The sequence below is a fragment of the Ambystoma mexicanum genome, chromosome 2p (genome assembly GCF_040938575.1).
Source record: "Ambystoma mexicanum isolate Mex_15411 chromosome 2p, UKY_AmexF1_1, whole genome shotgun sequence".
NCBI lineage: Eukaryota > Metazoa > Chordata > Amphibia > Caudata > Ambystomatidae > Ambystoma > Ambystoma mexicanum.
This window is the reverse complement of record NC_090923.1, coordinates 1,319,430,754-1,319,502,842: the sequence shown is the minus strand read 5'-3', so window position 1 is coordinate 1,319,502,842 and position 72,089 is coordinate 1,319,430,754. Positions and strand designations below refer to the sequence as shown.

General features: G+C 46.0%; 1 protein-coding gene across 2 annotated transcripts; it reads right to left on the bottom strand.

Annotated features, from left to right (window-relative positions):
- Positions 1-31,317: 31,317 nt before the first annotated feature.
- Positions 31,318-37,809, bottom strand: LOC138567456 (protein timeless homolog). 2 transcript variants are annotated; one of them, XM_069645656.1, is made up of 4 exons: positions 37,674-37,803; positions 33,450-33,620; positions 32,437-32,582; positions 31,318-31,552 (listed from the first exon to the last, which is right to left on the bottom strand). In XM_069645656.1, the coding sequence occupies exons 1-4, from the start codon at positions 37,734-37,736 to the stop codon at positions 31,525-31,527; spliced, it is 408 nt and encodes a 135-aa protein (XP_069501757.1). In that variant the 5' UTR covers positions 37,737-37,803; the 3' UTR covers positions 31,318-31,524. The 2 variants fall into 2 exon arrangements, with proteins under 2 accessions (XP_069501757.1, XP_069501758.1); XM_069645657.1 differs by lacking the exon at positions 32,437-32,582 and having other exon boundaries at positions 37,674-37,809.
- Positions 37,810-72,089: the final 34,280 nt, after the last annotated feature.

Genomic DNA, 72,089 nt, shown 5'->3' with positions numbered 1-72,089 from the left:
CACGATCTTCTCCTAAGGATTCGATGGACATTGGATATTTTGATTTGAGCTATAATAGCATGCAAGAGCATATTTAGCTGAGTACTCTTTACTGGATCTCCAAGAAATGTACGTATGTCAACATTGACTGGTTTTCCCACTAGCTCTGGAAAGTCCTCAATAAGGTGGAAGAAGACATTGTATGCCAATCTGCTGTCTTCTGGTGACAGGGACATCTGTCCAGTCTGTGCTGAGATTCAAGATTGTCTGTTTTTTCCTTGATGTAAACAATGTCTGCACTGTCCGTTTGCGTGAAGTGCGATCAAAATTCTGGTTTTATCTAGAAGATGGTTTAAATGCTCAGTGTTCGGTGGGTCTCGTAGAAATGTATGTGTGTCAGTTGTTCTTCCGACAATGGTTGGACAGTCTTCAATTATGCAAAGGAACACCGTGAGGATAAACTCATTTATTTTTTCCTGTGTTGGGAACATTTGCTTCTTTCTCACTGTACTCAGGGAGTACACTGAATTGTTCTGCAATGACAGTAAGCAGTTGCCTTATTATTTTTTCGTTTTCAGGATCTTGGAGAAAGTCTGCGACACTTGTGATCCTTCCTACTAATGGCAGGTATGATCTTAGCACTAGGTTGAAGTAGGTAACTATGTCCTTTGTGATGTCTCTACCGTGGGACACCATAAATGACTACCAAATAGGGTCTCGGTGTGGAAGGAACTAGGGTACTGTATCTTATTTCAATTTATGTGTGCTTCGTCAACATTTGGCATACTTTTCTAATCAAGGCTTTTTAGCGTGCCTCAGTCCAAGTTCAAAATCAACAGACTATGTTGTGGCTTCTAAGCAAAATCTTTGTCTTCACCCTTTAACTAGGGTGTACAGAGTGTCCGTTTTTATGTCCTTATCCACTTTTTTGCTTAGAGGAATGTTCAAAAAGAAGCCGCAATCTTTTGGCAAAAGTTCTTTGTCTTTACTTTGCTGGTCATGCGTCCTTTTTCCTCGTCATGGATCTCGTCTGCACGTGCTGTGGTTCTTCCCCATTGTTCGTCAATTCCTCTCGTTGGGGTGCAGGCAGGGGGCTTTCTCCGATGTAAGGTTTAATGGCACCGAGAAAAATCCAAGCTCACCTGCCCTGTAGCTTCACAGTGGACGGAGTGCAGTCCTCTATAATGAAAGGACCGTTGAATCTTGGTCCATCCCACTTTTTCCTTGTATGATTTCTCACCAAGACGGCATCACCAGGGAAGATGAGTGGAACACGTAGACCTTGAACTGAGTCTGATGCAGTGTCTCCTTCTTTGGTCTGTGCTGCGCTGCACCCTTTTTGTCGTCGCTGAAGCTGGTCTGCAATTACAGTAAGGCAAGATGTCATACAGTTCAGATAGTTTTGCATTTCAGACCCTAAAACCTCTCCTGTTGACTGGGCATCACATCTAGCTCTGTCTCGGGGTGTGAGGGGAGTTCTCATTCTTCCTGTGGCTATCTCGTGTGATGTAAAATGATGGTTGGAGCCCCGTTGTTTCCGAAGAGCATACAGTGCCAATGGAAGGCAGTGCAACCATCCCCTCTTTAGAGTAAGCTTCAACTTGGCTATTCTCTCCTTCAACAAGCCATTGAGCCTCTCACATATCCCATTACCTTCCGGATGACACGCCAACGAGAAAGTGTGCTTTATACCAAGCAGCAAGCTAATCTGCTCAAACACTGTATTAACAAAGTGGGCCCCAGTATCTGATCTCATGACTTCACACACCCCCCACCTGGGAAACACTTCCCTCACTAAAAATGTGGCTGCACAGGTAGAGTCTGGGTGTGTACATAGACCTGCTTCTATCCATTTAGCGAATGGACACACCACAACAATTAAAGGAATGGTTCGCCCAAAAAAATTTTATTTCAAAAATAGATAGGCAACATAAAAAACGATTGGTGGGGTTTTTTTTTTCGAAGTCCCTAAGTAAAATTTTGAGCAATTCAAGCTCAAAAATTGAAAAAGCAAGCACATGAGTGCATCCATTTTGTGAAATGGCTGCCCGCCTGTGCTGGCTTTTCCGGCACTAATGAAGGAAAAGCCGGCCAGCTGTAGTAAACAAAAGCTACCACTGGGTGGCTTTTCCTTCATTGGTGCTGTACGCGGAGGACGGGGACCGGAGACTCCAGGCAGAAAAGCTGCAGCTGTATTTCGGTAAGTGCTATTTATTTTTTTAATAAAATAAGCACTAGCTGCGTTTTTTTTTCTAAGTTTTCCGGGCTGGAGGAGCCCGGAAAACTTAGAAATAAAACCGCAGCCTTAAAAACGTTGTATTTATGTTTGCGTTCGCTTTTGAAGCGACCGCAAACATAAATACAACGTTATTGTGTTTGAAAACGCTGCGGTTTTTCTTCCTAGGTTTCTCAGGCTCCTCCCCCATAGGGAGCCCGAGAGCCCCAAATGGGAAATCAGATTTAGGTAGAAACACTGCGGCATGTAAACACAACCGCTTGTGTTTTTGCCTGCCTTGGCTTTCACTTTGGGTCTCCGGTGCTCCCATGGGGTAGCACCGGAGACCCAAAGTGATAGCCACGGCAGGCAGAAACACAACGCGGTTGTGTTTGAAAACGCTGCAGTTTTTCTTTTTGAGTTTCTCAGGCTCCTCCGAGCCAGAGGAGCCTGAGAAACTTAGAAAGAAAAACTGCAGCGTTTTCAAACACAATAACGTTGTATTTATGTTTGCGGTCGCTTCAAAAGCTACCGCAAACATAAATACAATGTTTTTAAAGCTGTGGTTTTATTTCTAAGTTTTCCGGGCTCCTCCAGCCGGAAAACTTAGAAAAAAAACGCAGCTAGTGTTTATTTACATTTAAAAAATAGCATTTACCGAGATGCAGCTGCAGCTTTTCTGCCTGTAGTCTCCGGTCCCCGTCCTCCGCGTACAGCACCAATGAAGGAAAACCCGCCTAGTGGTAGCTTTTGTTTACTACAGCTGGATGGCTTTTCCTTCATTAGTGCCGCAAAAGCCAAAGCGAGCACAGCAGCGGGCATCCATTTCACAAAATGGATGCCCCCATGTGCTATCTTTGAGCTTGAATTGCTCAAAATTTTATATAAGGACTTCGAAGAAAAAAAATGCCAATCGTTTTTTTTTATATTGCCTATCTATTTTTGAAATAAACATTTTGGGCGAACCATTCCTTTAAGTATCTGTACCCATTGCATACTTGAATCATGTTGACGTAATCGACATGCAAGTGCTGAAAAAGCCCATTTGGCTTGGGGATGACTCCTCTTATTACTTTTAATGTGTGTCCAGCGGAGAATTGCTGGCAGATTATGCAGTTCACCATAGAAAATGCAATATGCTCCGCTAAATTTGGTATGAACCAGTCTTCGGCGAGCGTTGCTGCTAGATTCCCTTTTGTCATGTGTGCCGGGTAATGTAACTGCTCCAGCGCTATTTTTAATAGGGCTACAGGCATTACTGGTTTACCAGTGCTGTCTTGTCACCACAATCTGTCAGAGGGTTTAAAGAACACCCTCAACGTTTCCACAGGTTTTTCTCTTCCTGCGGTGCCTCCCCTTGGAGCTCCATTAATTGGGTTTGCCCTAGATCGTTATAGGCTGTGGAAGTTGCTCGAGCAACCATCATCCTTTCATTTGTGCACACCATTTCCTCTTCCATAATCGTCTCACTTTTGGATGCCATACGCTTGGCTTCTGCATCTGCTGCTTGGTTCCCGCGTGAGACAAAATCTGTCCCCTTGGTGTGGGTGGTGCATTTCACGACCGCTATGCCCACTGGGAGCTGTAGTGCCTTAATCAGCCTGTCCAATAACGTTGCGTGCTGTACGGGCATGCCATCTGCTCAGAGGTAGCCTCTCCTTTTCCAGCAGGCTAAGCCTACGTGCACTGTTGACGTCACATAGGCGGAGTCACTGTACAACGTTACTTCCTGATCTGCGTGATTCTCAGTGGCGATAATTCTGAAGCCTGTGCCGAATAGTGAGATGGTATTCGTGCACTAAGAAGTATTTGAAACTCTCCATTTGCTGTGTGCTTTATCACAGCAATGCCTGTGTATCTTTGCCCATCACTTTGTTCGATTCTCGATGACTCGTCAATAAAGACGATCTCTCCTCCTGCCAAGGCATTTTCTTTCACCCTGGGAATTTCATCATAGAATTCGTTGTAGATCGTGCAGTCATGCATCGGCTCTCCCTCAGTGATTGGTTCGACCATGAACATGGCTTGATTTACTTTCTTACATCAGACTATTTAGATTGATGGGTTTGATATGATCACTTCATAAGCAGAAGCTCTCTGAGATGTCAATGTGCCCTTTAGTTTCTCTAGAATGGCAAATAGTGAGTACAACCTCATGGAGCATCCCATCACAATGGTTGTAGCCTTCTCTATGGCGAACGCTGCGGCAGTTAAACTTTTTTCACATGGAAAGTGGCCTATCATTACCGGGTCCAGATTCTCACTGTATTATGCTAGGGCATGGTACCCCAAGGAGGTTCTTTGAGTTAGCACTGCCATCATGACGCTGCCATTTGTGTGTGAAAACAGGTAAATGTCCTCGGTATAATTGGGCATTCCGAGACCTTGAGCTGTACAAATTGCTCTCTTGAGTTCAGAAATCCCTTCCTCCATGGCTTCAGACCAGTCAATCTTTTCCTTTGTCACTTGGGCCTTCTTTAGGGCCTGAAGTAAAGGCTTAGTATAGGAGCTGTAATCAAAAACCCATGCTCTAACATAATTGCATAGGCCTAGAAAGCTCTGAAATATTTTGCCTCAACGGGTATATTACATAAAATTGTTGATGGATTTGGGACTAAAGGGAACTCGGCCTCAACAATATCATTTATCGGTCTAAGATCTTGAATTAGCCTCCAAGAACCCCCCTTTGATTTCTTGACAGGATAAACTGACATATTACATGGTGCCTCTACCGTCACTAAGATGCCCTGGTCCATCATGGCAGAAATTGTCTTAGAAATCCCTTCCTCTGCCTCTCTGGACATGGGATATTGTCGGGCTCTTGGTAGGATTGCTCCTGGTTTCAATTTAATTCTTACTTCTCTCACCCCCTTCAAGAGGCCTACGTCATAGGGTCTGGTAGACCACATTGAGACAGGCACTTTAGCTAGGTCGTCATCAAAATATTCAGGATGTTTCAGTCCTAGCATTATTCTCTGAGGTACCTCTCTTTTGATCATTTTTACCAGAAAGGTGAGGTTTACCTCTACCATTGTCTCTCCCGTTTCTGCTTGTTCTTCAAACAGATCATCATCGGTGACGTCAGTCACTCAATATCCTTCTTTGATGGCGATAATCGCGCACCATTGTCTGCCCTCATCATCATAACTGTCAACCAAAACCACTTTCCCTCGCACTGCGGCAGCATGTATTATTAAGGGAAATACTTGTCCCTCCTCCTCATGCATTGGTATTCTCGGTCTGAATAAGAACTCATCAGGGGTTCTCATTACTTTATCTGCAAGGCCTGGAAATCCCACCATAAGCAAACGCATGCCATATGTGAACATTTCTGGCTCTAATGGTATGGCCCTCATGGCTATGTGTCCTGAGTATGCGCTAATTATTTCACATACATTTGAGTAGTGCATTCCTTGAGTTGAGCATACTAAGCCCTCCTCCATGAACAAAATTGTCATGTTCAACTTTATCATTAGGTCTCGACCCAAAATATTTACTGGGGTCTGATGTGAGTATAATAAGGGTACATTAATTTCGCACTCTCCTGTGGAGACTGGGAGTGTGTTTGTAAAGGGAACTCGACTGTAAGCTCCTGTAATACTCTGCGTATCTATGGCCTCGCCGGACAAGGAAAACTTGCCTTCACATATGCACGAGCGTGTTGCACCCATGTCTACTAAGAAGGAATATTCTTTGCCCCCTATAACGACATCCACCCTAGGTTCCCTATGAGGGCCTGGCGTCACTGATAGGATAGAGCACATCAGGGTTCTCAGTGAGCTGTCCTAGTTTATATACAAGTTTGGCCCACTTTGCACTTGTGGATTTTCCCCATTCCCATTGTTACTTCCCCTTCCAGGGTTCTGGGTCTGCCCTGTGCTCATCGTTTGTGACACTTGCAACAGTGCCTGTTGCGTTTGTCTTTGTGGAAAATTGCCCATGCTCTGAGGTTGCACTCCTTGGTGCGCTCCTGGCGCTTGTTGTTGCACCGTGTGATTCTGTACAACGCCCTGTTGTACAACTACAGGTGGATTCACCATGCCTCCTCCCATTCCTTGGCTGTTCTGCACCATGTCTTGATTTCTGCATGTGCGCGCCAAGTACCCTGTCATTCCACACAGCCAACATTCTGGTGGTGGTCGGATTATTTGCCCATTTGACAAATCTGGGTTTCCATTGTGCACATTTTGAAAGCCTCCCTGATTATTTTGGAAGCCTCCCTGACTGCTCTGCCATCCTCTTCCCCTAAATCCTCTCCCTGTGGGTAAACTCCTACATTACCATGATTATTTTGTTGTGGACTAGCCACCTGCTGCATGCTTTGTTCAGCTGTGTTAGTTAACATGGCTCCTTCAAGAGCATACTGTGATAGTTTCTTCTGCACCAGTTTCGCTTCCTCACCCTTTCGAGTTGCTTCCTTCTTTCAATTCTTTTCCTGTAATAGTCTACAATAATGTGCGATAGTCAACTGTATTTCAGCCCAAGGTTCAGCCACAACTCCTACCAATTTCTTGAGTTGTTTCTGCACTGGTTCTGGCAATCCTTGGCACAATATATGGTAAGACACAGGTATGGATTTTGTCCAAGATTCATGCGTTTCGAGCACCCACGTGTCTTGGAAATTCTGTATATAAATGAATGGATCTTCAGAATCCTTCATTTTTAGAGTCATTATAGCTCCCAAATCAGAAGTATCTGGGTAAAGTACTCGTAGCTCTTTCCATACTGCTGCTCTGCAATTGTTAAATGGCACTCTGTCATGTGTGGTATTGATTGTGGTTACACCAGGGTACCCTGCCCGTACCCACACATTGTCTGCTCTCTCACCAAGTATGGCAATTAGGAGACCCTTAATGTCCCCTATGACTAACGTGTTTCCCACTGTCATTTTTTTTCTAACTCATGTATCCATTTTCCAGCTCCCGATATCAACATTGGAAGCTTGTTTTTCAAGTTTTCCCGATCAATGTGTGGCCATGGAATATATTGTGGTCTTACTCCCCCCTTCTCTAGTAGCAGAAACTAGAATGCATAGCCCTCTTTTTCTTCTCTCATTGTTCTCCGGTCTACAGCAGGGGTAACATTCCTGCATCGCCGTCTACCTGGCAATGTCCTTAGCCTGTCCACATAGGGCGGTGAAGACACCCCCCTCTGACCGTGAGACACTTCTTCGTGTCGGTCAGACCGCGCGGCTGACTCTGATGCCCTTAGTGCAGACTCACTAGTATCTGACCATCGTATCCCTTTTTCTCTTGGGAGACGTCCTTCGTTCTGTCTCCCTCCTTCTCTTTCCTCGCGCTCCTCTCCTTCGGAGTCGGACATTGTGTGTTCCCAATGTATGCAACTTCTTGTATCCTCTTTATTCCTACTTATTTCTGGTCTATCCAGGGATAGGTATTTATTCCCACTACTTCGGGGGACATCCTCAGTGTCATACAGTTGAGTGCTTTCCAAGCGCACGTCTTCCCTCTCTCCTTGGGGTATTTGTTCTAGCCCCATTTCATCATATATTTTATCATTTCTCTGATGTTTCTGGTGTCAAAGTCATTGTCAATATTCGCCCTAGACATACCTGGCACTGAATCGTACTTAGGAAAAAATTCTTCAATGTCTTCAACTGGATCAGGTTTTTTAACTTCCCTCTCCAAATATTCACGATCGCCTGCTCTCTGCCTTCGCTTACGTTCGATATCGTCATCAAATTCTTTGTGCTTCCTCGCCTCTTCTCTGACCCTATGGTCTTTATTTCTCGTTTCATTTCTACGTTCATCTGCCCTTCATATTTCCTCATCTCTTCGTCTTTTCTCAGGTACCCTTTGCTTTTCTTCTAACCTTTGCTGTATCTGTCTGTCTTGATCGTAGGCTGCTCTTGGGTTGCGATCAAGCTGTTTTTCTTGCTCCTCGCGATATAGCTGCTCTCGCCTTTGTCTGTCTTTCCTTCTTATCTTTTCGTCTCTTAATTCCTTTTCTTTCCCCTTCTGTTTCATCTAACCTCTCCTTTCGTCTTGCGTCATCAATGCCTTTACCATCGAATTTCAATAAAATGTGTCCTTCCTTCCATTTGTCCTTTGTGAATGCTATCTCATCAGTTCTGTCTCCGCTCCCTTTCCATTTCTTCCCTTCTCCCTCCTTGTTGGAAGATTCATTTGTCTGTGCCTGGTCTTTCCTTTCTGTGACTGTGGAGGTAATATTTGTGTCCTTATCCTTCCTTTGATTTTCGTCACTACTATGTGTAGGTGACTCATATGCAGGGTTGCTGTACCCCGTGGCTGCTTTAAGTTCCCTCAGTGGGTATAATCCCTCGACTTTACTTCCTTCATCTTTCATTTCGGGTAGGGCAGGTGGCACGGTAGGTGTCTCACCCCCCTCAGTGAATACATTAAGTATCCAATCTGTTGGCGGCTCTTCCTCCTTTACCTGTTTACTTCCTTTCCACAATTCAAGAATAGCAAGGCGTTTTTCTAACTTCTTGCCTGTATATGTGGCATGCAATATGTCGACGAGTACTGTTTACTCGCTAGACCTGCTGCCTGGATCTCTCTCGCTCCCTCTGCTAATCTGTTCGAAGCCAGCCTGTAGGATGTCCATAGCGGCAACACTGTGCCTGCCTGACTTCCAACACAGGAAGCTCCAAGGTTTTTTTTTACCTAGCGTGTCCTCCCCGTTACTGGCCATGCCTCCTCCCGCCTCCTTATCATCTGAAAACCATCGCGCACACGCACTGCGCACAGAGCGAGTACTACGAGTACTGTTTACTGGCTAGACCTGCTGCCTGGATCTCTCTCGCTCCCTCTGCTAATCTGTTCGAAGCCAGCCTGGAGGACGTCCATGGCGGCAACACTGTGCCTGCCTGACTTCCAACACAGGAAGCTCCAAGGTGACTGTGACTGTTGTGGCACATTGTTGCCTGAACTGGGGTTGGAGGCGAAATTGTGTTTGTACGTTTGGTGCCTCCTGCACATTGTGTCTCAAGGGGCGTACACCAAAAAGAACGTAGCATAGGATGTTCGGTGCCTCCTGCACGTCGCGCCTGGTGGGCGTATTAGTATTAACACATTACTGTGTTCATTTGTTGTTCTTACCCCTTTGTTTGTGTTTATTATCTTTCAGTTTTTTTTTACCTAGAGTGCCCTCCCCGTTACTGGCCACGCCTCCTACCGCCTCCTTATCATGTGCTACCATTGCGCACACGCGCTGCGCACAGAGCGAGTACTACGAGTACGGTTTACTGTTCGCTGAGTGAGGTGCGCGGAGCGGGAGTCTGGCATTTACCAATTGTTACCAACTAAGTGTACTTTAGCACCCAAAATTGTGAATTGAAATTGGCACACACCCCCATTTCAAGTTTAGACACCCTTGGTTGCGAAAGGATTTATTAATATTTTGTATTTAAGCAGTTAATCTAGCTACTTATGGCGTACCGGCTTACGACCAATATGCCGCCGCAAATTCTAAATTTGTATGTTACTTCCACAGGCTGTGCAAATCAACCCACTCATGAAGAGGTCGGGACCTTACCACAAGATTTTTATTCTGCACGCTTCTGCATTCTAACAGGTACGGTGTTACCCGCAAAATCAAACTTCATTTTTGATGACAATATAGACGAATCTATAGTCTCAATTTCTTCAATGTCCACATCCCACCTAAGGATTACTAAAAAATCAGAATATTCTAACATACAGGAAATTCCCTTTTCACTAAAAACACCTAGTGTGACAGCTAATCCGCGCCCTGTATCGGATATCACAATGTTGGCCTCTACACGCAATTGCCCGCGTCTTTCTTCCTCTCGCATTGCCATTTCTCCAATTTCCTTTCCTCCCTTATTGCAGGACCAAACTGGCTTGTCTATACATGCCAGTCAAAGTGAGTCTCCCATTCCATGGTGCATGTCTGTCCACTCAACAGCTGACTCTCAGTGCAGCAAACCTTCCATGATTGATCAATCACAATCACAGCTTCCTCATTCTATGTTACATTCATTCGCTCTTCCCACTCTAAGAACATTGAAGAAAACTGCATCGGATTTGTTTTTACAACATACTATCGTGATGCAACCAGCAATGACAGCTATCAATACAACCATCATGAGTCTGTGCAAGCTGTTTGAATCTTTGGACACAAAAGTGTCGCATCAATCCAGGCAGTTTGACGACTTAATGAAATGGCTGTTGGCTCACTATAACTCCTCCCTTTCCAAAAATGTTTCACCGCCTATTGGGCTAAGAACGAGTAATGAGTTTCTGGAGGGGGAGGGAGAACGGAAATCAGTGACGCCTAAGGCTCCTTTTTTTCATGCTGCCGAGGTAGCCAGCTCTAGGGCTAGTGCACTTCCTTTGATTACTGGTATCATTCGACCAATCGAGCAACTACCTCACATGGTAGCCTCATCGAAAGAGTTTGCTTCGACAGCCCAATCTCCTAGACCACCATCTGAGTTGCCTCGCACAAGAAAAAGTGGAAAAGGACTTAGCCATCTAGATGCCCTGAAAGTTCGGAACCCAAAGGTTGTTCCAAAAAAACCTCTGGCGTTAAAAGAAACAAAGAACATGGTAAACCTTAAGCAAACCAAAAAGACTTTGAATTCCTTCTTCAAAGCCTTGGGCAAACCAACTGCCTTAAAAGAGAAAGAAACCATGCCTACAGGATTAGTAAATGTCCCTTCAACCATGATTGTGCCACCTGCAGTCTTGTCTGGCGCATCTCTGACTAGTCATTCCCTGAAGGGAGCCGGTCAAGGTGTTTCTTCTGATTCCTGCCCACTGATGCCCATGGCTGCCACAGTCTTGGCTGACAAGATCAAAGTTAGTACCACACAAAACTTATTGCAGCCAGTTCTTTCAAAGTTAGCTGTTGGCCCCTCGTCAATGTCTTTGCGGATACCCACACAGGATAATGTCATACATGCTTGTGTTCCTTTATCTCCTTTGTCGCAGCTGGTTCTATCTATAGACCGGAATATCGAGGCCGACAAACAACTAGCAGCTTTAAAATTACAAAATGATGCACATATGAGATTTTTTATGAAAGATCATATACATGCAACAATGGGCCATGGACAAGCAAATAATAATTCTAATCGAGCTACAGTGGGCACCCTTCGTGACAATTTGCAATCTTCGGTTGCGGGGGCCCCTGTAAATCAATTTGGCAAACAAACTGAACAAAACTTGACAGATTTCACGACTGCTCCCGCATCCATATCTCAGCTGGAGAATTTTAAACAAAACATAGACGACTATTTGGCTGCCAGTTTAGCAAAAGTACAAAATTCCGTAGTCTCGTCTGCAGTAGCTTCGGATGTCCAATTCATCCCACATTCAACTGCTGCGCCTCAAGTGGAGACGGAAGTAGATACCTACAACCAGGTAAACATGAAACTCCCTACCTGCATTGGGCTCCACAGAAAACCAACACTCAGGCAGTTTCACGTCATTTAAATCCACAACGTGAACATTTTTTCACGCTCATTTTAAAATGCCGATAGGGCAAGTTCCCTTGTTACGATTTGAATCGCCAAAGAGATATCGCAGATCTAAAAAATTTGGCGTCCAATGACATAGAGCAAATAGAATTCATTTCAGAATTATCATGTTCAATTGTCAGACTGTGCATCCCTTCAGCCCTAGTTCGAAACACTATTTGGCAATGCAGAATGCAAGTATTCAGTATGGGCTTTCTCTTAGCAGAAGAACCCGAAAAAGCACCTCCAAAAATTCAACAGCTAATGCGCAAATCTAACATTTATTGTGGAGCACAGAGGAAGCCTGATGGGGCACAAAGTGAAGGTTTCAGTCATCAGTAACCACCAATAGTGGGTGATACAGATGCGATCCTTCTTTTAAATTGGAACACTAGGGGTCATTCTCATTTGCCATCTACCATTGCTAAATTCACCACTGTTCATCATCTAATAGGCTTACAGGAAACTTGGCTAATCACTTGCCCGCTTTGGGATGGTTATGAAATTTCGCTTCTCCCGGCCACACCGAGCAGCGGTCGCCCCTCCTCGGGCCTATTAGTGGGCGTCCACAGAGCCAGTGGCTTTTCCATCACACCTTGGGCCTCAGTAGGTGCACAGATTCAGTTAGTCCTCATCTTGGGTCATTCCCGAGAATTGGCATTGGTAATCATTTATCGCAATACCTCCACCATGAGTGACGATGAATTTTATGATGGTATGAACGAAATCTTAAATCTCACCATCTCTAGACAGTCTGCAACTCATATTATTGTCACAGGAGATCTCAACTTGGACTGTCGTGATATGTCCGATCCCTCTCGCTCGGCACTGAAATGGACAAACATGATGGCTGACCGAAATTTACACGGGTTAAATGGTTCGGCTGAGGGTGACGTTCAATCGAATTTTACCTGGCACAGTGAAGCCAGTACGAGCATGCTGGATTACATCTATATGAGTCCAAAATTGTTCCAAAGTGTTCAACATCTTTCCATCAGTCCTCACCCTAACAGTGATCACTGTCTTCTGGTTGCACAGATCACATGGACTTTTGAAAATGTCTTGCGCATTCAACCTCAACACGCTGTGGCCACAATTAACACCGCAAGAAATCGTCTCAGCTGGAATGTTCAAAAGATACAGACTATAGCAAACATCTTGGAAGACAAGGAATGGCGCTCCAATGGGGTGCAATATCAAGATCTTTTAAAACCCTTCTTGCAAAATATAACCATCTTGCTGCACAATCGTGCCTGCCACCCGCACATCTTGGATTCTGATATCAAGAATATGAAAGCTGAATACCGGAAAATTAGAAAACAAATACTCTTCCAGAATGGCCCGTTCTGCTGGCAACTCTTAAATATTGCCAAATGTTGTTATAAAAACTGGCTTAGAGATAGGAAATCACTTCATGACATCCTTCTTACTCGTATCATCCCTAGCTCCTGGAAAACATCCATTATAATCCCGATCTTCAAGAAGGGTAATCGCCGCATTCCAGACAACTATTGGCCGATTGCCCTTCTTGACGCTCCTGGGAAAGTATTCGCTAAAATCATCCTCGCTGAATTCAATGCCTGCACCCTCCAAGCACATTTTGCGCGACCCCCATCAAACGTGCTTTGTTGCAGGCATGGGTACGTCAATTAATCTATTTACTTTGAACTCAATCAAATTGCAATGCTACCAGCAAAAACAACAAGTATTTTATGCATTAATTGATCTTAATGCGGCTTTTGATTCAGTGAGTCGGGTTCTTCTTCTGGCGAAATTGCAGAGAGATCATTGTCCCACAACCCTATTGGATGTAATACATGCCCTTCATTCCAATACATCGATCAAGGTTCGCTCAACTTTAGATGGCATGTTGTCAAAGCAAATTCAAACTTCACGAGGACTTAAACAGGGTTGTCTGTTGGCGTCTGCCATCTTTAATGATTTCATTCAAGATGTAAGACACGACCTGTCCACCGTCATTTCAGACTCACCAAAATTGAATGGCTATACAATCCAAACCCTTTTATATGCAGACGATTTGGTCCTGATCTCCAGAACACAAGTGGGGTTACAGCGACTGCTGAACACCTTTTTTAATTATTCTGAGACGAACGAATTAAAAGTAAATCTTACAAAAACTCAAATCGTAGTTTTTTCTCCAAAAAGGCGATGCCCGCTCTCCTATGTGTGGTCTCTGAACAATACCCTGATTAATAGGGTGCCCCATTACAATTATCTGGGTATTGTGTTTGAGAGTTTAAAACATCCCACAGGCCACCTTCTGCTCTGGAAACAAGGTTAACATCTTTCATATTGCAAGCCAGCATTCTAATGTACAAATTTGGTACATTTTTGGTATTGCCAGCTTGGCATTTTTGGACCGCAAAAACTATTCCACCCCTACTATATGGCCTGGAAACCTTCCAAGAAATTCCATCTCTACAATTGGCAAAATGGGAGGCGAAATACTGGTGCCGAATATTACATCTTCCGAACTGCATCCCAGTTGCCTGGATAAGGTATCAGCTTGGTCTGATTTCAAAACAGGCCCTTTTCAATTGGCGCAAATGTTCTTTCTTCAGGCAATGTTTGCTGTCTTCAACATCACAAGTCCTATTAAAATATGTTTCATCATACATTTTTTCATCACAACAGATGTTCATTAAATCTTGGGTAACGAATGTCTATCGTGTGCTAATCCAGGCAGAAGTTTCACTAGATCTACTAATGCAAAATCCAGACAAAGCCAAACTAAAAATATATCATACAGACTGGATTTCAACTCAAACTGTATGTCTTGCATATCGTGATGCAGATGAAGCTCGTTTTCCACATAAGAAAATGCGTACTTTACCATCCTATTTAATACGTTGTCCATCACCCAAATATCGGCATCACATTTTAAAATTACGATTTAACCTGTGGGGCACTAGAGTGTTACAAGCCAAAAGAAGACTGTTGAGTAATTCGGAGAACTTTTGCCGCTTTTGCACTTCGACGGACATTCTTGAAACCATGATGCATCTTATCACGGAATGTACAGTTCTCTGTCCCCTACGAGCAATTCATTTTGCACGACACTGCAATTACTTACATCTTGCATCTCAAGATTTGACCTGGTGTCGGATCCTAGGCTCAGGCTATTCGCCATTACAGATTGCTACTGTAAATTTTCTTTTAAGCCTAAACTTAGAGCTTAAGTAATCAAGCAGCTAATTAACTATTTAACTGATTATTCACCTGTACTTAATTTTTCTGTACTTTTTCCTTTTCTCAATTAATATGTGTTTTTTCTCTTTTAGGTTCATTTTATTTATCCACTATTTTCCTTTTCTGGCTTCTTTGAGTCCATGTTTTAATGTTAGTTTAAATTTTACGATATAAAGTTTTACATGTTTATGTATTTTGTATTTGTATTTGAAAGGTTAATTTATTTCAACTAAAACAAATATAAAAAAAAAAAAAAAAAAAAATGTCATATGTTGTAAGACGGCTTTAGATAAAGATCCATTTTGTGGCCACGCATAAACAACTTCTGGGCAGTTACTCACTCAGTGCTATACTTCGTTAGCTTGGGTGTGTGTTTTGGCAACTGCTTGCACAAGTGTGCTAATGGAGTTATGTCTTCCATGTTTAAATCTGTTCCCTTTCCTCTTATATAACACTTGTCAATGCTTTTGTGTGGCTTAAACAACTCGTGACAATATGAGCAGGCACCAAGCACTGCAAGCTTCAATCCAAATTTTCACAAAAAATTTTACATATTCCAATTAATTCAAAAACATCAAATCGTGTGCGTTTCCATCTCAGCCATCGGATTGCGCAAACATTTTTAATCAATTCTCTTAAAAAAATGTAACATGTGACGTCACGACAGAAAACATGTAAGACAGACGCTTAACAGACTAGACAGACACCAGCTGGACACAAATATCTCTACCTCTAATCATTACCCCTTTATAGAGTGTAAACTAACACCTTTCACGACGCCTTTAAACGTTGTGGTAGTCTATTTGTTCCCCATTATGTGGGACTCTGGGTACACGTTTCTTCTGGCCGCTATATTTAAAGCACAGGAATAAGGCGAATCCTTTCACTTTTCAGGTGTCTGCCCTGCTAACCTCTCTCATCTCGGGTGTCCACCTCGGCAATCTTTATTTATTTATTTATTTATTCTCGGATCATTATCCCCTTATATATATACAGTCTTCTCTACTTCTAACAACATTTTGTTTTTTTCTTCTTCCTCCCTCCGTTACCTTTTCCCCTTACTTGTTCTAAGGCATGCACTGTTTGCCAAAGCACTACATTTTTGTTTCACTCACCATTCGCATTGTTCGTCTCAGGACCCTCGGGATCACCACCTTCGTTACCGCCTTCTTCAGCTTTTCGCCCGATCAGCTGCCCGTAGAAATGGGAAGGGATGTGGTGGGAAAACGGGTCCCTTCAGGCCCTGACTGCAGTTTTCTTGCTTACGCTACCATTGTCTACGGAGAGCTTCACGGTCTACTGAGCCGAATGGCAAAGGACTTGTGATATTGCCGAAGACCTAGGGCCTCATTACACGGATGGCGGTAAGGGTTTACCGGTACCGGTATTTTACCGGTACCGGTAAATCCTTACCGCCTTACTACGAGGTCCCTTTGCGGGTTGGGGAATTTAACGCCTGATTTTTGCAGGCGTAAAAAACCAACCCGCAAAGGGACCCAGGGAGCTAATTACGGTACCGCAATTTGCGGTACCGTAATTGGCGCCTTCCCCATTCCCATTATGCCCTATGGGGCAAAAATGGGAATGGGGAAGGGCAATGGTGGAAGGGTGAATTACCGCCCCGCCAACCTTGGAATGGGGTGGTAATTCCCCTTTCTGCCAAGGTGGTGCCAGTATTTTACCGGCATGAACCATGGCGCGAATAGCGCCATGGTTCTCCGCCATCCGTGTAATGAGGCCCCTAGAGTTACTTTATGTCGACGGTCAATAGGTGTCTTACTTCAAACTACAATCGATAGTCGATAAACCATCCGATCTTTGCTACCAAGTGTCCCGAGAGACATCCGATTCAGGGTTTGCTCTGCAGTACTTTAAGACGAGATAGCTCCACCTCGAGATGGATGGGGGTGCAGGGTCTCTTACTGCAACACCAATCAATAAGGACAACTCAATGGTTTGGCAAAGGGGAGTCTGTTTAATGACGAGTACAAAAAATGGGGAACATTGAAATCGACAGCAGTGCGACATCCTGTCTCGCTTCAACTCCCTCGAACTTCATTCAAAACATAACTTTTATACTCAAAACGCGTCATAATCTGACGTGTAACACTCAAAAGTTAACATGCAATTCTATTTGTTGGGAAAAGGTAACTTTAATATAGGTGCTATATCTGTATGTGGTAACGGAGTGAGGGGATTGGGTAAATACTGTCAGGTGGGCATCTAAGCCCTTCCTTCATAAATGACTATTGTAAACGTCACTAAAAGTACATTGTCGCATTGGTTCTACTAACTATAGTACACTAGAGTATTTGGTCCACTGTGATTGGGTTGGCATGAACCCCATGCATAACTCTCTACTTTGCCTAGCAGCACGCAGAATGGTCAACCAGGTACAGGACGTCCCTTAGCTCACCCTGCCTTCCTTCAATCAATCATCACTTTATGGGCTATGTGTCAATTAGTTCACTGTGGTTGGCCCTGAAACTGCATCTTCTGTCTGGAAAGGTTTTGATATCTCTGTCTGGGCCGGTGCCAGGCGTAGGTGTGAACCTGTGCCTCCTTTCGCTCAGCTGGTCACGTGCTCGTACACCATGGATTTGCCTCGTTTCTCTCCATTTGTGCATTTGATTTTCGTTTCACCCTGCCACCTGCATTCGCTTTCTTATCTCGATTCTTCTACTGTCAACAGCTTCTATCTATGTGACCTTGTCTTCCCTGGCACAAGCTGCTTCTGCCGAGTTTCGATTCAGCCTTTTTCCTCTTGATGCTAGAATAGGAAACTTCTTGCGTTTGGCCTGTAATAACCTGAATGGTTCAGCTTTTTATGCAAAGTGGACCCGCACGTATAATATTGTGCTTTGTTTTGAGGTAGATTATGTACAATGGCGCTTGACACTCTATTCTTCTACTTAGCATAGCAAGCCGCACTGTTTTCTTTAGCTTCTTGCGGTTCCAAGCCCATGCACAGGCATTAGCTGGTTGAATATCTTCATCATGCTTTCAGCTTAAGCTCTCTCGTATTTCAACAATGTTCTCTTCTTTTAGTTTCACGATATCTTTATTCCTGGCGTTTCATCTCTTTGTGTCATCCTTGGGTCATCATGTCTTCTATCTGTACGTTAGTCAGGGCCCTTGTGACGTCACTATTCGCCCTCCATTAAGGATTTTCTGATTTCTTCCTTTACAGTATTTAAACAATCTTCATTTTGTTTCATTTGCTGGTAGGGTTTTCTCAATGGGTACCTTACTGCCCATGGTTGTCTGGTTATTGGTACTTCAATAGGTATTGATCTTCTGACAGGTACTGGGCAGAGCCCTACTGCGGCTCTCTGCTGGTTTATTTGCTCATCATACGTCACATATTTCGGTGTGAATGTTCCTGGTACTTCAAAATGGGTGACTGGAGCGCAGGCTATATTTGGGACCTCCTCTACGGCATAACGGGGGCCCACCCTCCAGCACCATTGCCATGTGAAACCCAAACACTGGTAATTTACGGAAGCAAACAAAGGAATCGTGTCAGATAGCATTTACAAGTCAGACACAGGGATATGCCATGGTGCACCGAGAAATGGCCGTAGTACCACCAGAGGAAAGCAGTTTGGGTCATGAACCGGTCATCCCACGACCACGGAAATAACACCAACCACCAAGGGGGGGCTCGCCTACAATACCGGCGTGGGACCCCGCAAATCCTTGAACCACACAATCCACATCAGCACCCTCGCCATGAAATGCGAAACGCATCATGCAGTGCAGAATCCATTGCACGCGTAAGCACGCACCCGAGAGTTGCAATCACACACCTGGTACAGCTGGCGGTCTCAGTATTGTAAAGCAAACAAAGCATTTGAGGCCCGAACTGCAAATGTCACACATGCGACTATAATCCCCACCCTTGTCGCATCTGACTTAAATATGAAAGGACTGTTGACTCTAAAGGTGCTAAAATGCACACACGGAGGCTGCATGGGCCTAACAAGATATATCTGAAATGTTGGTTGTCTTTCATTTGAACATATCTAACAAAGCAACGAGCCTCCATCCAGCCAATGCCCAAGCATACTGGATTTCAAACACAATATGCTGCATAGTTGGAAAGGTGTTGGCATACAGAATTGAAATAGGCATTCCCCTTTAGAACCTGCCGCCCCCCATAAACACAGCCCCCGAGGCGCTGTGGCCAACCAGGAGCACATGTCTACATACCATGTCTATGTAAGCGCTTTGAAAACGCATTGTCTATAGGCGCAATAATACTAAACTATCATATCGTATATAATTCACCAACTGCAATATCCCACAGGGTACGGCGGCCATTCCCCACCATTTGCCTTACTAACGTTTCTCCAAACAAAACCAGCAGTATTCGTTAGACCCACAAATAGTACACAATGCCCCATGTCCATCCCTGGATGCACACGAAGAATGCCTGTAAAGGAATCTACTCCCCACGTGGCGCAGCACCAAACATGCAAAGCAATCTGGACAAACCTACCCACCCCCAGCATGCACAGTAAACGTATACACTCAAGAAAGCATGCCCATACATCCAAAGTTCGCACTGTATCAGAAAAAAAACGTCCAATGTAAGTCCTTCAGGAACACAAACATGCAGCCCCAAAAACCGTACTCCTTGTTCTGGAAATAAACCATAATCCAACGGTTGCGCCTGGATGCCGCAGCGATGTTGATATGCCTAAAAGCACACAATTTGAACGAACAGGGATTTAGAAATGTGCTCTGCTGATTTAAGGTTGACAAACAAAACCTTCCCATTGTCTTAACCTGTTCCTCATTAACGACATATACATTGACAGTCCAAAGATGCAGCCTCTGAAAAAGCACAACGGCAACAGAAGGTGGAACGGACAACCTCTCACCGCAAATCCAGAGTCACACGGCGGCCGAATCATGAAAAAATCCATACAAAACACACGGTGAACTCAGCAAACTCCCCTGCAGCTCAAGTCAGTGAATCGCCAAACTCTGCCCCCGGCATGCCCGAAAATTTGCCTACAAGCCAACCCTGAGGTCATCTACACCAAGAACCCCACAGAGCATGGCGGCCGGAGAAACACGCGGCATGTGGCTGTCCAGGGAAGACAAAGACAGAAACCTCCCACAAAGGTATCAAATTGCGCACAATGGATCTGTCCATATGCTATTGCGGTCAGTAAGCGATAAGCACCCCTAACATCAAAAAATGCCCTCTCCTTTACACAATCTTAAAAGATTCGGTGGGCAGGTGCAGCGCGCTCTCCATCCCCCCACCTGAAACAAAAGCCAGAGGGTGATCAAAACAAACGGCCCACAACCGTCAGTGACCGCGGAAAACCTGTGAACTACATTGCAACAAATTCCAACATGAAACCGAAATACTATAAGTCAGCCATGGGCACTGCAACCTTCTACAATGACACACCATTATTCGACAGAGTGGGGCTGGAAAGAGGCCGTGCTCCAGTCCCCCTCCGTATTTGTAGGCAGCAGTCCCCAGGGTGGGCTGAAAATGACCGCCCTAGCGATGGCCCGCCCCTTACTCCTTCCTGTAAGAGCAGAAGGGGGAAGTGACACGGTCAGGGGTAGGAGGGGTAGCTAGTTGGGCGCCCCGCTATGTGGGATGTCCCCTAAAATGCCCCCTGCGGGGGCTGGGACCTCCTCTTATATTACTTTGCCTCATTCATTACATCGAAGGCTTGAGGACCAATGGGGCACTAAATATTTAGCAAAGTCGGTGAAAATCACGCAATCCCAACTAACTGCCTGAAGTCCTTTTCTGAATCGTCATAACATTTTGTCTCTATTACAACGCTCCAAATGATTACACCTAATGACATAGTATGGGTGGAAATCCCCCAATCCACAATTGAGATGAATTGATCTGTTGTTCATTTTGTGTCCCCGTCATAGCAGAACTGGTTATGACCCACTCTGTTGATCTTAACGGGCGGGGAAGAGCATAGAAGTGAAGGAGCCCCGCGGAAGAAAAGGCGCAATGGTGCGCCGAGGGAGCCCAACGAGACTTGGTGAGCAGGCGAGGGCGGCCCAGGGACGTGACGCGCCCGCCCGACCTTCCCTCTTCCTGATAAGGCACGGAGTTGTTGTGGGACCTACCATGCTGGAACACCCCACAACCCCAAAGTAAGTGTGAAGGGGCAGCGCCTAGGAAGCAGGTATGGAAGGGGAGAAGAAAAGCTACTCAGAAGACCAGCCAAGAGCGGGGAAGCTGTCGAGGGCGGAGGAGGAGGTCCGACCCCAGTTGACGGCCTGGATAAGCAGAAGGACTGCAAATACCGCGGGGGAGGGTGAAAGGTTGGAGGACACGCTGGGAGACGATGGGACGCTGATGGCCGCAAGGTGTGACACTGAGGGTGCTATGGAGTCGGCCTGATCGCCTTGCCCTGCCCCCCTGAAGAGGAGAGGAACCCAGTACGGGAGAATCTCGGGAGCGGCAATCCCCCGAGTTGCCTCAGAAGGGTCTGGAGCAATGTCAGAGTGGAAATCTCTGGGGGAGAACCCAGATCTGGCGTAATATAGGTTGCCCCAACTGGGGGATCAGAGGGAACAGCACTTGGCAATCCATTACTCCCCCTCTGGCAAAAAGAAGTGGCCTACTCCCCTGCCACTGATCTTGGTGGCAGAAAGACCCGACCCACTATTGCTAGGAAATCCAGATCCTGCAGGCAGAGAGGAGAACTAGTGGGTCGACGGGTGTCCACGGTCAGCCTTCCAGGAGAGCTATAGAGGCACAGGAAGCAGGGAAGTGTGCAGCATGGCCACGAAAATCAAAGGAAAGGGGGGGGAAAGTGCCTCATACTGTGGGGGACACGTTGGTCACGCTCCCCGCAATCTGGCCAGTGCACACCTCGAGGGAAGGCCTGGGAACTTCACGAGAGATGTCCAGGGGAGACTCCGGCCAAGGGGTCTCGGAGGAACAGACTGTAATGTCCAGACAGGAATACCTGGGGGAGCTGCACGCCTTACAGTCGAACTTGGCAAAAACCTTTCAGGAACAATTTCAATTGATGCGAGCAGACCTGAATGAAGCCCTAGGGGAGATAAGGCAGGAGTTTCAGCAACTAGGGGAAAGGACAGACACCCTGGAAAAAGGCCTCCAAGAAGTAGATGAAGAAACTACAGCCAACAGTGAAGCCATTGAGAGACTAGACGTGGCAACACGAAATCTTGAAATCCAAATGGAAGATTTGGAAAATAGATCCCGAAGGATCAATATTAGAATGAAAATGCTACCGGAGTCGGAGCTAGACAAGGATTTGAAAGCGGTCGTTCAGGGCATTTTTGCCGACATCCTGGATGAAGAGAGCCCTGAGAAAGTTGAACTGGACCGAGTGCACAGAACTGGGCGAGTGATTAAAGGCCAGATGGCGAGGCCTAGAGACGTTCTGGCTGCATTTGCTAGATACGCCCAGAAGGAGGCAGTTCTTCGAGCAGCTCGGCAGCGGGAACCTATTATGTTCAAGGGGCATCAGATTGCATAATTTCAGGACCTAGCAAGCAGCACACTCATGAAAAGGAGACAAATGGGCCCACTGTTAAAAGTTTTAAACGAGAAGGATATTCGTTACAAATGGACATTCCCGTTTGGCCTACTGTTTGAATGGGAGGGGCCCAGAAGCGTATCACGCCCCTCCAGGAAGGGGCTGATCTCCTTCATTTGAATTTGGATGAAACCCCCCCCCGAGCTCGGGTGCACAGGGTGCGACTGCATGCCCCAGGATGAAACCCTGGGAATGGTCAACAGTAGGAGAGCAAAGGAGAAGAGGAGGCAAAGAAGGCAAGAGGCAGCGTAAAGGAAACCCAAGTGAAGAGCGGAATGGGACTTCAACTGACTCCTGACTTATGACAGCGGTAAAAGGGGTGGTGGGCCTCTAAAAGGAGAATTGGAATTAAGGGTTGATGGAGGAGCAACCATTTTGGGTTCGGAAAGGGCGGGAATGCCCGAGTTGGGAGTGGACAGTAAGCGAGAAGGGGATATCCTTCCAGGAGAGGAGGGGTGGGGGGAATAGGGAGGGGGGAGGGCGAGGGACAAGGGGAAGAGGTGGACGAGTCATTCAACAAGGAGAGAGGAGAGAGGGCAGTAGCTCCTAGTAGGGTCCAAGTTTTAAGTTCTGACTTCTTAAGTGGTTAACACATAATGTGAGAGGGCTGAACTCCCCCCTAAAGAGGAAACAGCTGGAACACTTTACGAGAAAGGAAAGACCTGATATTATGGGGCTACAGGAAACGCATCTCTTATTCAAGGACCAGGGAAGGTTGAAGCTACGGGGATTTGAGCAGACTTTCCATGCATCAGGGCAAAGTAAAACGAGGGGAGTGGCTTTAGCCATTAGGAACACGGTCGACTTCAGAGTTGAAGCAGTAACTAGGGATAAAGAGGGAAGATTCATTATGGTCAGGGGGAGGTATCAGGAGGCACCTTACACGATAGCGATTGTATATGCCCCTAACTACAGCCAGGAACAGTTTTTGCTACGGATCCTGAAACTACTGGAAGAACAACCTTGGGGGCAGATTGTTTTGATGGGAGACCTGAATATTGCTTGGGATGGGGAGAGGGACAGAAATGGTAAATGAGTAAGAGGTGGCAGGTCGGTAATGTCGGCTCGTCTGAAGGAAAGGATTGGTGAGCTGGGATTGAGGGATATATGGAGAGAACTAAAGGGGGGGAGGAGGGTTATACCTTTTTATCTGGAGTTCATAGGTCACAATCCAGAATAGATTACATATGGGTCTCGGTTGATTTAGTTGGCGGCGTTCGGGAAGTGAACACGGGACCTATAGGGATAGCAGACCACAAGATAGTCTCAGCGCTTTTGGACCTGGGGAAAAGGATGAGGGGAGTATGGGGCTGGAAGTTCCCAAGGGCAGTCCTGAAGGACCCGGAGGTACGGGGGGCATCGAAGAGAAGATAAGGACCTTCTTTGCTGTCAATAGGAAGGGGGATACGGGAGAGGAGGTAAGGTGGGATGCATTCAATGCTACTATCAGGGGGGACCTGATTGCAGCAGCTGCTTTTCGTGCGAAACAGTTGAAGGCTCTGGAGGCCCAACTAGAGACGGAGGTCGAGGCGGCCAGACAGGCTGCGAGTATGACCCCTCCCGGGAGCTATGCGGGAATACAGGAAAGCGTTGGGGCAGTTAGAACTTTTGCATACCAAAAAGGCAGAAGGTGCATTATTGGCTGTGAGACAGAAATACTATGCAAAGGCTAATAAGGCAGATACGCTTTTGGCTCATCTACTTATGGGAAAAAGGGCGAGAAATGCCATTACGGCGTTGAAAGTGGGTCCTGGGGAAAGGGTAACGAAGCGGGAAGAAATACAGGAGGCCTTGGCGGGGTACTATGACGCCCTTTATGCATCCCAAAACCCATGCAGCGAAGAGCAGGAAAAGTTTTTGCAATCCGTACAGCTACGGGAAATTGACAGAGGGACGCAGGAGGCTCTTAACCGTGAAATCACAGAAGAGGAAGTTCGAGGGGTGATTAGAGCCTTCCCAACAAATAAAGCCCCAGGCCCGGATGGGTACACTGCAGCTTTTTACAAATTGTTTAGCACGCAGCTGGCCCCACAGCTGACCTCACTTTTCAATTCGTTTCGGCAGACAGGTAGAATTGCCCCGTCCACGGAGGAAGCGAAAGTGACCCTCGTCCATAAACCAGATAAAGACCCGGAGGAGAGGGCAGCCTATCGACCCATTGCCTTGATCAATATTGATGCCAAAATATATATAAAAATCTTGGCGAATAGACTGGATGTCATTCTCCCTTCATTGATACACCACGATCAGGTGGGCTTCATCAAAGGCCGGCAAACCACAGACAATATCAGGAAGGTGGCCCATTTAGTTGAAAAGGTCCAGAGAACAAACACTCCCGCGGTCCTGGTGGCACTCGATGCGGAAAAAGCTTTTGACCGCGTGGAGTGGTCCTTTCTGTTCCGAGTAATGGAGAAGATGGGCATTTGGGGGGATTTCTTGACAATGGTACAGGCCAATTACCAAGTCCCATCTATTAGAATAATGGTGAATGGGTTAGCTTCCAGAAGGGTAAAACTACAGAGGGGAAAAAACAGGGCTGCCCGTTGTCCCCAATTCTTTACGCGATTTATTTAGAACCTCTGTTGCAAGTGATAAGGAAAGTGGCGGGGATTCGGGGCATCCCGTTTGGGGGGGAAACAAGAGAAAGTCGCAGCCTTTGCTGATGACATGTTGCTCATGGTGACGGCGCCGAGAGAATCGCTTCAGGTTAGCATGTCCCTGCTGGAACAATTTGGGGAGGCCTCAGGGTTAAAAATTAACGCTAACACGTCGGAAGTTCTAAATCTAACGTTAAGGGGAAGGGAACGGGACGAGCTGAAGAGGGGCACACATCTTCTCTGGAGCCCGGGAGGGATTAGATATTTGGGAGTGCGAATCACAGCAACTCTGAACGGGTGGTATTCAGCGAACTTCCCCCCTCTCCTTAAAGCAATTAAGAGGGATTATCAAAGGTGGAGAGGTCTTTGGGTATCATGGTTGGGGCGGATTGCGGCAGTAAAGATGGTAACGCTCCCGCGATTGTTGTACTTATTACAGGCAATCCCGCAACGGGTTCCCTCTAGCTTTTTTAAGGATTTGGGGACCTTGACTAAAGAATTCATATGGGAAGGGAAGAGACCCAGAGTGAGCGGTCATTTACTGATGGCCCCCAAGAGTGAAGGAGGCTTAGCGTTACCAAACTTTCTGCGGTATTACGAGGCTACTCATCTCCGAATCATTAGGGAATGGCTGAAGGGCCACCATTTTGTTTATCATGAGAACTCCAACTAGCAGCTCATATACCTAAACCTCCGAATGCAAGGTCAGTGCCTGGGACCGGAGGGTCCTCCTCAGAGTGTAGCCTCTCACGGGCTGTTTTTATATTCACATATATGGTCCACTTTCTGGAACATACAACAATGTCTTTTATATTGTGTTTTAATCATAGGGAGACCTGCTTGATCTGGCCCCAGAAGAAGGCTGCCACCCTCTTACATCATACAGACCTATGACCTGAATCTTTACTACCACCTTAATGTTGACGTCGCCTCTCAGCAGACCCTATTTTTAGGTTTCTTGAAGCAAATAACATTGTACTGTGCAAATATGGGTTGTAACTGTGACAAGACATTATTAGGTTAACAAATATGAAGTAATATTTGGTAACACTGCACACAGGCAATATAACACAGTACTAGTATAGGAGTGTGGAGGTAACACCCTATACTAATCCTACAAACGTGCCGTTTTGGAAACGTAGGCACATTGGTAAAAAGTCACTCTTTGAATTCTGCACTATATGGACAATAACAGGCTTAATTCAGTGACCTCCTGTCACCAGTGGACATGTAATGCTATGCAAAGATGCACTATACATTGTTAACATATATGTCCAGTATTTTTTACAAAACTCACTGAGCTGGTGAGCAGGTTAATTGTTGATTGTTTATTCTTTCTATGTGTAATTTTTTCAGCCACCAATATTGAATTATCTATGCTGAAATATGCGACCTAAGTAAATAAAGGTCTCAACAACTGCACTGGTTACCTTTCCACCCCTCTGTTCTCGGGCCCAGGCCCCGCCAGCTGCACACCCGCACTGCCTCCCTGCCAACCCTTGTACCTGGGGACTGTTTTCTGTAGCCCTACAGTCCCCTACCAGCACTTATCTGCACTTACCCTGCACTTGGTGCCTTCTGGCGGTTACTATCTTGTTATTCTACTATCCTATGTACTGCACTTCCCCTCTCCCCTCCCCCTTGCACTTTTCCCTTTCCCCCCTCCCACGCACTTGCGCGATCTGAATGACACCTGGCCTAGTAAGATCTTTGTCTGTCTTCCCTTGTTCCCCCTCCCTTGCCTCGTCGCGCCTTGAAACACTTGTGTATAGGCGTGTTATAAATGCCATATCATATCATATCATAACTGTCTTTTTCAGTTTTTCCAGAATTTGGATTTGTACTTTCTTCCTATGATACATACTTATGAAGATGGATTAAACATAATATGGAGATGTGTTAGAATTTTTCACTACAGCAAACTACTGTAGCTTAAATGTATGAGGTCAGGACTACCCCCCTGTACTAAAAATGAAGGGCGAAGAAAATCAGCAAGATAAACTCTGGGTGAGAATGGACAGGGCGGTAGCCCATCGCAATCTGTCGGAAGTCCTTTGGCTGCCCAAAGAGCATAGACCTCCGGACCTTTATGAAAGTACAATAACGAAGCTGATGGCAGATATCTGGGATAAGTTGGTGGGATCCAAGGGAATCACTATATATCCATCCCCTTTTACCCCTCTCTTTGGCAATGGGGATTTCACCCCGGGTCTGAAGAAAGGTGCGTTTGCGAGATGGCAGGAGGGAGGCTGTTGGAAACTATGTGATTTGTTTCAAGGAGGATAACTGCGGTCCTTTGAAGAATGTAAGCGGGCATTGGCTATACAAGAGAGGGAAAGACTGAGATACGCACAGATAAGACACTGGGTACTTCACCCAGGAGTCAGAAAAGCAGCTACTTGGGAACCAACGCAGTTTGAGAGATTCCTACTAACCAACGATGGAACGAAGGGCCTCATTTTCAGTATCTATAAGATCTTAAATAGCTCACATACAGCTCATCACTGGGCTTATATGCAAAAATGGGAACAGGTCCTAGGGAGGGAAATCAATAGGGCTGAGTGGGAGAGATTGTGGAGGAGGAAACCTAAATTGGCGAGAGCGACCCAATTACAGGAAGCGTGGTATAGGATTCTAAGGGGTGGCACTATACCCCTGCCTGGCTCCACAGGATGTTTCCCACAAGATCAAGTAGGTGTTCGAGGGGCTGTGGTCTGGTAGGAACTGCAGAACATATCTGGTGGAAGTGCCCCAAGATTGAATCTTTTTGGAGGAAGGTACAAAGGGCGCAGAGTCAGGCCTTTGGTCCGGGAGATGAACGAACTCCAGTGCAGATCGTTCTGGGTATCCGTAGACCCTTGGACGGAGGGGGAATCAGGGGAAGGGAAAAAGCTAAGGTGATCCTGATTCTCGCAGCTTTGCTGTTAATAGCTCAGAGATGGAAGAGCCCAGAAATCCCTTTGAGTCAGGACTGGCTGCGGAAAATTTGGGAAATTGTTGCTATGGAATGGGTGACTTATGCTATGGAGGACAAAGTGCAGAACTTTGCTGCGGAATGCCGAGAGATGATGTCTTTTCTTAAAGATGACTACAGAGTGATATGGTGCCCGCAACACCTCAGACTGTTAGAGCTACAATGATGTGGAGGGACTGTCCGGAAGTAAGAAGTTGTACGTTTTTGAATGCTCGTCACTTGGGGAGGGGGTGTGGAGGGAATGTTTTTTCCTGCTTTTGACCTTTTGAAAATTCAATAAAAAGAATTAAAAAAATAAATAAATAAAAAATCGAACTTTTGGGAGTCCAACCTTTGGGTTTGGTAGAATCATGCAGATCTGTGATATAGCGAGCCTAAATTACTTATTGCCAAGTGATTTATTTTGTCTCCAAGAAATTTGGATGACTGAAACCTATTCGCTGGATGGGTACCAGATATTCCAGAGACTTGCTAGCAAAGGTGATGGGGAAGACTGTAAGATGGCTTGATCCTAGGTGCTAAGAACCACATGCTTGTGGAGGAACAGAAACTCATGGCTTAGAATGAAAATGTGATTGCTGCAGTGATTAGCGTTGGTGTAAACCTGGGACGGCAATGGCTATTATTAGCGAATGTATCTGATCCTCCTGCCAATTCTCTTTCTTATACTATTATCACCTACGTGGAGCGGATGAATGGTTATATGCACATCGCTTAGGCCAGTTTGTAATACTGGATGATTTCAACATCCAACGATTCACCACTGACTGCTCTTTTTATGAGCTTGCACAACACAACTAGATAATAATTAGCCAGTAATCATCAAACACATCATTGTGTAAAGGTTGACAAAATACCGCAAACAATAATCAATTCGATGTTGTGATCTAATTTTTATATAGTCGAAATTCACAATCCTAACTAACACAAACATACATAGAAATCAACATTTTCAAACAACACAACAGTACATGAAAGATTCATCATAATAAAGTGCCTTGCCATTAAGTGCAAAGCGCTGGATCTTGTCCATATAAGCCAGGACATTTCATATGCCCCTGATCACATTAAATCAAATCAAATTCACAAAGAAATTCAAAAACATATTCCTAATCATAGTGCACTAGAAGAGACAATTAATTTACTAAACACAAATATTATCTTCTAAATTGAGCTCCTCTAGGGGCGTTTACTAATTGTCCCCAATCTAGTTTCAACAGCAATATGCTGTTTATATTCATCCTTTCTTTTTCTGCCCAGTGCTTTAAGTGGGCCAGGGCCTACCGGGGCCGGGCCCCAGCAGTCTCCAAAAAGTGGGGCTGAGCCGGGGCCCTGCCGGGCCCCGTCCCACCGCCCGCAACATTGGCAGGATGCATTATCCCATCGCGGCCGCAGCCGCGACGGGATAATGCATGCGCCTGCCATGAAATCAGGCCATCTGACAGAAGTGGCAGCCAGCCACAGCGATGCTGTGACTGGCTGCCACTTCTGTCAGTCATAGTAACTGCATCTGGTGACCCCTCGCGCGAGAGGTCACCAGAGGCAGTCGAGAGGTCACCAGAGGCAGTTACTGTTCCTTTGTTTCCCCAGGTCGCCGAGGCGTCTTTAACCCTCGGCGAACCTGGGGATTCCTCGACATATTTCGAGGTTTATAAAAGATGGCTTTGAAAGTACACATTTCAAGCCATCTTTTATAAAGCTTTGCGGACGGACAATTTTGTCCGTAGTCAAAGCTTTATAAAAGATGGCTTGAATTGTGTACTTTCAAAGCCATCTTTTATAAACCCAAAAACATGGCCTGAAAACTAGGCAAACCGTAAGGTACGCACACAAATATATATACATGTTATATATCTGTGTGCGTACCTTACTATGGTTTGTGTACTTTGCAGGCCATCTTTTCTAAACATAGATATATGTAACATATTTCTATGTTTAGAAAAGATGGCCTGCAAAGTACACAAACCATAGTAAGGTACGCACACAGATATATAACATGTATATATATTTGTGTGCAGACCTTACGATTTGCGTGCTTTTTAGGCCACGCGCTCCCAGAAGCCACGCCCCCAAATGAGGGCCCCCTCTCGATTTCTTACCCCACTTAAAGCCCTGTTTCTGCCAATATATCATGATGACTGCCCTTAGGTGGAAGCTAGTAAGTTAGTCTCCCTGATGCCTGTACTATATAGTGGCCACACCTCTCCCATGTGTTCAGTGGTTCACCAAATTCCGGGGAGCCTCCACCTATGTATGGTAACTTTTTGTTTCTGCTCTCAGCGTCTGTGGTGGGTTTCCAGCCCCTGTTCTTCGATCCATGTTGTGTCTCCGCCCAAGTCAAAAAGGAAGATCATCCTGGAATCATTCTGGAGTCATCCGATGACTCCATTCTAGAGTCATCCATGGATAGTTCAGGAAGATCATCCGAAGTATTCCAACAGGCCAAAATATGTAATGAGATGATGACTCTAGAGTTATCACAGAAACTACTACAGGATGAGTTTGGATTACTTCCAGTGATGATCTTGGATTACTCCAGGATGACTCCATGACAACTTCAGGATGAGTGGGGATTACTCCTGGATGACTTCGGATGACTCTAGGATGACTCCATGACAACTTCAGGATGAGTTGGTATTACTCCAGGATGACTTCGGATTACTCTAGGATGACTCCATGACAACTTCAGGATGGGTGGGGGTTACTTCAGGATGGTTGCATGAGAACTTTAGGATGGGTTTTTAATTGTGAATGATTCTTGCAGACCACTCCATGATGAGTTTAAAAGATTTCAAGATGCTTCCAAAACATTTAGGAAAAGGGGTTTGATTACCCAAGGATGTATTCCTTTTGGGTAAGATTGGTGGCATTACTTTAGAATGACTCGTTAGACTTATGGATAGTTTACTGGAAATAAATCTAATGAATTTTGCAGCTGTCACTGTCCATCTTTGCTAGAGCACCCAAATGTTGTTAACCAAGTTCACCGATTTAGTGCACAAAACTACAACCGCCCCCTCCCATGTCACGAACCAAACTGTAAACTCCCTAATTTCAATTCTCACCTCTAGCCAACAGGGCCTCACACCCAAAATTACAAAGCACTGCATTGAAACACACACTTCCAGTGACCTAAACAGAATCTGTTAAAGGTCTACCTGCATGACAGACTGCCGCCAGTCACTTCACCCAATATCACTGAGAGCAGCCAACATTATTATGATAGTAAAATACTGCAGCTATACATTGTTGATATTTTATTATAGTATTGCTGTGGCTATAAGATGTCTTCAATCAAACATAGGCTCAGAAAGTGTTCACAAAATGTTTTATTTAACAAATGCAGTTTAACGGCATAGCTGTATTCTATAAGAATAAATCAGTTTGCAAAAATACAAACGAATAATCATCGATCCTGCATTTCGAAAGGCGGTGTCTTCTTTAGGCCTCTTCTGGCATTGCAGATTTTGGTGGCAAGCTTCCTTCTCATCACCTGGCCGTCCATAGTAGGCCAACTGTTAGCCTTGCAGACAGATCTCAAAAATTCTACAAAAAAAAGAAAGGATATATGAATATAAATGGACATCAGAAAAGGCATTGTTAAATTACTTATTGTAGAATAAATACAGGATTAACAAATGTTAAAATGTCAACCTACAAATGTGTCACTACATTTAAATGCATTTGTACAAAACGGTTGAAACAGGCTTAAAAGATAGATTTGAACTGAAAATGAATCATGGTTTTCTGTGGCTGCATTCAGAAGATTTATGGTCTTTAATGGTCAAAGGGGTTAATATGTCTTTGAGGAGATGTTGAGCCAGGCACTGAGTCGGTGGGGATGGGAGACAGGACAATCATGCAGAAACAAGATTGACAGATTCATTGTGTAGATACAACAGTTTGACTTTTAAATTAGAAACTATCACACAGTTAGAAATAGAAAGCATAAGTGGATGTGGGGAAATCGTCTTTTAAACCCTTTGCTAATTAACATAACCAGAAGGTCCGGAAACACATGACCCGAGATATACCAAAGCACACCTTGCTTACATGGGTGACCCAATGCCTCCTGCCTGAAAACCATGCATCACTGATTTGTTGCATACTCGAATGGACTAACAAATATACAACACCCCAAAGATAATACCCACTCCCTGCCTTTAATTACCCCTATTCTGCATGGAAACCAGGAATGGCCAATGTGCAATGAATGTGAGGGACAGGTTTTAAAATGTATTAGAAACAAATGACTTATTAGTCTAGAATAGAATTTGTTCATGCAGTAGCGAATTGATACACCAACAGCTCTCGCGTAACGGCCACCATCTATATATGGTGTCCATTCAATGCGGAAAAGGTACTCTCAAAATTGTAAGTTAACTACAGTTTTTAAATTGGGAACGGTTCTGTTATGAGGGGAATATCACCTTCTGTTGTGTGGATGATCCAGTGTCCATTCCCAACGACTTCTCCACTGATTCTGGTAATGAATCGGTCCTGGTAAGCGCCGCCAGTGATGCCTGCAAATGATGTATTGCCAACTGATTGTGTCTTTGCGTGGCTTGTAATTGTTCTACAATTTAAAAAAAAACAAAAGTTAAATGCACCTACTTTCTGGCCATCAGACTAACTAACAGCGTAGACAAGAACAATAAGGCAAATTTGCGCAGGATATCACACTGCAGTAACAGTGGGAGAAGACACAATTACAACTTGGTCCACTGCCCCTACCAGTGAGCAATGGTGTCAGGTGGAGATCCAGCCCAGGGAGTAACAGGGAAGGAGAACCTGAGAACCAGCCAGGAAGTCGGATGGGCGCCCTGACCCTGCCCAGAGAGTCAGTTGAGGGCTATAGGCTGTCACTGAAACTATTGGAATAGAGTACAGCTAGGGGGGAATGTCATTAAAGGAGGGACACAAAGCATGCAGATGTTTGGTTATTTGCCCACTTTTTGACTGGCCATAGCCATGCTAATCCCCATAGCCATTTACACCCAGATCCTGCGCTTGCCCCAAAATACCTTCTCATGGGAACTCTTTGAGCTCGTATTAATCAAGCCATCCCATTAAACGGTGCACTCAAAGTGCCTGCCAGTGTTTTTTTCAAAGCAGTCTTCTGAGCGTTAATAACTTAATTGGAGTAGTAAACCCACTACTGGTGTAATAGAAATGTCTTAACCAGGTCTGCCTTCAGCCACTCGATTTAGAACTGGTGCAGCAAACTTGCTGCTTCAGCTAGTTCACACTGAGACAAGTTGTGAGGTGAATAGCCAGTGCTGTGACCAGTGTAGTGCGGAACAGAGCTCCAACATTGGGCTCTTCGCTTATGTCTTGCTAGTCTCAGTTGGCAAGAGTGAACCCCCATGTGTCAGTGCGCTCTCACCATTCCTGCCCTTGCCATTACGCTCACAGTACTCCAATCCCAACAGGCCCAACTCACCTTCACAATATATATGAGATGATTGTAGCAGTTTTCCAGGAGGTTGAAGAAAAGTTTCTTGAGAAAGAGCCGGACGTTCAGTGCAGAGTGCCTTTCTCTCGTCGTCGCCTTGGCCTCTTGCTTTTTCTTTGGGGCCCTTTGAACCTCCATCTCATGGCTGTAGTTCTTGAACTGAATGACCCAGATTCAGAAAAACAGTCATCTTCAGTTTTGAAAACGGTGATCAGACATTCTAATCCCTCGAGACCAAAGTAAAACTTCCGCTTTTCGGTGCCTTCCTGTTAAGGACAGACAGCCCTGAGGAATGAGCAATCCCCCGAAAAAGCCACTAGGACAATCTTCTTGTGCTCGTAACACCATTTGCCAAGAAAATGTTTTTAATCAGTGTATATGTGTATTTTAGCACCATGCGCCCCCCCCTTTGTGTGGTGAATGAGTAACTGTATTAAAATATTTAAGTGCTGCACTCATTCCCAGCAACAATAAAAGCATTCAAGCCTGTGTGTGTACTACATATTGGCTTGTTTATTTGAGCGGTTTTACTCCACACTAGTTGACCTAAGATGGAAGTTCAAATTGAAATATAAAGACACAAACTGCGCACCATCTCTCCCAACATACTCCCCATCTCCCTTCACCCCCAAATGGCCTCTCCTCCTCGACTGCCCCACCAGCCCCTTCCCCGTCAACTACTCCCATCCACTCTTTGCCCTTTAACTGTGAAATGCCCCACCTCATTCATCCCCTACCTGCTCCCTCTCCTGCACACCTTCTCTCCTAACAGCCTCTCCAAGTGCATCCTTTTCCATCAACTACCCCACCACCCACCAACTGCCCCTTTCTCCCTCAACAGCTGCACCACCCCCTTCTCCAGCTGCCTCCTTCTCCATCAACTACTCCCAGCCACCATTCACCCCAACTACCCCCTTATCCATCAAATGCTCCACCCTCAACTGCCCACAGGACCCTACTGCCTTTTCGCCCTCTACTGGCCCCACATCTAATTCTCTAACTGATGTTTGGGGAGAAGGGTGGTGGGTGCAGGTAAGGAAGAACCCTTACCTGCACCCACCACCCTTCTCCCCAAACTGCCCCACACACCTTCTCCCTTCAAATGCCCCACCACTTCTCCAACTGCCACATCCTCTGCTCCCTATCTGCCCCATCCTGTTCTCCCCATTTTGCACAAATGCCCGAAACCGCCCCCCCCCCCTCAACTGCCCCCAGGCCCTTTGGCCTCAATTGCTCCCCACCCCTTCTCCATAAAATTCCCCTTTTCCTTTAACTGCCCACTTCTCCCATCAGACTCATACACCCTTCTATCACACACCACGTCTCTCCCAACTTCCCCATCCCCCTTCACTACAGTTACTCCATTAACTGCCCCGCCCCTTCAACTGCTCCATTCCATTCCCCCCAATTGTCCCTTCTCCCTCAATTGCTCCCCACCCCATTTCCTTTCATTACTGTCTTCTCTCCCAACTGCCCTGCCCCTTCTCCCACAACTGCCCCTTCTACCTCAACTGCCCGATTTCGCCTCAACAGATCCCACCCCCTCTCACTCAAATGCCCCAACCCCATTCAACTGCCCCAGCCCCTTCTCTCCAAGTGCCTAACTTCCTCAACTGCCCCACCACCTCCTTCTTCAATTGCCCCTTCTCTCTCAACAGCCCCCTCCTCCCCCAACTGCGCAATATCTCCCCTAACAGCTAAGATGCAGACCCAGTCCCAGGCGCAAAGGGGAGGGATACAGGTCAATGGAGCAAGTGAGTCAGAGAGGGGAGAACACAAAGCCATGCGTGGGAGTAAGGGGGAGGAGGGGTCCCAACTGGAACGCAGGTAGCAAAATGGCCAGGGAGAGGGGGTTAGAATAAGCCCAGGCAGCAAGGGAGCATTTCATAATGCAATAACAATGTTTCGAAAAATAAGAAGATTTTGCATTCCTTAAATTGCAACGAGACGCGCATGAAAAGAGAAGTCGGGTGCCTTCACCTCACACTCAGCCAAAAATGCTCTCCGGCAAGCCAGTGACCACCCCAGGCCTTATGCAGAGACCCCCCCACCCACCACTTAGACACTAAGGCATGGACTTTGCAAAACTGCAACAATACCTCAGAGAAGGCCTATTCGTTCAGCATCCAGGCCCCCCTGAACAGCACAAACAGCACCAAGGAGCAACCCCACACACACACTCGCCCCTACATTCCCACACATTCAGACCTACCCAGAGACACACCCAGACCCCTCAAACATCTCCACACACTCGTCACCAGTCCCCCAAACATACAGCCCCCACAAACACAGCACCACCTCACCCCCACACAGCACACCCTACACACAAAGCAGTAGGCCCCCCACACTCAGACCCACCACTCCCACTCAGCACCCAGCAATCACCCACACACTGCATCCACCCTCCACTATTCTTCTCTAACTGTCCCCTTTGTTCCTGAAATTGCCCTCATTCCTCTTGTCCTCCAACTGCACCCCACCCCTAACCACCAGAACCTCCATTAACCCACTGCCCCCCATCAAGGACTTCCCCCGCCCTTAGCCCTCCCCCTCAAGGACTCCCCACACTTAGCCCTCCTTCCCCTAAAGCCTCTGCCCAGCCTCTTCTCTCAAAAGACTTTGACTGCATTAACCCACTTACCCTCCAATGACACCCCAAACCTTAACGCCCCCCCATGTCTCTCCTGCCCTTAAACATCCCCAAACGCACTCCTGCCCCTATCCACACCCAAACTACTCCTGTGCCCTTAACCCCAAGACTCCCCCACCACCCACGTTTTGCTATACCCGTTCTACCCGTGAACCCCCTCTTAATCCTGTCACAATACTTCCAAACGCTTAACCCGCAACCCAAAAGACACCCTCCCCATGTTTAACCCTCTCCGCTCCAAAGACTTCCACCCAGCTCTTATGCCTCAGACCCCAAAGATTTCCACTGAACTTAACCCATGTCCCCGCCAAAGACTTACACCAAACTCTTAATCCCCCACACCAAGCACTTCTACCCACTCATAACCATCACCCCAAGGTCTCCCCTCACCCCCTTATCCCTTAGTCAAAGAATTCACTCCCCTTTAATAGAACCGCCCTTGGATTTACCACCTTAACCTTCCCCACACTCAGCCTCAGGTGCACCCCACCCAGCCCAAAGGACGGTTGCCCCCTTGCTACACTTGGCCCCAAGGATGCCCCCATCACTACACTGTACCCCAAGGATGCCCACCATCACTACACTCGGCCCAAGGACACCCCCCATTACTACACTCGGCCCAAGGACACCCCCCATCACCACAATCAGCCCCAAGGATGGGCCCCCATCACCACACTCAGCCCCAAGGATGCCCCCTCACTATACACTTGGCCCCAAGGATGCCCCCCCCCCATCACTACACTCTACACCAAGGACACCCCCCATCACTACACTCGGCCCCAAGGATGCCCCCCCATCACCACATTCAGCCCCATGGATGCCCCCTAACAACATTTGGTCCCAAGGACACCCCCATCACTACACTCGGCCCCAAGGATGCCCCCCCATCACCACATTCAGCCCCAAGGATGCCCCCTCACAACACTTGGCCCCAAGGACGCCCCCCATCACTACACTTGGCCCCAAGGACACCCCCCCATCACTACACTTGGCCCCAAGGACACCCCCCCATCACTACACTTGGCCCCAAGGACACCCCCCATCACTACACTTGGCCCCAAGGACACACCCCCATCACTACACTCTGCCCCAAGGATGCCCCCTATCACAACACTCAGCCCCAAGGACGCCCCCCCATCACTACACTCAGCCCCAAGGATATTTCCCCATCATCACCACTCAGCCCCCAGGGACACCACTGACATCGCCACACTTGGCCCCAAGGGACACCACTCCCATCACCACTCTTATGCAGGCACACCACACACTCCCATGTACCCGCATTACATCCACCCCAGCACCAAGGGCATCAGCATAGTACCACCCCACAGATGTCTCACTTCCAAACCCAGGTCAGGACTCTCTTCACACTCAGCCAAGCCCCTCTCTCCTATAGTTGCCAGTACGATTTTGCACACTGCAAATCTTCATTCCAATCCCCTCCCCCACACCCATCGAGCCCCCTCGTCTCGAGCACATCCCATCACACCAGAACACTTAACTGCTGCTTCGGTGGCTGGATCTGGAGTATAAATCCATCAAAGTAAAAAGAAAATGTTTACTTTATGACCATCTGTGCGCAATTTCAGTAACAGAGCGGGCTGCTTCCTACGGGATGGCCGCATTGTCACGGCCGCGGCAAAACAAAGAAAACACACTTCCGGCGAACTGCATGCCCGGCAGGGCAGCAGGCAGTGCATGGAATGCTGGGGGCTGCAGGCAGCGCAATGAATTATGGGGGCTGTAGGCAGCTATTCTGCAATCACTGAATTTACGGTGCAGCCGTGTCATTTTGGATTAAAGCTTCATTTTCCAATAGCACAGTACACATTTGTTTGTCCTGGGAATAGCTAATGACGTGCTCAGACTCAGAGGAACATTTTTATCCAGGTAAAGTGAAAACGCGGTCAAAATGACTTTTACTTTCAACAGGAATGTCAGAAGCTGAAAGCTGAAAAGGTAGTTCAGCAGGTTGTGTTACGGTTGCTAAGATCTCAGGTTCAGCGTGTATCTCCTATGGCTTTTTGCATTTTTTTCTTCTGGGAACTCTATAAAATGTATTGTTAATCCCAATTATAATTATCTTTTATAAAATATATATATTTTTAATGCAAAAAATGTACCCAGGACTGCTTGCGTTCCAGCACCCCTTCTAACTTTATTTAGAACCCCTGCTACTCAGCAACACAGAACCACAACGTCCAATTTAACCCCAGCAAGTCAATTACCCAGACGCACCACACAACCTCATGGGCCGGGAGGATAGCTCAGGGGCGAAGCGTTCGTTTTGGAAACAAGACAATGCAAAGCAAAACAGGTTTGAATCCCGGGTCCACGCTTAGAAACTGGTTCTCCATTATTAAACACGTTATAAAAAAAAATATTATACATACATCATGCCACCACCACCAATCTCACCAAAGCAGCTCACTCGGGCAACCCAGACACCCTACCTCACCACAGCATCTGACTCCATTGCCCCAAGTAGCTACCCCAGTAAAATCAGATCTGCCTAACCTCCGGGTGCCCCGTCCCCCAGCCTCTGGGTTTTCAAGCTCTTCTCGAGGTCTCAAATGTATGCAGGTCTGCAGTAAATCCATCACCCAACCATATTTACCAACATCCGCCTGCATTGCTCCGCAGGACCCCCACCACCCAACTTGCCAACAGCAACTCCACCGCCTAAGCCATTTGCCTCTCAACCTTTCAGAAGGCAGGTGAACACAGATGATTTTGTTTTGGACGGCTGAGAGCCCAGTGAATCATATGGACAGGTAAGAGGCTTGATGAGTGATTTAACAATTTCTATGGTGGTTGACACCTCTGAAAACTTGTGAGTTTAGAGTTATGGCCAAACTCACCCACCACCATATCCACCAAAACACACCCACTACCTAACCTCATTTAAGAACAGCACCCTTTACCCCACTATCCAATCTCACCAAAGTGCCCCATCACTCAACCTTACACAAGCACCCTCACAACTCGACATAATCTAAGAGCACCATGCATTCAATTTCACACTCCACCATCACCTGTGCATGTTACTCCAGTTCCCAGACTTGCTGAGCACCCCAGCACCAGACCTAAGTGTGGCACCTCTGCCCAGAACTCCACGAACAACATCCCTGTTGCAGCCTGTCTGCATCTGGCGCATTGCTGCATGATTGTGCAGCGTTGATGGTTGTGGTTGCGCCCCCTGGAACATCATGGGACTGGGGCATCACTATCCAGCAGACCATATGGCAGAGCTAAGGCATGCCATACAGAAGCACAAAACAATGCGGCATCCCAGAAAATAAAGGTTCCAGCTTCTCAACAAAGCTCCAGCTGTTGCTTGGTGTTGCTTGTTCCCCATTCTACCTGCTCTTGACTCCTGATTCGTCTGACCCCATCTGGCTCCTGGATTTCCTTTGGATTATCTATTGGATTGGTTGATTTCTGGTACTGAACTGCTGCATTGGATTTTGGACTGGCCTAGATTCCCTTTCGATTGATTTGTCTTCTGGGACGGAACTGCTGCACTGAATTTTGGACTGGTTTTGATTCCCTTTGGATTGTTGCTTGGTTTAGTTTGTCTTTTGGTATTGATCTGAACTGCTGCATTGGATTTTGGACTGGCCTGGATTTCCCCCGTGGTTCACCTGATATTCTGGTGACTTAATGGACCCACACACATCACCTCGGGTATTCCATTTGAGTGGTCCATTGAGACGGTTAAGAGATAGGTCTTTACATATTCTGTATAACCTGTGTCTTTGCCTTCTTTTTCAGTTTGTGGGGACCTTCCAGTCCCCCTCCATATCTTCCATTCTAACCGGTGACCCCTTTTGGTCATTTGTCAGAGGGGGTTGCTTTATGTAGAGTAAGATTAAATCCCATACACGTGGGCCTGGCTCCAAAACCTGACAATCACCTCAGAGCATCTGCCTGTATTCCGGCTTCCTGACTGCCAGCCTCATGAGTGTCTAGTGAAGGTGCGATATAGAGCAGAGTCACATGACGGGCAAACAAGTGAGACACAACATTAGAAAAAGAGGCCCTTCATGCTTCGTATTGAAACGTGTCTGGTCAGCATTCTTCCATAAAGAGATTGGGCAACAGTCTTGATAAATGGCACTGAAGGATCAGAGAGAATTAGAAAGAGAACGACCGGAAAAAGATGAAGATTGGGCACAGAACACAAGCATTGGCACAACCACGCAGTCTGGCTTTTTTTGTGCAAATTTAAGTGAGTAGGTGAATATGATTGAGTGGATGGAAGGATGAATGGGAGAACATGGTTGCTTGAGAAGATGGATGAGTGAATTATTATGACTGTATGGATGGGTGAATTTGAATATGGTTGCATTGGTGAATGAATAAGTGAATATTCTTGGACATATTGATGGGTCAGTCAGTGAATATGGTTGTAAATAATCCATGAATATGGTTGTGTGGGTGGAAGAATAATGGATAAATATTACTGAGCATTAATGCATTAGTATATGAACATGTTTGTATTGAGGGATGAGAAAGTATGCATTCATAGTTGAGTGGTTAAATATTGAGAGTGTTTTTTGAAAACAGTAGTTTTTTTTTTATTTTGGTTCACTTATGATATAAAATAAGTTTGCCTGCATTATTCAGTTAATTGAAATGATGCCTATGCAACATTCAGAAGAGTTTCCTTGCAGAAGCTGCTCGGCTGCACTCATTCTACAATTTCTTTCACCTTTGAGGTAGTCTTTTCGAAATCTAAAAACTCCAGGCCCTTTCTCTGTGTGCATTTTGTAACAGCAGTTAGGAAGTTCTCCACATAACAAATGCCGTTCTGCCCCCGGCACCATTAACATTTTTCACCACTATAACATTTCTTACCAGGTGCTGAATAATTAACTTCCTATTTAATTTTAAACACGCCATCTTCATACATGTCAGGAAACACTGTACCTTTTGGGAGGCACTCGTCCAGACCTGTTCCATTCAATGCATTCTTGGACTTGTAGTCTTCAATTTATAATAGACAAATACTGGATGACAAGTCAGAGAAAGGAAAGAAACAAAGGACTGTCTTCCTGAATAATGGGGATATAGTTATGATGTCATTGGAATGGTGTCACAGCGCATCAGAATTCGCTGTGGCACCGATGGAAATGGATACACTCTGTGTTCCATCACGTTTGCCCTGAAACAACCGTTTACCAGTCTAGTATATTCCAAGATGGCACTCGGGCTTCGTATTTACATCCTGAAACTGCAGCCCGCTGATGCTTTGCAATCCTCTACCTCCCTAAGTAAGACGCTTGTGTATCCCTTCTACTGGCGTGTCCTCACTTCTCTTTCCTTCTGGCTGCCCTTCCTCTGAATTTCGTTACCATTCCCTCCTTGCCTACCTGCTACCTTTGCTCTGCTTCCTTCCCTGATTCCTTTTTTCCGTTGCCTGCCTTTCATTTTCTGCTTTCCCTGCTGACCTTCACTGCTGTACTTAGCGGTGCATTCCCCTACATATGCGTTAGTCACTTATTACTGCAAGAAAACTATTTCTGTAGCATGTATACTTTTAAGTGTGATTTCTTGTGAATGCTTTAACACTTTTATACATGATCATATCCATATCATGCTTTTTACATGCAATTAAAAAGAATGCCAAAAAAGTGTGCTTAGCAAAGCATTCGCAAATTATTCAGCACAAGTGCAACTAAGCAAAAGCTGAATGACATACAGTATTAGTCCGCAAATCATCCTACAAACTCTGTGATGCTCTGAAGTAATCAGTAAGCCATCCCCAAATCATCCAAAACAAACACGTTTCATGGAGATGCTCTTGAAGTCATCACCATGTCATCCCAGAATCATCCCCAAATCATCAGGGAAAAACATATTGATGCTCTTGAAGTAATCGGCAAGTCATCCCAGAATCATCCCCAAATCATCAGGAACAAACATTGTGATGCTCTTGAAGTAATCGGCAAGTCATCCTAAAATCATCAATAACAAAGAGTTTTCTAAAATAGGGATGATGCTGGCATAATCAGCAAGTCATCCTAAGCTCATCCCCAAATCATCGCCCACCATTCGGAGACATTTGCTGATGACTTTAACAGCTTGATGACTTCTGATGATGTGGAAATGACTTCTAATGTAGTTCGATGATCATCGGATGACTCCAGGATGGCCTCTAAAGTCATCCTTTTTGACATGGGCGGGCCAGTTGTTCAAGCAGACTCGCCGCCGTTAGCAGACTCGCCGTTGCATAACTAAAAGTAAGGTTGCGTGGGGTGGTGGCGTTGGTTGGGGACCGGCAGGCTTGGACTGGCCTATCGGGCAATAGGCTCATGGCCGAACCAAGAACACAAAATGCTGGTGTGGTCCAGTTTATTGTGGTCAAAGTGGGCCACTTTTTTGGCCATTTTGGGCCAGTTTGATGAGTTAATTCACTCTGCTCTAATCATTTTGACCAGTGTTGCTGAATAAATATTTATTGCCATTTGCAACTGTGGCCAACTTTTCCATTAGTGTCCGTGACAATTTTATGGCCCAGTCCGACCCTAGGGACCGTCTCTTGTGTCATTTGGTGGGGGCGTCGGGAGGCTTCGGGCGGGCAGGAGCAAGAGGACGGTGTCCCTGAAGTTGGGGAGCATCCATATTTCGTTAGGCAACGTGCCGGGTCATCCGAGGGATGCTAACCTGTGTTAGCATGCCGAGCAGGGCTACACGGTCACTTGAATGCTGAGACAGTGCTTTCCTGGGAATGTTGCAGGGAAACCGAAGAAGCAGGCAGGTGAATAATGTGTTGTCACCGTTTCTTGGCGATGCAGATGTTATGCGTGAGATGTGGAATATTCAAGGCACATCTCGCGCACTATCAATGAATAAACAATTACAATTACAATGGAAGCATTACTTTGCATGAGTCTTTTATGACGCATGCGCATTTCTTCGTTCCGCTCACTGGAAAGCAATGTTTTCATCCTGAGTGCAAGGGGGCGCATTACATCATGCTCAATTAAGTTGTTAGATCAAGGGAAAGCGTGAATGAGAGAACGTTAACAAACAAGGGTTGTATAGCGGTGGCGACGTGCTCGTCTTGGAAAAAAACAGCGTGGAGCTGCACAGCTTCCATGTCCGGGTCTGCACTTAGAGCCTTGTCAAAAAATGAGCTATATTGCTGCATGTACATAATACTTTAGCGAAAGAAAAAAACAAGGAATGGATGGGTTTTCTATCTGTTTTGCATTTCTGCCAAGGGGTGGTAGGTGCAGAGCAATCATTAAGGAGTATGTATCTATGAATAGCTGGAGTTATATTGGTATCCTCCCCATTGCTCTTTTAGGTTTTTGTGGCACAACACCTTTGGGCAGCGGATTCCCAGAGGGTATGGCCTCAAGGAAAAGTAAATCCGGAGCACCGGTGCGCACGAAAAGCGTGGAAAGGATTGGGCCGAGGCAGTTAAGTAGTTAAAGCTTAAGTTTTATTTTCATAGCAGGCCCGCAGGGAGCACACATCAATCTATGGCTCCGCCAACCGTCACTCGCGTCTCGCCTCGCGCCCACAATAGAATCTCGGTCAGACGTGATGCGGGACAGCGAGCGACGGCAAGCGCGAGCCTTGTATAACCCAACATCTCTACATATCTCCCCCCCTTAAAACAAGTAACATAATAACAAAACCATATGTGAAAAACACTCTAAGTAATATTCCCAACAAAAAAAATCTTAAACAACAAGATCTAAAATATTTAGTTGTAATGCACCTAGAAAACAAATGTATATGAACAATGCTAAAAATACTATTATACTAATACATGGATTAAAAGAAACTCCAAGAATATCAAATACAAGATATAGTTCAACCAAGATATTCTCTCATCCAACTTGGTTTTCTAACCATTCTTCCTTTTGAAGTAACACTCTCACTTCCCTCACACATCGGCTCCAGATCATAACCAACTTTATCTTTTGACTCTTCATACATCCCACTCTGACCCCCGAGTTCTTCATTCATTCTGCACTGGCAATCTACGTCCTTATCCTCAGGTTGATCTATCTCATTAGCTTTTGCTAGTCTTCCCTTTGACCAAACTTCACCTCCTTCTAGAATAACAACACCATTCCTTACAGCAGAAATAATTTTAGGTCCTATAAATTTGCTTTCAGTACATTTTTCCACAACCCTAGGATTTTTAATGTATACCTCTTCACCTACATACCATTCACGCTCCTTTACCTTCTTCCTGTCATCAAAATGTTCTTTGTTCCTTCCTTGACCTTCCCTTATTAACTTCATAATCTCTTCTCTATCAATCACAACCGACCTTGCCAAACCAAGCCAACCTGGACACAACTTAGTCCCTGGTTCTCTCTCTTTGAGAGAAACAAAAGGTGCAACCCCAGTAATAGAGTGTGGAGTGGTTACATAGCTCCACGTCACATGCTTTAACACCTCTCTCCATGGTTGCCCCTTGTTCAAAGCTAATTGAATACCGGCCTTGAGGTACCTATTTACTCTCTCAACTAGTCCATTAGCTCTGGGATGGTATAACGCAGTTCTTGTGTGTGTTATACCATAACTGGATAGAAAACTCTTCATTTTCACTGAAACAAATTGCACACCATTGTCCGTTACCAGTTCAGACGGAACACCTTCTCTCATAAAGATATTTTCCAAAAATGTGATTAACTCATTTGCTGTCACATCTCTCACTGACTCCCACTCTATCCATTTAGAATGGAAATCTACCAATACTAGCAAATACTTATCACTCTCTCCCAAACCTGCAATTGGGCCCATAATATCAACAGCCAGTTTCACCCAAGGCTGACTAGGAACAGTATTAGGGATCATGGGAGTTTCACGAACCACTTTACTCTTATCACAGGATTGACACATTGCACAATGTTTTACTTTCATTTCTGCCATTTTGTCCAAACCTGGCCACCAATAGCTTTGCCTCAACTTCCTCTTCATAGCTCCCTCTCCCGGATGACCTTGGTGAGCCAAGTCTATCAATAACTTCCTAATACCTTCTGGTGGTATACAATGTTTTCCCCTCCACAACTTTTCATCCATCCAATACAACTCATCTTTAATGTCCCACCAAATGTGGAAGTTTCTGTCTAGCCTTTTTTTTTCTGGCCATCCTTCCATAGTCCATGTCTTCACCATTTCCAAGTTTTCATCTTTCTGCCCTTCTCGCAACCATACATCCCGCGTAACCGCCTGCTCAACCTCAGCTACAACTGCCTCATCCAATATCTCCTCTTTCATACCCTTCTCAATCTGTCTTTCTTCTTTCCCTGGTAACCTAGACAAATAGTCCGCTACGACGTTCTTCTTTCCGGGCAAGAAACTCACTTCAAAATTAAACAATTGCAGTCCCAAACCCCATCTGTTAATCCTGGGCGAGCCCATCGCCCATCTTGCACTCTCAAAAAGCTGGACCATAGGCTTGTGGTCAGACCGCACTACAAACTTTCTACCCCACAAGAAAAATTTAAAATGGTGAACCGCCCAGAACATAGCCAGCGTTTCTCTTTCAATAACTGAATATTTCGTTTCAGCCCCTCTCAGTGGCCGTGAGGCAAATGCAATCACTCTCTCCTCATTATCCTTGTTAAACTGTAAAAGGGTTGCACCCAATCCTACACCACTCGCGTCCACAACCAACACACACTTGTCATGGACTACAAACCTACCAATTGACGGTGCATTCACTATTGCCTCTTTAATATCTTTAAATGCCTTTTCACACTCTTTGCACCACAAAAACGTTGTCCCCTTGCCCAGGAGTAGCCTCAATGGCGTAGATAATCTTGCAAAATTCTCAACGAATTTGTGATAATACTCAGCAAGACCAAGGAACGATCTCACCTGCTCCTTATTCTCGGGTCTAGGCGCATTCTTGATTGACTCTACCAAACTTTTTCTAGGTCTCACACCACCACTGTCTACTACATGTCCCAGGAACTCCACACTCCTCACTTTTATCTTACATTTACTCCTCTTTACTGTCAACCCTGCTTCATCCAGTCTCTCCAATACCCTCGCAAAAATCACATCATGTTCATCCTCCGAGCCAGCATAGACAAGAATGTCATCCTGAAAAACCACTACATTTTGTACACCCTCTAACACAGTTTCCATTACTCTCTGGAAAACAGCGGCTGCCGACGCCAGCCCAAAAGGCATTCTGCAATATTTAAATGTACCCAAGGGAGTCACAAATGCTGTTAAAATTTGACTTTCCTTCAGCAAAGGTACCTGATGATACGCTTGTGACAAATCTACCACAGAAAACACCGTTGCACCCTCAAGCGTGGACAGTTTTTCCCCAATATTTGGAAGAGGGTGTTTATCAACCAAAATATTTCTATTTAGGTCCCTTAAGTCCACACATAGCCTGATGTCACCATTGGACTTAGCTGCTACCACCACATGTGAAAGCCATTCAGAGCTCTCCACTCTTTCAATGATACCACCTTGCAGCAGCTTTTGTAATTCTAGCTTTACCTTATCATACAAATTGTGTGGAATGGGTCTAACTTTGTGCACTTTGGGTACTGCACCTTTCTTTAGTACAATACTGTGCTCAAAGTCTTTCAATACCCCCAAATCCTCTGTAAACACCCTAGGATACTTTTTTTCCCAAACATCTTTCACTTCTGCCACCGTCACAGGACACTCTGCATTAGCTTGGATTCTTATACCCAACTTCCTTTGTTCTGCCCACCCTAACAAGGATGAACCCTCATGTGTAACATACACATCTGCATCGCAACTGCGCCCTTTGTATTTAATGGACGCACAAAACTTTCCAAGAACCTTGATCTTGATGTTTCCATAAGCATACGGCTCAATATCATGTTCGCTGAGCTGTTCCACTTTCCCTTGTACACATCCTTCATACGTCTTCCTCGATATAAGGGTCCACGGCGAACAACTGTCAACTTTCATTGTTACTACTCTGCCCTGGACCAAAAAAACATCTGTAGGACCTCTCCCCTCAGGGTATAATTCGGCAATTTCCAAAACGTGCCTTCCCTGAAGTGGTGCACTACGACTTTCCTCTTGTTCCGGAGTGCTCATCTCCACACTGTTGACTTGTCCTGACTCCTTGCAAACCCTTGCAAAATGACCTCTCTTTTTACACTTTAAACAGTTAATGTTCTTGGCCGGACAGAAAACACTTGAGGCTATATGCCGATTGCTGCCACATTTAAAACATTTGATTTCCTTGACAAATGCTGGTTTCCTTGGAGTAGGACTTCTAACTGCAGCAACTTCACTCCCGTACTTGTCCGCCTTCATATTTGACATATATTTGGTCGTTTGTTCCATACTTCGTGCCAACTCTACCGCCGCCTCTAGTGGAAGATCCCTGGATAGCAACCTCTCCTGTATCCTTTCACTATTAGTACAACGTACTAATTGATCCCTTATTAATGAGTCAGCAAGGTTACCAAAATCACATGAATGACTGAGAGTTCTCAACGCAGCTATGAAATTCTCCACTGGTTCTTGCGGCTCCTGACCCCTTTTAAAGAACTTATGTCTCTCAAACGTGACATTTTTCCTGGGTTCAAAATGAGTTTCCAGTTTCTTTACTGCCGTGCCATAAGGGTCCGCCTCTCCTTGGCCCTCTTGAGCTGGTTCCGGTAACCCATCTTACACACTGCGCCCTTCCGCGCCCAAATTGTGTAGAAGGATGGCCTCCTTCCTTGCAGATGAAAATTTGTCTCCACCTATTGCGATGAGATAAGTATCAAATAGCCTTTTCCATCTGTCCCATCTTATATTGGCTGTGCCTGCTTCCGGAAGGAAAGGTGGAGGTGCTGCCATACTTGCCGCAGCCATAATGCCCCTGTTCTTTGAATATAAACTTGAATCAGAAACAGCGCCCCAGTTTTAAAATGTACTCTTGTCAACAGTGGCCTTTACCCAAATGTCAAATAGTGCTCTCCAACGTTTAGTTCCAGTCATCAGATCCTACAAGAGTATCCTTTCTCCAAATGCTCAGATCCGTCACACTCAAACGCTCCTTGGAGCCAAAACACTGCCTTTGCCACCACAGCAAAAGCTCACCACTCACTGTGCCCCAATTTAGCAGGATTTCAGTCAAAAACGCTTGTTTTTTTTTTTTTTTTTTCTTGAGCGTTTACTAGCAGTAATACGGTAACTGTAACTGAGAAGTCCAGGGACAGCATTCAGAAAGGGCCGCACTTTGAGTGCCAAGATCCTCCAATTAGATATGCTCTGCTTCCAAACCCCTCCCTCCTGTCTTCCTCCTCACCTCTGCACGTAATGTCCTGAAGGGAGGGGCGTGACTGACACACAGCTGTGTGAAAGAATCCGAGTGGAGCTCCTCGCCAGGGAACACTGGCCCCGTCAACCCAGACGGACCTTCCCGCAATCCTTAACAGAAGGATGTAGATTCGCGACGCGGCCACAGAGCACTTCAAAGGAGCCCAAAAAAAACAAGAGCGGTACCGCTTGCATCCTTTCCCCCGCGGGCCTGCTCATCCCATCCTCGTCGCCATTTGAAAGGATTGGGCCGAGGCAGTTAAGTAGTTAAAGCTTAAGTTTTATTTTCATAGCAGGCCCGCAGGGAGCACACATCAATCTATGGCTCCGCCAACCGTCACTCGCGTCTCGCCTCGCGCCCACAATAGAATCTCGGTCAGACGTGATGCGGGACAGCGAGCGACGGCAAGCGCGAGCCTTGTATAACCCAACATCTCTACATATGGCCTCAAGGAAAAGTAAATCCGGAGCACCGGTGCGCACGAAAAGCGTGGAGCAGAAACAGTTAGGAGTGATGGGTAGGTTTCCTGGTAAGGCTAAAGAAAACGACACGCAATGGGTACATGACATGCTAGATGGGGGCACCGAAGTAGTAGAGGCCCCAGAGCAGCGGCCGCCCACAAGGGTGCCTGGTGCGAGAGTGAGAAAGCCTAAGGTGCCGAAAGAAGTGCCGGGAACCAGAAGGGAGCCAACAGCAAAGAGGATGAGAAGACCAGGGGGAGCAGCTGCGGCATCAAAAGCTCCAATAGCTGGTCCATCATTGGTGGTGTTGCCAGCTGCGGCAATTAGTGAAGCCCCAGCAGCTATTCAACCTGTGCTCCCACCAGTTAATGAAGCAGGGCATACAGCACAAGAACCAGGCAAGGGACCATCTGTTGGTGAGTCTCAGGGCCCTGATGTGATCGAATTTGTACCCCCAGAGTCCCTCTGGGTGGGCCTCAGGTGCCGTGTTGTCTGAGTGTTCAATTTCCGCACACAATGTCCAGGTGGAATGGGCCAAACTCTTTCTCACCCGCAAACCAGAGTTCAATGTTCTTGACCACCTTTAATTGGGGCAGCATGTTTGCGAGACCAGGGAGTACCCCGAGCCAGTCACCTGGGCAGTCTATGGGCCTGGGGGCTGTGCAGCCGATAGCGGGGTATATATATCCAGGGGTTGCCCGGCAGGATGCAGAGGGCAGTTTCTTCAGGAGTGGTGGGCCTTGTCCCTTTCCCTCACATTGTGCCCACAGGCGCTCCCCCATTGTCAATGCCGGTCGTAGGTGGGGGAGGTGTGGCTTCTCCCATCCAGGTTTGGACCGGAAACACAGGGGAACAAACAACAGGTACTCTGTGTCAGTCAGGGGGCAGGCAATGGCGTCTTTATCAGCTAATGCATTGGGGAGTGTTGCCCCCTATGTGCCCCGAGAGGGCTTGTTTGTTCTGGCATCTAACTAATGAGGTGAAGGAAAAATTATGCAAAGGAGAATATGTGGATGTTTTTGATTCAATTCACGGGGGGGGCAAATTCAGAGAAAAGACAGGAGGGGAACAATACATCTTTTAAGTCAAGAAAGATATGGGTAGATGGGAGTCTGTCCAGTTCGATCACAGGTTTTGCCATATATTCCAGCATCCTGAAAAAGAAAATAAGCCAGAGCTGGGCGGTGGGCTATTCTATTACCTTAACACAAGTGCAATCAGACAGCTTGGCTCAAGTATGATACCCAATTTCATCAGATGAAGGCCAATCAAGCAAAGATACCATGGGATCAGAGATTTGTGAATAGTTGGCTGGATGAGATGACCCCGGCAGGAGGGTATAACAGGGTCCTAAATTCCTTTGTTTGGCAGAACCCAAACATTTCTCCCCTCAAATAGGGCTTTCGATCCATTAACCTCATCTGTTTGGCCTTCTTCATAACCACGCCAGCCCAGCCGTCAGCCTCAACCCTCAGTTCTTTGAGGCAGCGTTCCTTAATGTGCACCTTGCAATACATGTGGCTTGGGTATATCCAAAGCAGTCAAGCTCTGCCAGCCTGAGTACCAGATGACCCTTTGCCCTTCCTGCCACCTCCTGCTTCCCCCGGACGTGTTAATTTATTAGGCGACTAAAAGTGTCAGTAGGCGTGTTAATGAAAACTGATATTGTCGATTGAAAAACCCCTTACGGGCAATTACACTAACCTGGTCAGATGGTCGACATGGAAGCAGCAACTGTAGATGGCAAGAGCCTCCTGGAGGATCTTGCACCTCCCACCGAGACTGAAATGCCAACGGGGAAGAGGCACGAACCCCAGGGAAACCCTCTGGGGGGAAAAAACCCTGGATGAAGTAGATGAAGCTTCTCGGGTGCCTGGTGCCTCTTCAAGTATGGAATCCATGCGGGCAGAGGCTCAGTTTCTACTGGAATAAGAAAAGACAGGTAAGTGGCGTATGAGAATGAGAGTGTGAAAGCAAAGAATGCAGAGGGAAGGGAATTCCTTACGAGATTCCAACACTGACTGGCCTTAGACTGGAAGATGAGGAGCACGAGGTAGAATTCTGCCTATGTACCTGAACTCCGACAGTTTTGCAGGTTCCTGTAAAACGGTACCGGTGAAATAGGGAATAGAAAAGAGAAACGAGGATCAAAGGATGGGAGACTCACTGTATGAGAGGGGATATAAGTCCTGCAGTCATCCGTCCATTTGTATCAGTGAAAGGGATCGGATGACACCGATGAACTCGGAAGTGCCTGTTGACTCGGACGGAAATGAAAGGGATTGCCCGATAAAGAAACCCTGGGGTAAGAGAGAGAGACAAGAGGGTAAGTGTAGAAAAGAAAGGCAGCAGGTTAAATCAGAATAGGAATGACCCTAGGTTCGAACTTACGGAGCGTCTCTGTAAATAGTAGCGACGCTTCGAGGAGAGTGTTGAAGATCCTTTAATAGGGTCACGTGACTCGCTACCGACGTTTGCTGATAGCGTGGATAAACTAGACTGCTAAGGCACGTACTGCCGGGTTCTGCAGCCCTCCGTATTGTAGAAAGGAGTATAGCTCCGCGCCCCCGTCTCCTGTAAACCATGGACCAACGTTGGAAAGGTGTAACAAGGCGACTTAAAGTGTCAATAATGAGATGCCTAATTTGATACCCATGTAAAGTGAGTACCATCTATTGAAGTATCTTCTCTTTAAGATGTGATGAGAACACTTTCTCGGAAAGCTCAGTTTTCTTTTTGGTGTTACCACACTCTCCTTTCCTTTGTGGTAAGTTGTGTGCATCATGGTGCAGTGGGTGATGTAAGTTCTGTGCGGTAGCAGGTACCTTAGGCACATTCTTGAACCCATGCTTACCCATTGAGTGATTAACTTATCAGCTGAACATTAGCCTCTAAATGCATCAAGGGTATAGGGGAATTTTAGTCTGATATGTCCTGTTCCTGTATCAGCTGGCCATGCTTCTTCCAAGCAGATCACTGACCTGCCTTCTAATGCATGGCTTTGCTAGTTCCTTGTTGTTCACAATTGTCTATCTTCAATCTTATGTCCATCACTGGGGGAGAGAATACCTCAATTCCTGGGGGAGAGCATGCCTCCATCACTGGGGAAGAACATGCCTCCACCACTGGGGGGAGAACTTGCCTTAAGCCCTTTTGAGTGTTGACCTCTACATCCAGACATGTTAGCATATGTATCTAGTGATCTGAAAGCTCTAAAGTTGCATTTAAGAAAATACATTTCCCAAAAGGCCTAACATTTCAACCCTAAAAGACAATGATGGGTGTGATAACCCAAACGGTGTCCGTAGAAATGATCGAAAATGAAAAATCGAATGTAGAAATGAGAGCATCTTTTTACCGATTATTTTCGGGAAATGTTCTAAAATATACATGTGGGTGAGGTAGAGGGAATAGTTAAGGTGGGGGAGAGGAAGGAGGGGTTCAGTGTCCCACCGAGCGCATTATATATTAATAAAAAGCTTCTGTCCCCTCTCCATTCGATCTTTCCATGGACATCCACGCAAACAAACAGTGATGGTTCTCAATTTGAAGAGTTCAAATATTGTATTACTCATTTAAAAATAGAAAGTTTTTTGGTGGTTTAGAGGCGTGGTCTTTGGCTTACCACGGCTGTCCCCTTCACAATGTCCTTTTGGACTTTGGATTTCAGGTCAAACAATGCAGTGCTGGCCTCACTGGTCACTTGTTCATTGTCTCTTGGGACCTTGGACTTCAGGTTCTAGTGCACAAGGAGGTCATGTGCAATCCAATTATTGTTCAACATCTCTTGGGAACTGGGATATCTCGTTACGTTGCTGAATGTGGCACTTTGTTTTGCTTACTTTCTCAATGTGCTCGACCAACGTTGACTCACAGTGTCAGTATGCGGTAGTCCTCTTTCTGCTCAGTTTCTGAACGTGCTCTAGGAACTTTAAATCCAAGTTCTAGTATGTGCACGTTCCCTTTGTGTTCACTTCCTGAGGGTTCGCTAAGAACATTAAATGGAAGTTACAGCATGTAGCAGTTCACTTTATGCTCACTTCCTTAAGGTGCTCTAGGAACTTCGATTTCAAGTTCCAGAGTTCAGCAGTCCTCTTTATGTTCACTTTATCAATGAACCCATCCATGTTCCACCATTTACCTGTTCTCCTGTTGCTCAATTTCACAATGTTCTCTAAATCATTAACTCTACATTTCAGTCTGCAGAAGTTCCCTAGTTGCTCAATTTCTCAAACCTTGACTTTTAGGTGTTTTTAGGCTTCAACTCCGATCAGCCATGGCAGCAACTGTCAAGGATGGCCCTCTGTCAAGAGTGGCACCGGGCAACCAGGTAGGTTTTGGGTGGCTGTGCTGATGTAAGGTGACAGATAAGCACACACAGCAGGAAGCTCAACAAGAAAGAAGAATAGTAGCTGTGAACAAAAAGGCACAGAGAATACAAAGGTACAAACAAACTGGATTCCCTCTTGGGGTGTATGCAGAAATGGGAAAGAGTGTTCCGCGGACCTTTGGAAACTCCAGCCTTCTGCACAGATTGCCATTACAGGAGCCCACTCTGTATGCTCATTGCTGGGAACAACAGCTGTGGGTGTCTGTACAGAAACAGTATAACTGAAATTGATAACTTAAGGGAGGACCAAAGACTCAAGGAAGAGGACAGGGATCAAGAACAGGGGGTTGCAAACAAGGAAGAGAGTAAGGGGGCAGTAGCCAGGAAACAGAGGGGCTGTAAACAAGGAAGCAGGGCTTCAGTAACGGATGGCACAAGGTGCAGGCAGACTGTTGTGGACTGCAGAGGACTGTAGTAGGCTGCAAGGCAGGGAGTCCAGAGGAGCAGGTCAGCAAGGAGTGAGCCCACAGACACAGGGCAGCGAGGCAGGGAGCCCAGAGGACCAGGGCTGAAAGCAGAAGAGTGTAGCAGGCTGCAAGGCAGGGAGCCCACAGGAGCAGGGCAGCAAGGAGCGAGCCCACAGGAGCAGGGCAGCGAGGCAGGGAGCCCAGAGGAGCAGGGCAGCAATGAGCGAGCCCACAGGAGCAGGGCAGCGAGGCAGGGAGCCCAGAGAACCGGGGCTGCAGGCAGAAGAGTGTAGCAGGCTGCAAGGCAGGGGGCCCAGAGGAGCAGGGCAGCAAGGAGCGAGCCCACAGGAGCAGTGCAGCGACGCAGGGACCCCAGCGGATCAGGGCTGCAGGCAGAAGAGTGTAACAGGCTGCAAGGCAGGGAGCCTAGCAAAGCAGGGCAGCAAGGAGCGCTGGAATCAGAAGCAGGAAGATACGGCAACATGAACAGCATACAAATCGTGGCTCAAGGAAAAAAAGGTGCTGGGAGAACTCTTAATGCAAGAGACTGAGCTCCTGCAGGCAGCTGCTTAAATACAGCCCTGCCCTGTACTGAGGCAGGCTAATTGGCAGCACCTGGAGCAGCACACCTGAAAGCAATCTGCCTCCTCCCTCTCTGGTCCTGAGAAGGTGGAAGCAGCACTGATTGCTCAGGCTTCTGGGGATTGTGGTTCCAATACTGATGAATGAGAATAGCCAGGAATTGATAACTGTAGCACGGTGCATTATGGTACATGGAGTTAGCTGAATTAAATAAGAAAGTACCAAATCCGTGCAAATGGAAATTAAGGACCAAAGTGTGAATGGGGGTTGTTCAAAGAGTATTATGAAGATAAATGAGTTCCAAATAGTCCATGATGGTTTCCAATTTGCGCGCCAGTGGCACGGGCATGACAGCCACAGGTTGCAGACCTGTACACTATGCTATAGAAACATTGACTCCAAGATCATGTATGAAGTAAATCCTTTAATGCTCATAGTTTTGGAATTTAAATATATTGGTGTTCAGCCATATTGATAGGGACACTTTCCGACAGCCATGTTGGTTATCAACGTCTGGCAAAACTCTGCTGACACATGGTCTCACCTCTTCTAACTGCCATCCCCTGCTTCACCTACTTAGGTGGGGGCCTTTTCTGACCTTCACTGAAGACTTGAAGCTATGCAACCCACATTCACCATGTTTATCCCTCTTGGCCTGTCCCCATTGCTGACATCTGCACCGCAGTGCACTTCAGACTCCAGTGTCATTTGCTGATAATGGCGACTTCCTGCCTTTTGTTCCAGACATGGTGCTGTGTGCCATATCCCCAAGCCATGGTCATGGGCTTTGCATGATGTTATGCTGGGCATAGTTCTAGTTTAATTCCTTTACCACTCTTCATTCTCTTGGTAAGGGCATGTGAGAAGGAGTTGGGTTAGTGCGGGAGGGGAGGGGGGTACAGTGGTTCCCTTTTTCAATTCATCCCTTAGTTTCTGGAGTGTGATGGACTGTTTGATTATGTGTGTCTTTTCTGTATTTTTGCCTAGTGTTGTGTTGCCTGTAAACACTTGCACTTAAGCTTAGTGCATATGATTGGCTGTACTCTATGTCCTGTGCAGGTTCCAGCATTTGGAGTGTTGTCATGTTCTATCGGTTTGCGCACAGATGAATTATTCCTGCTCTTTTTAATGCATAATATTTATTTATGTGTTGCACTGAGGCACTTCCCTCCACTGTCAGCAACTTGTAAGATTGATATACTTCAAATGATTTCCCAGCTTGCTCCTATTTTAGTGTTGCAATGGATTACCTTCTCCACCCTTTGTAAATCAGCTTTTTCATACTCCAGTGACTGTCAGGGTCCATGGGCACTATTGCAATCCCAGGTGCTGTGTCTTTCTTTTCCTTGGTCTCATTGTCTTTCATTTACCTTTCACGGCATCACCAGTCATCATCTACACACAGTGTGGCTCGTTTTGGACACATTGTAAATTGCAAGGAGGGGACCGCCTACATGCTGTGGGGTCCCCTGCATGCAACTCTTGACACCCTGAAAGCGGAGAGTAAAAACTGAAGAGTAAATCGAGGTGACACCGCCTTTGCTCTTCAGTTTTGCGCTCGACCCAGAGATATAAAACTCTGCCTGCAAATATGCTTTGCAGGCAGCGTTTGGTATTTGGTTCCAAGAGAATACGCCTGTTTTCGAGCAGGTGTAAAAGCAAAGAGTATTCCATTGGAAACTTTGTTTTCATGCCTGCCTGCATGAAAATCTCACACAGGCGTAAAACCCAATGTTCTCCCGAGAAGGAGGAGGAAAGCAAAGCAGACATGTTATCTGCACTTTGCTGCCCTCCTACGACTCAGATGAGCTTGAGAGTAAAACTAAAAGCGTTAAAGCATTGTACACTTTCCAGTTCATTAAGACATGACCCCAAGTGGGCTGTTACTTGTCCCGTAAGTGGACTTACTGCAAGCAGTAAAATAGCAATTGCTATTGGGAAGGGTGCAATGATTCAGTGTAACTATTAAGGGCTTCTTAGTACTTCCCGACATCTCTTTTAGAACTTCGGAAGAAGTTTTGTTATTTTGAACAACCTGGGCATTAGTTGGTATGATGCATTGCTTGTTGAGTGTTTGTTCCTGGTGAATGCTTCCTTTCTTTGTGATCTTGGGCTCATTTCCCGAATATTCTTTACTTTGTGCCTCTCCTTTCAACATGCATGAACTGTGTCAATAATATAGCCTCCTAGTGTGCCCGAGCGCACCATCCTTGTCTGTCACTGCACACCACACACGCCACCTATGCTAAGCAGTCCAGAATATGCATCCAGGCCCAAGTCTAGAACCACACCTATTCATGAGCAGCAACCGGTATAAAACCCACAGAGGCGGCACCTACCAGCTTCTGGGCTCCAGCTGCAAAACTGCCCTTCATTTCCTATACGTTTTACTATGGGTTTTCTTGGGCTATCCCAAGTGTTTTGTGACCTTTACCGGTATTTCTTTTATTATTCTCAGGTGATCATTTGCTTATGGAAACATGGTTGAGTGAAAGTTGAATGTATCAAAGAAAGGTGAGCATTTCCTGACATCTGAGTTTATGTTATTATAGGAAAACTGCTAACGGGATCCAATACGTTTAGAATTAAATGTAAACACACTGGAATATTTGCTCCATTGTCTGATTCCCCTTTGTCTGTTCGCCCATCTGAGTATACCTGTGAAGAGCTTATTTCCGTGTGCTATCAATTTGCTTGAATGCTTTTTAGCCAATTACACAGGATCACCCTTGATTATCGTTAAAAAATGAGAAGCAATCAAATTAACGGATTCATCTAACACGGCTAATCCATGTATCCACCGCAATATCTGAAAAAGGGTTGAGTGGAGTCAAGAGAAAGGAAAATGAGTCCCATTCTGACCAGATTGTGAGAGCTCTGGAGGACATGTTCAAATTGTTAGAGATTGTGAGGTCTCTTTTTTTCCTTGCAACTGTCGCTTCTTGATGTTGGTCATATTTGAGACAGCCCGGCTGTCGCAGTTGAAAGTCCGCTATGATCGAGAGTACAGACCACAAGCATCAAGTTGCAAAGGATGGCAAAAAGGACAGTATGAGAATACTGACATTCCTGCAGGAGATCAACTACACCAGGAAGTGTAACACTGAAGAAATGATGCCATCACCTCTTCCAGTTTGAGTAGGGAAGGTGACATTTCACAAACCTCAATACTTTGGTTAATGCAGCCGTGTTGGTGCATGCAGAAGTGAATAGAACTGAAGCCAGCAAAGCTACGAGTGGAACACAAAGGACAAACTCTGTTTCTCACTGCAGCTTACAAAGAACGATACCCAAAACTACTAAAAACGATTACAACTAAATATGTTATATAATTGAATAGACATTTGGAGGGTAAAGCATGAGGGAGACAGGGGGTTCATGTTTTGCTCAGTAGTACATGGCTCGATGTCCCATATAGACTACGTGTTGGAGACGAAGAAAGCGGTACATTGGTTTGATAGCTGTGATATTTTAGCTCGCATCATTTCAGACCATGCACCTGTGATTAGTCAGGTAATGGTGCAAGGAGTGGATGACGCAGAGAAGGGATTGGGTGTTTAAAAGTGGGGGGCTGTCGGATTCAGTTTTCCAGGCATATATTTTAGACAGCATCACCAATTGTTTTAAGGAAAATGAGGGCACTGTAGAATTGAAGGCAACATTATGGGTGGCCTTTGAATGCATTCTCAGAGGTGAGTGCATTGCAAAGGAGAATGGCGTATTGAGATACTTGAGGAACTGCAGAAGTTTGACGAGGCTGCGCACAGCGAAGCCAGATTCCTACATGGGTAGCATCTGTATGACAATATGGGCGTGTCAACGATCAAGTAAGATAATGCCTTGGGTAGCAAGGGTGAATACCCACTGACACATATTGTAGCTCTTAAGGATGATAAAAGGATATTTAGAGGTACCGATACAGAGATTACTCGGGTTATGGGGGATTTCTACTCACAATTGTACTCACCACAACTGAAGGCTTCACAGCTGGCTTTGGAAGCCTATTTAGATTAGGTGGCTTTATACTGGTTTAATCAAGAAGAAAGGGAGTGATTTATTAATCCCATTATGTTATAGGAGGTGCAAAAAGAAATCAGGGAGCTTCCACCCGGGAAATCCCTGGGCCTAGATGGCCTCACTGTAGACTTTTATAAGGCATACTCGGCTGTACTGGTGCAGCATCTTTTAAGGGTGTACTGCGATGCCCTGCAAAAGGGGAACAGCTGGAGTCCATGAGGGGGGCCGTAGGGACGGTGCTTCTTAAGAAAGGGACGGACCCCTCAGATTGTGGGTCCTATCAAACAATATCACTGATTAATGTGGACAACAAGATATTGGCAAAGATCATGGCTACTAGACTGGCCCCCCTGATGATGAAATGTGTCAGGGCCGACCAGGCAGGTTTTATATGATATGATATGATATGATATGGTATTTGTAACGCGCCTATACACAAGTGTTTCAAGGCGCGACGAGGCAGGGAGGGAGGGAAACAAGGGGAAGACAGACAAACGATCCTACTAGGCCAGGTGTCATTCAGATCGCGCAAGTGCAGAGGTAAGGGGAAAAGGAGAAAGTGCAGGGGGAGGAGGTGGGGGGAAAGTGCAGTACAAGGTAAGTAGCGTAATAAAAAATAAATAATAAATGATAAATAAAAAGGGCCAGCTGGTGGCAAGTGCGAGGTAAGTGCAGAGCAGGGAGGGAGGTCAACATCATACGGGCTTAGGCAGATTTTAGGCCTGATGTCTGTAGTGGATAAATCCACCCTGGTGGTGGTAGTCATACTAGACACAGAAAAGGCCTTTGATTCAGTGGAGTGGCCATACATGTTCACTGTGCTGCACCGGATGGGGTTTGGGGAAGGGTTTCTGGATTCGTTCTCTCTGTTGTACACTTCGCTGGTAGCCAGGATCCGAGTAAATGGGCAAAGGTCTGCTGCAATTAGGCTGGGACATGGCACGAGGCAGGGATGTCCCTTGACCACATTGCTCTTCTCGTTCGCAATTGAGCCTTTGGTTGAATTAGTCAGAGAGAGACACATAGACAGGGGATTACAGTTATATTCACATAAATGAGTTATATCCTTATATGCAAATGTCATCCGTTCTGTATATAAGGGATCCAGAACAGAATCTCCAACCTGTCATGATTGATGTGTGGCAGTTCTGAACAGTTTCAGGCCTAAAGATTAACCATGGAAGTCAGTATTGTTTCCACCTACAGGTAAGGTAGAAGTTTATCCAGATGGTTTAGGGTTTCAGCATCATCTGACTTCTACTAAGTAGTTAGGGATATTTCTGTCCAGGGAGCCAACACTTCTATAGGAAACAAACGTTGGGAAAGTACTGGAGCATGCAAAGCTAGCGGTGAATCGATGGATGGGACTTCCCCTGTCTCTGTATGGCAGGATCTCCCAGATTAAGATGCTACTACTTACAAGGTTTCTGCATGTCTTTCTAAATGTGCCCATGGTGGCTCGGGCTGCTCTTATAGAATGCTTAGACCCATGATGTTCACATTTATATAGGTGGGTAAGCAGCTATGGGTGGATTAAGGGAAACTGATTGCCCCGCTGGAGCATGGAGGATTGGCACTTCCAGATTTAGTAACATACTACCCAACCACCCAAGCTCTCTACCTGTCTTACTAGTATGATTTTACTCCAGATAGAACACCAGTAAGGTGGACCACCAGTAAGTGGTGCTCGCAAAGCCTCACAATACAGCAGGGCGGGGTAACACAGTGCATTGCATACATAGAGCATGGTGCAAGCTGGGTCAGAGACTAGGAGAGGTGTCACTGAACTCTCCACTACTGCTGATTAAACATATTCCTAGGATGCCCCTCACTAGCAAAAGTTCTTTCATGAACTGCATACAAAGGCTTGGGTTAAGTAATTTTCAAGATCTATTTCCCATTGGGCAGTTCAATAGGCTGGGTGGGTTCCAAAGGCTGGAGGGAACCGCCCCATTGCATGTCTTCCCATACTTCAGACGTCGGCATACCTTGACCGGGTGTTTCCTTCCTTTCCTAAATAACCAGAGATTGCGCCGCAGCTTCATTTCGCAATAGAACGTACCAGAACTGGGAGATTGGTATCTGGGATATACACTGGGGTTATTGACAGAAAGGTGGGATAGTCGACCACAGCACATTTAAAGTGAGAAGAAACTCTTGGTGTTCCGATACCAGAGGCGGTCTGGTGCTACTGATGCAGGCAAACGCAGAGTGTGGCTCTGAATTGTAGGTATAAAACTCTACATTTTACATATTTACATCAAGTATATTACATTCTAGCAATCTTGAGCAGATTCTTCCCGGACAGGACTGATGAATGTGTAAGGTGCTCTCACTCCACAGCCATTTTTCCGCATTTGGCATTTGGCATATGAATGCCCACCTATCATGGCTGTTTGGGATGAAGTGTTTCGAATCCTGAGGAATCTTATAGGGGAAAGGGTGGAACCTAGTCCTGTGGTTGCACTGCTGCAAGGTGCCACGCCAGATTAATGTTGGTCCTAGCTAAAAGGCAGGTGTCCCTAGTATGGGCTAAGAGGGCATCCCCCACTAGAGTGTTATGGATGAAAGACAGTTACGAGTTTGGCGATACAAATCAGTCATTACCAGCATCATGCCGGTATGAACGTGTCCGTAGAGTGCTTACACTGCAAACCACATCTAATTACAAGTATGTGTGCACGCGCCTCCTGGCATGCTGGTAACGGATGCACCGCCATGCCAGTAAACGTCCCCCAATCCACCAATAGCGACATCAAGAAAGGCGCTGATACCTCCGCCGTCATCGTCGTGCCCCTAAATAACGGTACCATTACTACCAGGTACGGCATTGCCAGCATCGGAAGTAACGCCATCGCACCGGAACGGGAAATGCAGCAGCGGCCATCTTGAAAAACACAATCCATTGCAATCCTCGGCAGACAGGACCTGTACACCAGAATTCCCAATCCCTGCTGGAAGACAATGCCTAAAGTGACAAAGAAAGGCACTTCTCGCATGCGCAAACTGCGCTTCAGCGATAATGAGCTCAACATGCTCTCAGACAGGCTTGTGGAGCAAGCTGATATTGATTTCTGTACGGACCTGAAGCGACCAGCACAGTTGCACAAAAAACAAATTTGGGAGGACGTTGCAAGGAAGGTCAGTGCACCGTAAAGGACTGCAGGAAGAGATGGGACGACCTGCGCCTGCGAGTCCGTAATATACTCTCAGCCAACCGCAGCCAGGGGCAGGCAACAGGCGGCGGTCTAAACTCCCCCATCAAGTTGTCCAGGTGGGAGGAAACCTGCAGCTCCATCATGGACATGGAGGCCATAGAAGGAGTTGGAGGAGCAGAGTTAGTAGTCCCAGCATCGGATGATGAAGGTGAGTGACCCTTTGCACACCACATAAGTCCCCACACCCCCCTGACATCCCAAGTACAATGTTGGCCTGGCCACCAAATGTGAATCTGATGAGACAAAATACATGGCCCATCATAGACACATCCCTGTCGAGATGCTGGCCCCACCACTGTCACATCAAAATACAAGCTGCATGACTCTCCAATACCAAATACACCCCTGATACACAACCAAACAGCACATGTCACACAGCACGCAAGCCACAACACACCTGTAGGCCTCGCAACAGACACCATGGAAAACATGTCTGCACCTGAAGGATGCCAATACAATCCCCTGCCAATCTTGCAAGCACCATGTCCGCCACTCCAACAAGCACACAACAAAGCACATGGCCCAAACTGCACCAACACCAAAGCATGCAGGATGCATGTCACCCCATCACTGATGCTATGCCTCTCTATCCCCCACAGGCACAAATTCTGACAGCAATGGGATGATGAAGTGGCACAGCCAAGAACACCTGCAAGAAAGGCCAGGGGTCACGACGATGGTACCAGGCCATCCATGACTAGGGGTGCAAGGATGAGCAAAGGGGCTGACAAAGCACACCCCAGTTCCCAACTGGGTGCACTGCCCCTAACACAGGTCGAGCAGCCACCTGCACCTGTCGCCATGGAGCACCAGGCCAAAGGCACCCGTGCCAGCAAGGCACACCTGCATAAAGATGCTGCGGGCAGGAAACCTGCCCACATGCATGCATCAGACCCCAAGGAGACACACATTGCTGGGGATGAGTCCAAAACAGTGGCAAGCGACCTTGACGGCACGCAGTTGATAGCCACAAGTTCTGTGGGCGAGGCTGCTGCATCCGCCCAACACAGTGCCAACGAGGACGAGAGGCATGAGGAGGAACCCAATGCAGGAGGCGGCATGTTGGGGGATGGTGGACACACGCCCAGACCCCAGGACACACCTCAAGGCACCCCTGAGCATGAGCCTGAAGGTCACTGCAGCCAGGAGGAGATGTCTCCACCAGTGGACAGGCCTGTGTTGTGCATGTCCCCACCAGCCATGCAACCATCCCGAACCGCCTCAATCCGGGATCGGATGTCGCAAATGGAGGCCCGTCAACAGTCAATGCATGATATGATAAAGCAATATGTGTCAGATGGGGAGGCAACACACAGGGCCAAAAGAGAGAACACTGTGGCCATCATCTGGGCTGTAAACCAAACAGCAAAGTGGGTCCATGAGGGCTTTGCATCTGGAGCACAAATACTTGAACGCATGGCCAACAACATGGAGCAACGGCGTCCTGCTGCATCCGAGCCACAACCGTCCACATCCACGACAACCACACCTGCAAGCTCCACCCAAACAAGCCCTGTGCGCAGGTCCCTGCAAAGCATGCGCTGTCCAAACATGCAACCCCCTCCATCAGAAATGGGGTAGCAATAGGAGGGGAACCTTGGAAGTGTTGCTTATCAGTCCATTTTGACTCATATTGAGCTCTTGGTGTTTGAGGGTGTTGGGGAGTGGAGGGGGGTGTGTGAGGGTGTTGGGGGTAGAGGGAGGGGGTCTGTGGGGGTGTTGGGGGCTGGGGGTGTTGGGGGCTGGAGGGAGGGGGGGTATGTGGGGTGCTGGGGTGGAGAGAGGGTAGAGTTAGATGTACTGCAGGTGAAGGGTTCATTCATGTTCAAATTTATATCAGTTCAATACACCTGTTGTGTTAAAAAATCACATGACTGGACATTGCTTGTACAGTGCCCAGAGTAACCCAATCCAAGTGCCCAGAGTCCCCCAATCCCAGTGCCCAAAATCCAACATTCCAAACTCCCTCTTCATCCCAGTGCCTCAGAAAAAATGGGTGATCAATGATTGGCGCACAACACGTCCATCATGTGCATCACGACCAGGCCGTTGTGCAACATCTTCTACTTCATCATCTTCATCCTCAAACGGTGGTGGCTGGTCCAGGTCCGGTGGCAGGGGTACGTTGAGCCGGATGCAAATGTTGTGCAGCATGGCACATACCATAATGACCTTGCCCACCTTCTCAGGCCTATAAATGAGTGTGCCACCAGACCTGCTGAGGCAGCGAAACCGTGCCTTCAACAAGCCAAAGGTCAGCTCTATGACCACATGAGTGCGTGTATGAGCACGATTGTAGTCCTCTTCGTGCCTGTTCTGCGGATTCCTGATGGGGGTGAAGAGCCACAGCTTCAGGGGATAGCCAGCATCACCTGCATGGGAGCACAATAAGGTATGTGAGAGGGTATTTCTTCAATTCCATTTGTGCTTAGCCTGTACATTGCTCATGCACATATGCAGTATATCGTCAATGGCAGCTAATGGCTGCACATCTGTGCAACTATCTGCCCTGTACACAACTTGGCACTCCATGGTGCTGATCTTGGGTGACGTACAAGACTTATGGGCCTTGACATTGGAATCACCACTCACCCAGATGGAGTGTGAAGGTCCATGATGTACTCACATGTGTTAGGCAGAAACATATGCAGTACCCTTTGGGAACACCACACACAATTAAGACTACAAGTGACAGTACAAATTCACCCTTGGTACAAGCCTGTACTACACAGTAAAGTGGTAGCGATGGCTGAGCAGCCAGACTTATCTCAAGAGTAAAGTGAGCAGTATCAATAGTTACGCAAAGGACAGTAATTTACTATGGTTCAATCAAACACTGACTCAAGGTTTATGAGTATATACATTTATTTACACATCATTCATAAAACAATTCACCAAAGTAAAGCAGTTGAAAAATCACACTCTTAATACACTACACCACAACCAAGAGATTCTCGACAAGTTAGGCTCAAAATGAAGTGAGAGCAAAATGGCACTCCAGTAATTCAAAGGCAGGGAAAGACAAAGTTAGACAAAAGTTAAGCAGCACCAACAAGTAAGTCCGTAGGGCAATCTAGAAAAAGGCAACTATGGTGAGGAAATCAAATCATGAGGCCTGAACCAAAGTCAATGGGCCACAGTCTTTGCAGAGGATCACACAGTTCAGAGTAGTTCACGGTTAAGTCTTTACCAAGAGTTCAGAACGAAGTTGGTCAGACGAAAAGTTACTTTAAAGAATAGAGAAGGACAAGCCCTCGGATTGTCAAAAGATTTCACACTTTTTTACCACGTTTGAACGGAACGAACAACCGGGTTAGCACAGTACCCGAAAAGCAGAAGAATGCTGTAGCTGAGGCAGACGTTCCTGGCAGATCCTGCAGGCTCACGGTTCCTGTCAGACTGACAAGAAGGAGGAAGACTGGAGAGTCCTGCACTGCTCAGGGAAGAAACCAGCAGTGGAGCAAAACAACGAATAAAAGGTGCGCTCCTTAAAACCCATGCAGGGTCCAATCCTCCTGGCTATCCAGCTCACTGTAGCTGTGCACAGTAAATTCGACCAGAGAAGGGAGGCCTGGCTTGCAGTTTAGCAAACCGGTTGGTCCCACCCGCTGAAAGGGAAAAGATTCCTTGCAGATCTTCCCTGTCGTCGAAGTTTGAAGATTCAGACCCGCAGCAGGGCTTCACCGGGAGATTCAGTCGTGGTAGAGGTCCTCTTCTGTCAGCTTCTCGTTAGTTCTCTCGTTCCAGTGGCAACTCTGACTTCCAAGCCCAAGAGACCTGCTTTTTATGCAGTTTTACGCCATTCATATAGCCTGGATGTCAATCACACAGCAGGGTGGCTGTCCCGCTGGGACAGTCACCACAGCTAATCATACCAGAGTGCGACATGGGTCTCCAAGGAGTCCCTGTGCAGGGAGTCTCAAACCCCTCCCTTACATCCTGTCCCCCTCAGACATTCAGTACAGAAGCCCGCCAAAGGACGGCAAACAAAGGAACCAAACCTGGTTTGGCGCGCAGAGTAAAACACAAGAAAGACCTTTACAAAAAGAAATGGCAAATAAACCCAGCCGGAACCGAAATAAAATAAAAGGGGTCCAGCGGGTTTACAGTTCGAGGCTACTAACTTAGCCTAAAACAGTACCAAGGCTATCTAAATAGACCGCGGTAGGAAAAATAGGGTAGATACCACTGCCACCAGCCAAATCTTAAAGAAAGGGGAACAAAATAATGTTCCATGAGAGACAGACAAAAAGGGGTAACTCTTAACCCTTTCCAGTACCCTATCTAAGATACTTTGTACTGGGTCTGTGATTTAAAAAGACTAATAAAGTCAATGGTAACTACATGTTTCTGGGAGACAGTAGTCAGTCCCAGAAAAATGGAGTTTCAGTGGGAAGTCTGAAAAAGACAACCCTGTGTCACTGCACACAGTAAAAATATGTTGCCTATGAAGTATATGAGGCTCCACAGTCCATAAACACATAACAATGTGCATCCGTGGATGATGCAGGATGTCGACTTGCATGCTGGTACTCATGTACTGTGGGTGATTCCTCCATCAATCACACCCATGTAGGTGTTGTTCACTACTTGATGGGTTCAATTTTAAGCATCTTTGTCAAATGTGATTTCCCCATTTGCATTCATCTGCACATGTTGCCATGGTGATGCAGTGTTACAGTCGGGCAGGGCCAGTGACAGAGAATTCCCTGAGTGTGAATGTTTACTGCACACTCAGGAATGCATGACCTGCGAGGTGCTTTGATGCGGTCATGTGTATTCAGCTTTGTGACTGCATGATGGTGCATTGTGGTGCTGTGGGTACGGTCAGATGATGTCCAGTGGACAAGTTCAGGGGTGTGCACTGATTGCGAGTCTGACTTTTACATATTAGTGTGTGGCCAGAGTATGTCGGCCTCCATTGTCAGTGTCATGCATCAAAATTGAATGATTCTGGGCACAGTGTTTGCCAGCATGGACAGTGTCCAGACACCTCAATGAGAAAACACCCATGGCCCAGAGAGCAGACAGGTTGCACATGCATGTCCTGGCCCAGAGAGCAGACAGGTTGCACATGCATGTCCCCCCCAAAAAAATACACTCCCATGGCCCAGAGAGCAGACAGGTTGTACCCACCCCCCCCCCCAAATACACTCTCATGGCCCAGAGAGCAGATTCACCCAGCACCTAGGCATGTCGGGCAGCATGTTGTTCCATATAGCAGGGAAGCAAGGAGTTCTGCAGCATCAATGCATCATGCATGGATCCTGGGAATCTAGCACAGCAATGTGTTATCATCTTGCTGGCATCACACACCATCTGCACATTGATGGAGTGGTATAATTTCCGATTGCGGTACACCACCTCCACAGCATGTGCACTACCAGCTCCACGCCGGTGCAGTCGAGGGAACCAATGGCATTGGGCCTGCCTGCCATGCATGAAATGCTATTTTGGTGTCATTCCCCTCCTGTGCTATCCGTGGTAGGGACATGTAGGCCCTTGCGTGCTTTAGGAGTGAATCTAGCACTTGGTTTACAACACCGGAAAAACATGGTTTGCGAGATGCCATGCAGCTGCCCCACTGTGTGCTGGTAGGTGCCTGTGGCCAGGAAGTGGAACACAGACCCGACCTTCAGCAAAGGGGGATGGCGGTGTGGATGTTGATCAGGCTGACCAAGTCTTCATGTATTAGATCCACTATGGTGGTGATGGTGTCCCTGTCCAGGCAGTACAGGGTGTGGATCTGTCCTGGGGTTAAGTTGAATGGACTGGCACTTAGGCGAGGGATTGGTGTCTGCCTGCAGGGAACCACTGCCTGCACTGGTGGTATTTGCTGGGCCATTCGCACTATCCTTCTCCTCCTGTGTCTCCTCTGTAATCCCTGGTGTACTGCCTGCTCAAGAAGTAGCAGTGCAGGCATGTCCTCCAGCTCCAGTATCGCAACTGCAAGTGGAATCATTTTGGTCTTGGAAGGGGTGAGGTGTGTGGGTGTGCTCCTTTTGTGCAGGGCCAGGCTACATTGCCTCCACCTGTGCTGATTGTGTGCACCTGTGGCAGTCGGGGACACAGCAGTTTGCTATTAACGGGTGATCCATGATACCGGTGTTGCCGGCATCATGGTGGCCCTTCTTACCGGCATCTGGATGCCGGAATGTGCATTCCATGCAACTCGTAATGTCCTCTTCCTTGCGGCATGCCGGTGTTACTGCCACGGTGCCCGCGTGCATGCCAGTATGGTGGTGCACTGTCACAGCGGGTCCCTGTCGATGCTGGTAGGACCGGCATTGTAGGTAGTGAAGGGCCGGTCCGGGAAACGATGCCGATAATACCTTAGCAGTATCATTATTACCGGACCGCCAGCCTTGTAATGAGGCGCATTGACTAATGCTTTGATATGCAAGCTGAATATAGGCTTATCAAGCAATACCTGGTGACAGAGCAAAGACATGCGGCTGAGCTATCATATTCCGAACCTTATGCAAAATTAATACATGTAATATGATGTAATAAGACAATGTTTAACTGTCTACATGTTGCAGATCTCTGGTAGCTGTCTTGTTTGCTGTTGTTCAAAATAATAAAAATAATTAAAATTTAAAATATTGATCGCCATTAGGATTATGGATGCAAAAATGGGGATAATAGGACACATATCTGAAAATGAATGTCATTTTTTTTTTACTGCGCATCTATGATAGATGTTCAGTAAAAATATAATTCCTGACCCCGGTGCCCCCAGTGCCTCGCATACACACAATCACATTCATTCTGTGTGTGTGAGGCACTGGAGTCCAGGAGGGGGAATGGTATGGCATTTATGCCTGGCTATGCCCAGTACAGAATGCCAGCCCAGTATGCTGGGATTCGTAGCGCCTTACATGCAATTTGATGCCTGACCCCTAAGCCCTCCAGTGCCTCGCATGCACAGATAATTGATTATCTGTGCATGCGAGGCACTGGAGGGCACAGGGGGAAAGCATGCCATTTATTAATGGGCATCGGTGATAGATGCCCAGTAAGGAATACCATGCCTGGGTCCTCCAGCACCTCACATGCACTCAATTGATTGCAAGGCACTTGTGTCCTCAGGGGGTGGGCAAGCCTGTTTTGACTCCAGTCTAGCCATTTCTTATTGTGGTATGGCATTTTCTATTTGGCACCATTGGTAAAGCAAGTATGATAAGTGTTATCATAAAGCAAGACTGTCATTTTCATGCAACCAGTCTAGCTCTTTCTTACTGTGGTGTGATATTTTGTAGTGGGCATCTTGGATAAAGCAAACATGATCATTGGCATTATTCTTACTATGGCATGACATTTTGTATTGGGCATCTTTGATAAAAAAAAAATAAGCATGATAAGTGTTATTATGTTGCTAGAGTGGCATTTCAATGCAGCTAGTGTAGCCATTTCCTATTGGGGTATGACATATTGTATTGGGCATCTTTGGTGAAGCAAGCATGATGAGTGTTATTATAAAGCAACACTGGCATTTTTATGCAACCAGCCTAGCCATTTCTTGCTGTGGCATTACAATGTGTATTGGGTATCTTTGATAAAGCAAGCATGATCAGTGGGATTATCATTACTGTTGCATGACAATGTGTATTGGGCGTCTTTGATAAAGAAGCATGCTAAGTGTTATTATGTAGCTAGACTGGCATTTCAATGCAGCCAGTCTAGCCATTTCTTATTGTGGTATGACATTTTGTATTGGGCACCGATGATAACGCAAGCATGATAAGCGTTATTATGTAGCTAGACTGGCTGGCCAACTTGGACATATTTTCATGCTATAGGATGCATTTTTCATAGTAAAGCTAATTGAAGTAGGTTCTTCTGTGGGGATAACACCATGTATTGGCAGAAAAAGCATGGACATGTTTTCTTAAAGTATTATTATTGGCAAACGTGAGTATGTTATTATCAGTGGTTGAAGTGAACGAAAAGAAGTAATGGAACTATGTGGCATGGCCCCGCTCCCAACAAACTCCATCACCACGCCCCCTCACACACACAATACAAACCTCAAAACACATGCACTTGATTTTTAAGGGAACGTTCAGTGCAGTGCACTGAAAGTGCAAGTTTCAACTTCTTCCTACACTTTTATTTTAAAACAAAGCCATTCCGGAATGGTTTATTTTTAAAACTAAAAGTATGGGAACAGTAAAACGTAATTTAAAAAAGTATAACAGCTCCCGCCCAGTATGACCACTGGCTATTATATAGGAATGCTAGGGTATAATGGTGCTGTCAGCATGGAAATGTATGGGCACAGCGAGTGTGAACATGTTTTATACTGGCACATATTTTGGGCAAAGGCATCATGAAAATGTGCTGGAGAAATGCTCCTGTGCACTGTTGGTGACTTGCATCTATTGGATTCTTTCATGAGTTACCAACAAAACCAATTGCAAACTGCTTGGCTTTTTATCACATTTTTCTAAAACGTGTGCTCTAAAATGCACCATTTTAATCCATTATTGTATAACATTTCTCAGGGGGAGACCCCCCCGCCTCCATTTGATTGGTTTGGGCTCCCTCGCTACACTCGGTTGCTATGGCATATCTGGGAGAAATATTTACGCCTCTCCAATTAAAATAATTCACCAGCCATCACTGACATAGAAACTATAGTACTGGCAATATTAGAGAATTTACACGTTTTGGTAGCTTCTTGTGGAGCAGGTGCACTCATCCTTCTTGACTTGTCCTCTGTGTTTTATATGGAGGATCCCATCATTCTCTTAAGGGGACTTTTGGACATTGGACCTGGGAATGGGTCAAATGTATTTTGACAAAACGGATGCAGATAATTTGATTGCCAGCTATTTCAATCAACACCAAGGTACCTTACATATGGAGCACCACAGGGTTTATCGCTCAGCCTGCTGAACCTCTACATGTAAGTTGATGATGCACGGCTAATTCTTCACCTAAGAAATGCAGAACACAATCGGGTTAGTCATTCTAAACTGTGTTCTGAACGGTTTACTGTGATTTTATTGATGAAATAACATTTACCTACGATTACAAAGTGCAATAAATATTACAAGAAAAAATATTGACATGCCTTTTACATTACCCATTGTAAAAATAACTTTTTCCGGGGTGGAACCCCTGATCACCCACTTACCTCTCGTACTCCTAAACTCTCCTTGTTTCACTCCCCTTTATCCCAATTTTAACCTAAATCTGTTGGTTTTTTTTTACACCTAAAACTCACACTTTCTTGCCTTTATTTTCATATTTGTCCTACTGATCTGTATTTTTTACTGATTATAGACATATGTTTTCATCTTTCTAAATTGAGTCGTTATTATTATCCTGCAATATTATCACTGGGTACCATTCAGAACAGTTGAGAGGCTAGATGAATGTCAATTGTTGCCAACTCAATGTTCAGAGAACAGACATCCTTAATGGTAAACATAACCTGGCTCAACAGGCAGATATACCTATTATTCTTGTCAATGCTCAGATCTGGTGTAACAGCTATTGGCCCTCAGTGCTACAGCCCTGTCCTGAGCCACCCAAAACGGTTTGCAACCTAGGAGTGTAGTTTGCATTAGATCTGTCTATGCACTATCAGATCATTAAGTTCACGTTTACCTTTTTATTACAACTGAGAACATTCAATTGATCCCTGTGATATTTCTCTTCTTCAGCAAAGGTTGAGTTGATAAATGCTTACATAAATAGCCGCCTCGACTATTGCAATGCTGCACCTGAGGTTCACAAAGCTCCAGTAAATTCACAACTCACATTTTCCTCTGCATGTTCCTGGCAGGCAATTAAGATCAACTCTTGCTGGACTACTGACTGTACACAGATTCAAATACATAAAATGGGGCGACCTTTCTTTTGAGGTCCAAACATCGAAACTGTGGAATCTGTTCCATCATCCCTGCACTCGTTTGAACGCCATATGGGGTTTAGACACAACTTGAAAACCTTATTTATTCCCAGATAATTTGATTCCTCTGACTTCATGCATCAATATTTATTTATTTATTTCATTTGTTGATAGGGCCAAAACCCGAACCCGAACCCGAAAGTATCACAGCACTAGGTTACATTGGTTGGAAAAAGACAGTCGAAGAAGAACAGTTTCTGGGTTACATTATACATTGTATTGCACTTTCTCAGGTGTGGGAACTTGCCAAAAAGAGACTTGAGACTGTTACCAGATGTATTGACACATATTTCCCAATCTAGTAGACCTAAATAGAAGTCAGAATTACACTGATGAGGTATTTTATTGTAATGTATGATCTAAGAGTTTCTGATTTTAAAACTTTAGATACAATATTTTATATTTTTAGGAAATGTATATTGTGCATTTTAGGAAAAAATGGGCAGAAGATTACATTTAGTGAATACAGTATCATACAGTGTCATAAAGGAATTGAGAAAGAAATGACCTTGTTGAATGTGCACACTTTTTAGATTCAGTGTTTGAAAATGTAATGTAATGTGTTATGTTCTATGAATGTTGTGTACACTTTCTTTCGAAACTAACCAAATAAATAAATAAATAATAAATAATCATTATACAATGGTAAGAACAAAACAGTTGAAAATAGAACAGTTGCTGGGTTACATAATTAGTAC

Bases quoted from the DNA above. Each gene is read 5' to 3' on its own strand.
- LOC138567456 (XM_069645656.1), bottom strand. From the start codon at position 37,736: ATGCGGCCATCCCGTAGGAAGCAGCCCGCTCTGTTACTGAAATTGCGC. The intron at 33,621-37,673 runs GTAAACATTTTC...TGGGTCATTCAG, and splicing joins TGCGCACAGATGGTCATAAA to TTCAAGAACTACAGCCATGA. The intron at 32,583-33,449 runs GTGAGTTGGGCC...TTTAAATTGTAG, and splicing joins ATCTCATATATATTGTGAAG to AACAATTACAAGCCACGCAA.